We start from the raw sequence: 72,089 nt of genomic DNA, 5'->3' as shown, positions 1-72,089 counted from the left end.
AGAGCCTGGAACCTGCTTTGGATTCTGTGCCTCCCTCTCTCTCTGCCCCTCCCCTGCTTGCTCTCTGTCTTTGTATCTCACTCTCTCAAAAATAATCAACATTAAATACAAATTTTAAGATGGCTGTGAGATAGATAAGAACTACCAAGGATGCGGTTTAATAGGAAAGGAGGAGTTCAGGCGATGGGTCTGAACAGAAGATATAAATTAGGGAGGGACACACATGACGATGCTTTTTGAAGCCAATGGAGATCACAGAGAATATGGAGAAAGAAGAGATGAGCCCACTCAACATGTGGTGGGGACATTGCTGGTAGAGACTAATGGTTAAGTATGTTGGGTTTGAATCCAGGCTAGATTCCAACTAGACAGAATCCAGATTTCAACACTCCTCATTTGATGATGAAGATATTAAGTGCCAAAACCACAAAGGAGATTGAACATCCTTGAAACTGCTTCAGGAATGACAGGTCAGAGTGAGTAGGCTGGCCATGACAGTAGCCACTACCCTGGATACCTGCTGTTTGCACAATGGACAATATTATCCTTGCTGGGCCTTATGAAAGTAAATACTGAATTTTTCAAGTGCAGCAGAGCATCACTATTCACTAATCACACATTGATTGAGCATCTGCTGGGTGCCAGCCACATCCTGCAATCTCGGATGTAGGGAGATTCAGAAGAAAAGTCCCTACCTTGGGTGAGCCCACAATATAATGAGGCAGGCAGGACAGATATGGCTCCTTGGAGTCTCTTCTTACAGCTAAATATGAATTAATGTCGGGGCTGTGATTGGACATCTAATTTGGCTTTGTATAAAATGAAGAACTACAAGAATAATAGAAATAAAGGTGTAAAGGTAGAGGGCCTTGAAAATTTACTATAAAAATAGTGCAGCTCTTTGGACAAAGAACTAATAAAACCAAAACTCCAATATTCAAAAAAAAAAAAAAAGAAATTTTCCATATCCCATGGTTACAAAATTTTTATTTAAGATTTTACTCCTACTATATATCCAACCATAATGGCTTTATTCGAGCTATTATATCCAATCCCAATACCCAGAGGTGTTTTTTACACTATAAAGAATCTTCCTGCGTTATTAGAGTAAATTAGTAAGCAAAAGAATGAGATATTAATCCTGTAAAGGTCAAATCATCTTGATTATAAGAAGCCAATAAAATGGAATTTTTGCCTTTAATAGTTGAATGTCACAAGAGGGAAAAGAGAGAGCTTTACACTTCCCTCTGTAATGGAGAGATTGCTTTGTTCACAAAAATTATATTACTCAATGGGTCGCTGGTGTTTGTTTCTCTAGACACCTGAAGTGGTGCCATCACCAGGTGAGGATGAAAATCCTGTAGGTGGCCCTGAGGAAAAGCTTGTTGTCTCTCCCTCATCATAAAATGGCCAACATTTACATGAATTTTCTTCAGGCTTTTGATAAAGATAAACTTCCTTTCTTCTTTCAATTTGCAGACAAAGCAACCAAGGAAAGAGAAGTAAACCATCTATTTAATAATAGCACCACTCATGGGAATTTGAGACCAGAGCTATGGTCACTGGGTTCTTGATCCATTGCCCAAAACTGTGTCTTGCTACTTCCAGCTCACTTGAAGAGTCATAATCAAGGACAATGTTGCCGTATATTTGGATTTCTTCATCTAAACACTGAAGACAATTACAGCTTTGTCTGTCTTAGGATCAGTTCACGAACATCCTAATTAAAATAGCAACAGTTAGCTAGACCCTCTATGCGCCAGGCTGAGTTTTGATCAATTAAATGTATTATTTCGGGGGGGTCTGGGCGGCTCAGTCAGTTAGGCATCTGACTTTGGCTCAGGTCATGATCTCACAGTTCGTGGGTTTGAGCCCCGCCTCAGGCTCTGTGCTGACAGCTCGGAGCCTGGAGCCTGCTTCAGATTCTGTGTCTCCCTCTCTCTCTGCTCCTTCCTACTCACACTCTGTCTCTCCCTCTCTCTCAAAAATAAATAAACATTAAAAAAAATTTAATGTATTATTTCATTAACCCCTCAGAACAATCCTCTGAAGTACACACCGATATTATCCCTATTTTGCCAGAGACCTGGTAATATAAATTGTGGCGTTTCACATAGTTCACACAGTGAGTAAGCAGTGGTGCCAGGGTTTGAACCCAAGAAGTCTGGCGCTGGGAACTGTTCCACCCACTTCACCACACTGTCTCTGTATGGACTGCATATATCACATCCCTGTAGAGGGATGCGCTCCATTCACCTCTTTAAGCTCAAACAAAAATCAATAAATACCATCAAAAGTCCCTGAAGAATAATCTTTCATGGCTAAGATTATGGCCCGCGATTATGCTGCAGTGTAAATGCCAGAGGATTGTGGGAGATCATGGGAGATTGGGCAGAGTCAGCACACAAGGCGACGAGACTATGAGTGTCAGGATGAAGGAGGTCTAGTGATACAGAGATAGCGTCTCGGGGTGGGGGTGGGGATTGAGGGTGGTGTCTGTGAAGTCAGACCACCTAGGTTCAAGTCCAGGTTCCACCAGTTAGTATCTGAACTTGAGTATAGGTTGTTTACCTTCTCTGGGGCTCATTTTCCCCATGTGTAAAAGAGAAGATTGATAACACCTATAATATAAACTTTATTGTTGTCCAGTAAGGATTCAATCGCATAATTCACATCAGAAACCTGCAGATGTCTCAGGCACACACAAAAGCATTAAAGGTATGTTAGCTCTTAGAATTTCTATGAATAGAAGTAGGAGGAATGGGGGAAATAAGACTAAAACGAGTAGGAATATTGATGCTGGCCATTCTGTTAGCATTAAAGCCTCTAACTACACCTAATCCATCACCTCCAGTGTATGGGCTGCAGATGGTGAGTACTGTCCCATCATCTTCCACAGCCCCGACCTGTGCCTACTTGCATTTGCATTTATTCTTCTGAAGCTGAAAGGGTATAGTAGATAGCTAAGTTTTGCTAGTTTTAGGTATTTTCTTAGCTCAACCTCGGCATTTCCATTTTCCCTTAGTTTCTTTTAGTTTGAGACAGTAATGTGAAATTATATCAGATGCCCACAATAACTCTTTTAGATCATTGTACTAAAAGCTATCAGATTCTCATCAGTGTGTGTGGGGGGGGAGAGGGTGTGTGTGGGGGGGTCTGCGTGTGTGTTTGAGAGAGAGAGAGAGACATAAGAAGCGAGGAAAGATGCGAAAATAAATCAAACCTGGATCTTGCCTCTTTGAGCCTTCAGTCTAAACTGGTTTACAATTGATTCTGGGAGACAGGAGCTTCACCTCTTACAGGTCAGATGGCTTGAAAATGGTGGAGATAGGTCGAGCCGCCATGTTATCCAGGGACACTGTTGGCTTTCAGGACTGCTAAGCATCCCCAGGATTAGAGATGATTCCCTGCACCGAAGAGTGGTCCCACCCAAAAGGCTAGCAGTGCCCCTTTGTGAAACAGTAAAGTAAACTAAAAACTACATTAGAGGGTTACACATGAAAAACTAAGAAATTAAGGGACAAAAGAGAACTTCTTGCGATGTGATCCTGGAAAGCCTTTGCACAACTACCTGAATTTAAACAGGAGCTTGAAGAATGGATAGGATTTGAACAGAAAAAATGGTGAGGGGAGGTACACAATGACTCTCAATAGGGTAGCCATGTAATTTACCTTCCAAACCAGGTCACTGATAAGAAGAATAGGGACTATTAATAATTAGCAATAAGGACGCCTGGGTGGCCCCGTTGGTGGAGCATCTGACTTCGACTCAGGTCATGACCTCACGGCTCATGGGTTTGAGCCCCGGGTCGGGCTCTGTACTGACAGCTCAGAGCCTGGAGCCTGTTTCAGATTCTGTATTTCTCTCTCTCTCTCTCTGCCCCGCCCATACTCGTTCTCTCTCTCTCTTCCTCTCTCTCTCTCTCAAAAATGAATAAACATTTAAAAATTAAAAACTAATAATAATTAGCAACCGAGAAAACAGGTACAAATTGAAACTGACAAGTTGAGAGGCATAGTTGTCTCCTTAAAACATAAGCTAATGACAAGGAAAGAAATATTGGCTTTATCCACGAGGACACTAAAGATGTACCATGACACAAAGCTCATTCAAATGTGGACAGCACCAAGCTGTGACTCAGTTTCCATGAATGTGAGAAATGTTGAGTCAGGTGTCCTAACACATGGGAACGAATTTCAGTTTATCAATATCAAGTGTGAGATCATTGCAATTAACTTACACCTTCTGGGTCACGTGTTGTCATCTGTATAAGGCATAGGTAGGAGTAACTGATCTCTGAAATCCTGCACAGCTTTGATACTATAAGATCTTTCTGCCAAAATAGTCAGAGACTTATCAAGCCATGTTTATTGGCTCTACATAGGTTAACTCTTTTCCTCAGCTCTCCAGTGTCTTTGTTTTAACCAATATAAGCTTTTCCACTGTAATGAAATACATGCATTCCTGAAGGCATTAAAAAAACTCAGGTTCTGCAAAATTACACACTAAAAATAATAAGGATTTGAGGGAGGGGGAAATAAAGCCATAGGCAGACCCTCAAACTTTTTATTAGTAACAAGAGCACTAATAAAACCAACAGAACGTTAATTAAAATCGACCGCAGAAAAAAGACGTGTTTAATTCCCAATTTACAATAATATTTCAGTAGATCTAAAACTTTACCTGTAAATAAAGGTAATGAGAGCTTGATTGAAGGGGGTGTGCAGAGGAGTTGAGAGTTTTAATTTGGAAGCATAGGCAAACCAGGCAATATGCACTTCTAGCCACAACTAAGTCAAACAGCAGAGAGGAAACGCTGGGGGCGTGGGGGGTGAGTGGGGGCCCCGGGGGTCGGTGGCTGTGCACACTTGCTCCTCCCCAAAGTGCTGAGCCCCTCTGTGCTGGTGTACTTGGAGATCGTCTGCTATTACTTGGTGACACCAATCATTAAAACGCCTAGAAAAATTGCCCATGATCCAACACAATTTCTCCATGATAAGAACATGATTCTTGTATTGACGAACCGAATACGAGATAATTTGCATTAGGAGCAATATGCTCTGAAGTAGAAAAATGTATCTGTGCGGTGTCCTCTATCTTGGCATATTACCGCTGAATCTGGTCATTCATTCATTTGTTCACTTCACGTGCACCGTCAGGCTCCTTGTGCAAGACACTCTGCTAGGGCTCACGGGAAGCAAAAGCTAAATCTAAAGGACATTAAACTATTATTTGTTCCAAAGTTTGAGCTCCATTTTTAGTAATGAATTCTCAGGTCAGAATGTGTATCAACCAGAAAGGCTGCGATCATTTTGAGTTGGACCCAGGAAGGAGTGGTTATCCGGACGCCTCGCTCCACATATGTAATATTCTGAAGTGGGCTGAGGTACCTTTTCTCCTTTTCTTGTTAAAGTCGTTCTCTCAGAAACTGATTTGTTTTGTGCTGCTTTCCATTCACATCACGATCCAATCAAACCACAGAATATAGGAAAGATCAAAGTAGTGCCATCTAGCCATCTACAGTAATTCATAGAATATATGAGGCATTAAAATTTTCATTCCTCATTCTTGTAAGAAAGACTATAAAGGTAACCGAAAATGATGCACAATATGAATTCATTCCTGAGACAATGATTGTAGCAAGAATGGGAAAAGCATAAACCAACAGACCCTTTTTTTTTTGTTTTTGCCTCGGTCTGAAGCTTTTTTTGAAAAACATTTCTTGCCTGTGTCGTTCACACTTTTACTTTTATCCTTGATCTCTTTAGCTCTTCTCCTGTCTAAATGGTACATGAGAAAAGCCCGGAAAAGTTTTCAGGTATTGACTTCCTGCATTTCCATCCAAAGCAATTTTATAAGCATTCCCATAAACATGAGAAAAAATTTCCAAGGTTCTGCCTAACAGATGCAGAAACAATTGGTTGAAAAATGAAAACTTCAGTCAAACAGCAAGCAGAAGCTGTAGTCGGGGGTTTTTACCTCATGAATTTTACTCTTGTGCTGTATTGTTTTTCTGTTTATGAACCATTTTTCCCAGAATAAGTGTTTTAATTCCATATCTTTAGATTTAATAGGTCTAAAACAGATGACGTACAGCAAATAAAATGGAAGTGTCTTCCATTTTGGCCAGAGGACTATGGAATACAAGGGTTATGGGCGGACACAAACATGTAAAATTTGTCTCTGAACCAGTGATCAAAGGAACGTCATCAAGAAATCCAAATACAAAAGTTTTAATATTCTTTTTTTTTCTTCTTTCTGTGTACATATTCTTTCCACTGAATAGGAAACTTGGGGAGTAAAACATTTGTGGCTACATCATAACATTAACTAATGGGTAATAAAAGCAAATGGCATTCTAAAAGAAACTAAACTTAGTTTATGAGTTTTTAAAAGTTTTTTACATTTATTTATTTTTGAGCAACAGAGAGAGACGGAGCACAAGCGAGGGAGGGGCAGAGAGGGAAGGAGACACAGAATCCGAAGCAGGTTCCAGGCTCTGAGCTGTCAGCACAGAGCCTGACACCGGGCTTGAACTCACAGACCGTGAGATCATGACCTGAGCTGACGTCGGATGCTTAACCGACTGAGCCCCCCAGGTGCTCCTGTGAGTTTTTTATTTTTAATCACAAAGGTACAGAATGAAGGGAAGCCTGATACTCTGCCTTGTCTGGTACTCTAAGCCATCCATGGGGCCACGAACCTCCACACCATGTTGGCGCCTACACACTGGGCAAGCATTGATGGTCAGAGGAGAGGGACAGATGCAGGGCTGTTGGGCAGCATCAGTACCAGGGTGGCCCCAAGAGCACTGAAGACACCCAAGTTAGTACAATGAAGTTTAGAAACTTAATCTTTGGGCTTCTTATTCTTCTTTTAGTGACTTCTCACATTTAAGGGCAGCTTCCCATGGAATCCGTGACTCTCCCAGGGATCTCTGTAGACACATCCATCAGGCTACAGAACTTATCATTGACAAAGATGCCACAGGGCGGGCACAGATTCATGCCAGATGGATTCGGGTTCCTCTTCCAGCCCCACCACTGACCACGTATGTGAATTAGGACACTACTTTATCTCTCCAAATCACAGCTTCTTCACCTGCAAAATAAGCATCATGAAATGTCCTGAAAAGTGTTTTGAGAATGACATCAGATAACTTATGTAAAGAGCCAGGAACAGATTGGTTCTTAGCATAGACTCTGAAATGGCTTGAGGCTCAGTCCCTGTCCCTGCCGTTTAACTACCATGAGACTTGGCCACTGACCACTTCTCAGTGCCTCGTCTCTGAAGATAGTAAAAATCATCTTCCTCATAGGATTTAGTGATGAGTGCTCATTACTTCTTTGCTTGTAGAGTGTTTAGAAGAGTGTCTGGCATACCATGAAAATCTGGTCTTATTTTATCCAATATTCTAAAGATCTGACATTCAGCGGATATGTACAATGGGTGATTCTAAGGTAAAACAGTCCTTGCCAATAAATAGGCCACACAGCAGCAACGAAAGGGAAAAAAGACATTTCCCCAGGGTGGAGGTTTGGTATAGATGGGGGGAGGGAAGAATGTGAACTTGAAGTTTCAAAGCATGGTGTGTCACTGTTGCAGAAGCCAAAAGGAGCAAAGGAAGAGAAGCAGAGTCAAATATGAGCCCTGCACATTGACTTGGGTTGGCGATATTCAGTGGAAAAGTGGATGAAAAGGAATTGGGTACAAAGAAGGGAAATCTAATAAGTTGCTGCTATAGATCAGGCACTCAGTGAGACTTGACTGTAGTTCACAAACATTTACAGAAAAATTGCTCTGCACTCAATAACAAGGATGCTGTGCTGGGAAACAGGAATGAAAACAGCAGCATGGGAATGGCAAGGGGCTGGGCCATGGTAGAGCTGTGGGCCCAAGGCCAAATTACTGTGCGCCCAAGTTCATTGTTGACACCGTGCATGGTATATGTGATGATATTAAGAGCTGAGTGGCTTTCGGTCGCTGGTGTTACTGCTTATAGATTCCCTATAGACGCATCACCTAGCATCCAGTGCAGACAGCCTTCTTCAGCACCTCTGAGTCCTCCAATGACCCCAGGTGAGATATTCCTGTCGGCAAGGGGCATGCAATGTAATAAGGAACCATTTAGGTGAAATACTCATAATCTTCAACATCACATGGGAGCCGCACCTTCTATTAATTATCAAAATAAATTTCAGTTGGTATAGTATTTAAATGCACAAAATAGAGTGACTTTAAAATCAAACGGCAGGGACACCCGGGTGGCTTACTGGTTGAGCATCCGACTCTTGATTTTGACTCATGTCCCTGTCCCTGCATTGGGGGCCCAAGCCCTGCTTGGCATTCTCTCTATCCTCTCTCTCTCTCTGCTCCTCCCCCATTCAAGCTCTCATTCTCTCTCTCTTTCTCTCTCTCTCTCTCAAAATAAATGAAAAGAAAAAAGAGTCTGTTAAAAACAAACAAAACAAAAATACAGGCTACAGGTAAATTTTTATCTTACCTGGGTGTTCGGCATATCTCTTTAAAACCTGATCGATTGCCAGATTTAGCCAATAAAGAAACACTACACCAGTTCAATTTGAACTTCAGACAGATAAAGGGAAAAAATTTAGTAGAATTTTATCCCAAATACTGCGTGAATATGCTCTAAGCTAAAAACTGTTTATTTCTCTTAAATTCACATTTAACTGGTATCTTATGTTTTACCTAGAAACCCTACCAATATGGCAAAATCCATGTGATGAACATTTTAGTTCATGAATCCCCATTGGGCTCCTATGTGTCTGGTGTGTTTCTGAGCTTTGAGGCAGAGGAAGGTTCACTGTGAAGCCAATGAAGCTTAACCTTGTCTGCCACCCATTTCCATAAGTCCCTCCCAAGGCCACGAGGGATCCTTTGCTTTTGTAAAATTTATTTAAATACGATATTATGGCAATGATTGGTTCAGACCACTGTTTCTCACCACTCTGATTTTCCTACCATAACCCTGGTCCTCTTGGATGATGGTGTTATAAGAGCTGTGGGTGGTTTGTGATTCGTCAATGGGAAACTTAGTTGGGGATACATTTAGTTGGTGTCTAGGTGGAATGTATTTTCGTGATTTGCAGTTATTTCCAAGTATAGGTACACTATTGTTGGCCATCTGGAGGTGGCTATTTCTCCCAGGAATACACAAGTCGTCCACTACGTTAGTTACCCAGGCAGAGCTTGTTTCATGGTCTAAAATTGTCTGTGGCCTCTCCGCACCGGAAACATGTGCAGAGAGGAGGAAAAATAGGCTTCTAATGGACAAAGCCAGAGGCTAGCATGCAAAGCATTCTTCTAAATCAGAAAGCTTCTATATGAATGAAACTTTAATGGGTTCCCCTAAATTTGACAACAATCCTAAAAATTTACATAACTTTGCCTGTAACTACACACACACACACACACACACACACACACACAACTGTAACAAAGCTCTTAAAAGGTTAGTGGCTAATGAGGTCATGAGTTTAGAAAGCAGAAAATAAAAATTAAATGCTGAACATTAAAATGAAAACTACCATATTAATACTTTAAGAACTTGTTCAAAGAAATACCACCTTCAGGAAAACTTTATACACTTTATAAAACTTGATAGCAAAAGTATCACTTTGGCAGGGCATTGACTATTAAAAATACATAGAGAACTTCGGAAAGAATACAAGTTCAAATGCCAAAAAGAAGAAGAAAAATAAAGAAAATTTGCTACAGTGTACATTTTAAAGCACCTGAAAACAGAGCACATGGTTCGTTAAAATTGTTCTGACCACAGTGCCCAGTATGTATTTACAATCTCTGTCTAACGAAGATATCAAATTTACTCATGGTACTAACAGCTAATTTCCCCTAGTCATGCCAAATACGCAAGTGGTAATTGCAAGCAGAAGGGGCACATGAAAGAGAAGAGTAACTTTCCTAAGATACAGTCAATGGTATTGTAACAGTGTTGCGTGATGACAGAAGGTAGCTACACTTGAGGTGAGCATAGCAAAGCACACGAACTTCTCAAATCACTATGTTGTGCACCGAAACTGTAAGATTGTGTCAACTACACTTCAGTTAATAAATATATAACATATATTTATATGTAAATATATAATTTATATAGAAAATAAATTTCTTTAAAAAAATTTTTTAACGTTTATTCATTCTTGACAGAGACAGCATGAGTCGGGGTGGGGCAGACATAGAGGGAGACACAGATTTGGAAGCAGGCTCTAGGCTCTAAGCTGTCAGCACAGAGCTCGACGTGGGGCTCGAACCCACGGACTGTGAGACATGACCTGAGCCCAAGTCAGACACTTAACCGACTGAGCCACCCAAGCACCCAAGAAAATAAATTTCAATCGACCATCCTAGAGGTTTTCATTTTTGGTTTTTCTGTATTGATATTGAATCACGAAATTGTTATTTAATATTAATTAAAGAGCATACAGCAAAAAAGTTTGGGCAGTTAATTTTTTAATATATTTATTTTATAGGATTTGCATTTGTAAGCTTTTTAAAAAGTACAATGTGGTTGTAATTTTTCTTCTCTCTTTACATAATTACCAATTTTCATGCTTGATCTTAAGCTTTTAAGAGCTATTCAAGTTGTATGAGTTCCAGGCCCCACAAAACCTGGACCTAATTTTAGAAACAATAACAAATTTGGTTAAAACAACAACAAAAACAACATCAACAACAATAACAATTTGTTGCATGAAGCTTAATTTCTAGTATAGGAAACTGACAATAATAAATCCCATAAGTAAAGGAAGTACTATGTGAGATGGTGGTAAGTGCTGTAGAGAAAAAGACAATTTTAAATGAAGCTCTCAGATGAAGAGAACGTCTGAGCAAAGACCTGAAGAAGGTGAGGGCATGAGCCCGGTGGACATCTCAGGGAAGAGAAAATAATATACGGAAAATCTCCCAGCCCGAGTGTGGCTGACTCTGTTCAAAGCACAATAAAAAACAAAATCAGAGAGGAGAGAAGCTTTGGGCGGCTAGCCTTGTTGTCTGTTGTGGGCATTATGGTTTTTATCAAAGAAAGAGAGAGGCAACAATTGGAAGATTTTGAGCAAAGGAGTCTGATGAGCTGGCACGGATTTCAAAGAACTGCTCTGGGGAGCCTGGGTGGCTCAGGTGGTTAAGCATTGGACTCAAGTCATGATTTCACAGTTCGTGAGTTCCAGGCCCACTTTGGGCTCTGTGCTGGCTGTGTGGAGCCTGCTTGAGATTCTCTCTCTCTCTCTGCCTCTCTCTCTCTCTCTCTGTCTCTCTCTCTCAATAAATAAATAAACTTGGGGTGGCTTAGTCAGTTGAGCATGTGACTTCAGCTCAGGTCATGATTTCATGGTCCATGGGTTTGACCGGGGTGTCCAGCTCTGTGCTGACACCTCAGAGCCTGGAGCCTGTTTCTGATTCTGTGTCTCCCTCTCTCTCTGCCCCTATCTGGCTTGTGCTCTAGCTCCCAAAAATAAATAAACATTAAAAAAATTTTAATAAATAAATAAATTTTTAAATAATACAAATAAAAGGACTGCCTGGTTGTGTAGATGCGAGGGCAGGAAGACTAGTTAGAAGACACATGATTCATTCAAGAGATGCCAGTTAGAAGGTGGTGAGAGGTAGCCAGATCCAGGATCTATTTGTAAGGCAATCCAGTAAATCTATAAAGAGAACATTTCAAAAAAGAAAGAGACATTTAGTGGGTCAAATGATGCTGAAAATCAGTTAAGGTACGGATTGACTACTGACCTCAGGTCTGGCAAAATAGAAGCCACTGGTAACCTTCGTAGAAACAACTTTGGTGGAGTCGAGAGGTAGAAGACCTGATTTGGTTGATTTCCAAGGAGAATAAGAGAAGAGGAAGTGAAGAGAACAACTCATGGAGTTTTGTTGCAAAGAATAGCAAAGAAATGGGGATCTACATGGATGGAGAAGTGGAGTAAGGAAGATTGTATACACACACACACACACACACACATACATATATATATACACACACACATACATACACACATATACAATCTATATCATATTGAATCTATCTATCTATCTATCTATCTATCTATAATAGGAAAATGTATGTTAATGAGAATGATCCAGTCGAGAGAAAGAGAAATTAATGATGAAAGAAAAGAAATGAGTTTTTACTAGATAAAATACTAATCATTTCTGTGTCTCTGTCATTTATTTACTATTGCTTGCTTTGCTCACAAAGCAATGATTTATTTTTCATATCAACTTAGGAGCTACAAACTACTATCACCATTTTATAAAGAAGATTTTAGGCCAGTTTCCTGGGGTTATGCAGATAATAAGGAGCAGAGTAAACAGTTTAATTCAGGTGTACCTGATTTGAGTGTGATGTGACTCAAGTCTTCCTCTGTGTTGTACTTCTGATAGCAAAACAGCATACAGTAAACATTTATTGTCAAAACCCTGTGAATGATGACTGTATGAATGAATTGTATGGTAAATATGTATACACTTTATGCTTATATACACACATACTTATACAGGCATGCACATGCACACACATACATATACATACGTATACACATGCACATGGAATTGTAGTGGGCACTTTGTGGGATAAGTAAAAAGCAGTGGACTAGGTATGCTTTTAGTAGACTAGAAATTCCTCTCCAATTTCCTTACAAAAAGTGCTGGCAGGTGAAAGTTACCTGAAAGGAACAATGGACGCCACATCTTCACAACTTCCCAAGGAAGCAATGTTTCCCAAGTAAGAAGTAAGCCTCATAGCAAAGACCTTTAACTAGCAATACGGCTTCTAAAAATTGTAGGCAAATAAACAGAGGAGATTCCTTCGTTAGGGATGCCATTTGCTGTCCCTTCAGACCTGTAAACACAGGCCATGGTTGACACAGAGAAACAGGTGTTAACTAACACTATGTAACAAACGTCAGCAACAAGAAAAAGCATCTTGTCTCTTAATTAGAACCTTATTTCTTCCTTCTGCACTGTCTCTTTTCAAATGGTTGATTTCTAAATTCCCTGGCATTTCATTTAAACAGACAAACAAAGATATTTTTTAATGTTCAAGACATTTCTCAGGGAATATAAAATGGGTTTAAATCTTGGTGAAATTCTGGCCTTCAGTTAGCTGGTCATTGTATTCTTTAAACACAAATACTTATGAGAAATCAAGAATATGTATAACTTCTAACATTCCAACATGTGTGAAATTCACCCTCACAGTAGACACTAGCCCTTTGTAAAGAAACACTATCTACCTTCTTCTTATTGCTACAGAGGATCATCATTTTTCAGTAGCAGCAATGAATCTTTTCTGCTAATCCACTAACATTTTAGTGCTGTAGAATGATGAGCGTATCAGTTTCTATACATTTTTAGATAATATATTTAGCTCTGAATTGAACAAATTACACAGGCTGGGAGTCATTCCATTTTCTTTCCTCATTAAAATTTAGCTTCATTTATACCATCTCTGATATTAGCAATCATATTTTCAATAGAATTTTGAATGGCATTATTTCAATTTCAGTGCACAAATAAGTGATATAACCATTCTCGGCTGCATTATAATCTCCTTAGCTTTAATTATTGTTCCTTAGAATACTGTGTCTTCCTATTTGATGGGTTTTAAAATGTATTCCCATTTTCTATTCTAAAGCAGTTCCTTCTAGTTGAGAAAGAAAAGGGCATGAACGTATATGCCGCATTCTTTTGAAACTGTACTTTATCATTTCAATGGTCATTGTATCTAACCCATTAGGTATTGGAATATAATATTGTGCAATCATAAAAGAAACAGAATTTTAGAAAATCACAGAGCTTAACATAAATCACCAAGCAGGATGAATTTGGGATCAAACATTAAAAAGTGTAGGGACTCTGAAATAGAGCATTTCTTTTAGGTTTTGAATAGTATAAAATAGTTCTAGAAAGACAAATACCATAGATTTCACTCATATGTGGAATCTTAAGAAATGAAACAAATGAGTAAACAAACAACCAAAAAGCAGAATCAGGGGCACTTGGCTCAGTCCAAGTGAGTGGACTTGACTCACGGCTCAGTCTGTTAAGTGTCTGACTTCAGCTCAGGTCGTGATCTCGCAGTTCATAGGTTCGAGCCTCCCATAGGGCTCTGTGCTGACGGCTCAGAGACTGGAGCCTGCTTCAGATTCTGTGTCTCCCTCTCTCTCTGTTCCTACTCCCACTTGCGCTCTCTCTCTCTCTCTCTCTGAAAATAAATTAATAGTAAGGAAAAAAAATTTTAAGTAGAATCAGATCTATAAGTACAGAGAACAAAAATGACAGTTACCAGAGGGAAGGGGGTTAGAGAGATGGGCAAAATGAGTGAAGGGGAGTGGGAGGTATAGGCTTCCAGTTACGGAATGAATATGTCAAGGGAATAAAAGGTACAGCCTAACGAATACAGTTGATGACATTACAATAGCCTTGTATGACTACAGCTGGTAGCTACGCTTGCGGTGGGCACAGCATAACATACAGACTTGTTGAATCACTATGTTGTACACCTGAAACTAACGTAACATTGTATGCGAAGCTGACTCAAAACACTAAGAAACAGTTCTGTTCGGGACCCTTTCATATGAAAGAGATACAAATCACTTCCATGACTATTCATGTCCCATGAAGAAAACATGTTGAATTATTAAAGGATTGTGAGTTTATAATTATATTCTGCCACAACAGAGATGACAAATAGATGTAAGCTTTCGTGTCAGTTCTATGCACCTGGAAGAACTGGACTAGGAATCCTTCGCAGGTTTCTGCAGCCACGCCTGGACACAGCGATGCGCCCTCCCTGATGATTACAGTGTCTAGCAAGGGGGTAGGAACGGAAACTAGCATTTAGATGTTGTATCAACAACTTTGGATGAGAGCGCACCTGAGGAATCATGATACCTCCACCCAAGTCCCCGCTCTCTCCTTAAATAGCTCATAATCACTTGCTCCGAGTTTCATTTTTCTGGTTGTATAATGAGACCTACTTTCTGTGGTTATTATAAAAGCTCAATGAATAATTTTTTATGCCAAACATCTAATAAATGTTAGTTGAACATGAGTTTATTTCTACAGGTTAAAAAGGGAGGGGTGATTAAACCAAAACATTTACACAGAGAACCAGATTAATTATGAACTTAAGAATGAGCGATCTTAAAAACCTAAGAGGAGGGGTTGAGTCTCCTCTGGAAAATTTTTTAAAACCTTGGAACCTTTGGTGAGTGTGTCTGGTTTAGATAGTAACCCAGGGGTGGGGGGGGGGGAGGAGGAAGTTAAAATAAATACTCTGTGATGTCAAAACAGCCTGAGAATTTGTACCTAATTGTGGATGAATCATGTAGTCATTGGAGAAATAAAAATGGTCTTGATTAATCAAGTCATATAAATGCTTATGTAACAAAGCCTTTCTGAAGTGAACTCTTTCCATCAGTTGGGGAACTTAGCAGTCGCACTCGAACTATAATGTGTAACAGGGTTCTGAAGGGGTTACAGGTTACTCATCCCGTCTCCAGTGAAATATGAAGGAAGGGGTAAGTTGCTTCTATCCCAGACCTCAGCCCTAAAGCATTGGATTTCTACCCTCCTTTTTTTTTTTTTTTTTTTGGACAGAGTAATTCTACTGTCAAAGAAAAACAAAGCCAGATGCTAGTTAAAATGGTAAAGACAGACTTTAATCAATTATGCGCTACTACAACAGGGAAGAGCCCAGCTTAGGCTGACCTTGACTTTGATTTGTACAGAGGTGGCTGGGCCTTTAAAGGTAGAATGAGGAAGTGGGGAGGAGGCTCTGTGGAGTCTGGGAAGTGAAAATCTACAAGAAGCAGGAAGGGAAGGGTGGTCAATGTGAAACCCATCTGGGTTTGTTCACTGGCTTTTCCTGGAATTTGACTCCTCCCCTCCCACCAAGACTGGGAGACAGGCTATATCTTCAGGCGACAGCTAGGCAAATAGCAAATTCTTTCGGCAGCTTGAGATTTCTTAGGTAGGCCCCTTGTCATCCTCGGGATGTGGCCTTGAGCTGTTAGAAAGAAACGGTGTTAGTGTTTGTTCAAGTCTTTACAGGCCAAGGTTGAAGCTTAGTTGAGAAGAGGGTTCAGGGATGCCCAGCTAGGGTTTGGTCCTGGAAGAAGTCTCTTTCAATATACACATACATACGTGTGCACATACTGCCGTCACTTACCATCAACAAACACTGCTTACGGTGTTAGACACTTGACAACTAATGCGTGCACACACACACGCATACACACAAAATCCACATTTTGCAGCTGAAGAAACTGAAAGTCAGTAGTCAGATAACTTACCTAAGATATCAGTTATTAAGTTGCAGAAACAGCATTAATACCCATGTCATTGTGGCTCTAGAACTCCACTTAAATCGCTGCGTAAACTGTCTCTTGTTATACATCAGCATACAAAGGTAACAAATCCCAAGGTACAAGTGCACAGGTGAAGGGTTGAAGAATGTTCGCTAAGAACTGTATATCCAGGTGAGGCAAGTCAACAGGAAGGACTCTTTTTCCCTCCCAGCTTTTTTGAGATTTAATTAACAAATAAAACTGTAAGAAAATTCAAGTGTACAGCATGATTATGCATATATGTCTATTTATTACATTGGGGAAAAGATTTCCACCATCAAGTCGATTAACACATTCATCACCTCACCTATTTACCTGTTTGTGGTGAAAACAGTAAAGTTCTACACTTTCAACAAATTTTAATTATACAGTACAGGATTATCAACTATTGTCAACACGGTACACATTAGATCCTCAGGCCTTATTCATCTTAGAGCTGAAAGTTTGTACCTTTTTCCAGCCTCTTCCAATTTGCCTGTCTCCTCTCTCCCCGCCCCCACCCCCACCCCCAATGCCCTGGTCCCTGGCAACCACCACTGTGCTCTGTTACTATGAATTTGACTTTTTTAAAAATTCCACACATAAGTGATACCATGTAGGATTTGTCTTTCTGTCTCCTGCTTACTTCATTTAGCTGGAGATACATATATATCTCACCCATCAATGGACTCTTAGCTTGTTTCCATACCTTGGCTGCTGTAAATAATGCTGTAATGAACATGGGAATACAGATACTTCTTCAGACAGAGATTTTGGAGTTTGGGGGACATATGTCAACATATGGGATTGCTGGTTGATTTGGTAGTTCTATTTTTAATGTCTTGAGGAACGTCCACAGTATTTTCCATAGCATCAATACCAGTTACATTCACACCAAGAATGCACAAGGTTTCCCTTTGCGCCATAACCTTGCCAACATTAGTCTAGCCTTTACAGGCCTGCTAACAGAAGTGAAATGGTATCTTGTGGTTTTGATTCGCATCTCCCCAATGATTAGTGGTGTTGAACACCTTTCAGTATATCTGCTGGCCATCTCTATGTTTTCTTTGGAGGTTCTTTGCCTCCTTTTTAATTGAATTAGTTGCTGGGTTTATTGTTGCTGTTTTTTTCTTTTTCTTTTCTTTTCTTTTCTTTTTTTTTTGCTAATGTGCTTGTTTGTCAGTTGCGTTTCTCGTATATTTTGGAAATTAACTAACCCCTTATCAATAAGTAGTTTGCAACTATTTTCGCCCATTCTGCGGATTGCTTTTTCTTTCTGTTGATGGTGTCTTCTTGCTGTGCAGAAGCTTCTAGTTTGATGTGGTCCTACTTGTTAAGCTTTGCTTTTGTTGACTTGTTTTCAGTGTCAAATCCAAAAAATCACTGCCAAGACCAATTTCAAAGAGTTTACCCCTTATGTTTTCTTCTAGGAGTTTTACTGTTTCAGATCCTACATTCAAGGCTTGAATCCATTTTGAGTTCATTTTTAAATATAGTGTAAGATAAGGGCTCAGTTTAACTTTTTGAATGTAGATATTCAGTTTTCCCAGCACCATTTTTTGAAGATATTATCTTTTCCCCATTACATATTCTTAGCTCCTTTGTCATAAATTAATTGACCAGAGTATGTGGGTTTATTCCTGAGCTCTCTTTTCTGTTCTATTGATCTATGTGTCTGACTTTATGCCAATATCATTATGGTTTTGATTATAGCTTTGAAATTAGAAAGTGTGATGCCTCCAGTTTTATCCCATTTTAAGATCGCTTTGACTAAACAAATACTGTATGATTTCACTCATGTGAGGAATCTAGAAAACACAAATAAATAGGGGCTCCTGGGTGGCTCAGTGAGTTAAACATCTGACTTCGGCTCAGGTCATGGTCTCACGGTTCATGGGTTCAAGCCCCACTTCAGGCTCTGTGCTGACAGCTCAGAGCCTGGAGCCAGTTTCAGATTCTGTATCTCCCTCTCTCTCTGCCCCTCCCCTGCTCGCACTCTGCCTCTCTCTCAAAAATAAATAAACTTTTAAAAAAACAAATAAGCAAACAAACAGAAAGCAGAATCAGATCCATAAATACAGAGAACAAACTGATAATTGCCGGAGGGGAAGAAGGTGGAAGGGATGGGCAAAATGGGTGAAGAGAGGTGGGAGACACAGGCTCCCAGTTATAGAATGAATCCATTACAGCGGTGAAAGGTACACCATAGGGATTATAGTCAGAGATATTGTAATAACATTGTATGGTGACAGATGGTAGCTACAATTGTGGTCAGCATAGCATAATGGATAGACTTGTGGAATCACTTGTACTTGAAACTAACATTGTGTGTCAACTATACTCAAAAAACTTCTTTTTTTAAAGATTACATTGACTATTCAAGTCTTTTATGGTTTCATATAAATTTTAGGATTTCTTTTCTATTTCTGTGAAAGATGTCACTGAAGTGTGAACAGGGATGTCACTGAATCTGTAGATTGGTTAGAGCAGTATGGACATTTTAACAGAATTAATTCCTCCAATTCTGAGCACAGAATATCTTTCCGCTAATTGGTGTCTTCTTCCATTTCTTTCCTTAATGTCTCATAGTTTTATTGTACATATTTTTATCATTTGTTAAAATTTATTCCTAAGTATTTTATTGGTTTTGACGCTCTTATAAATGGAACTTTTTTTCTTAATTCTTCCCTCTGTTAGTTCATTGTTAGTACACAGAAAGACAACTGATTTTTGTATATTGATTTGTATCCTGCAACTTTACTGAATTATTAGTTCTCACTATTTTTTTGGTGGATTCTACATGGTTTTCTATAGAAAATATCATGTCACTGCAAACAGACAATTTCCCTTCTTCCTGTCCTATTTGAATGCCTCTATTGTTTTTTCCTGCCTAATTGCTCTTGACTTGGACTTCAAAACTATGTTAGATAAAAGTGGTGAGGGTGGATACCCTTGTCTTGTTCCTAATCTTAGAGAAAAAGCTTCCAGCTTTTCACCATTGAGTAGGATATTAGCTTGTACACACAGTCTTTATTATGTTGAGGTACCAACTTCTATAACCAAGTTGTTGAGAGTTTTTATCATGAAAGAATGTTGGGTTTTGCAAATGTTTCTTCCGCATCTATAGAAGCGGTCATGATTTTTGGCTTTAATTTTAGTAATGTGATGTATCACGTTTGCATGTGTTGAACCACCCTTGCCTCCTTGGGACAAATCCCACTTGATCACGATATAGGATCCTTTCAACGTAGTGTTGAATTCACTTTGCTCATAGTTTTTTGAGAAGATTTGCAACATGGCTCACCAGGGGCTCCTGCTACTTACTCTCCCTTGAATCCGGTTTCAGGAGACCTTGACTGAGGTTGTACTTTAGGACTAATCAAATGTCTCTGCCATGTCCTGGCTACATGTTCCCTTTACCCTCACTCTGACTCTTGGAGTAATAGGCTGTTTTTCTCATGGGATCCAGTTATATCCAAATACATTTGTTTGTGATAACTTCAAAACATCAGATTAACTTGGCCCTAGGGCTGGATAACTCTACCTACCCTAGGTAGAGTTCTACCTAGGAAAACACAAGTTTCTCTTTCTAGCATGGAATAGTCAATTCTATATCTAGTACAATTCTCCATTTTTTTCCTCAGTCCATCATTTTCTTTTCTCTTTTTCTAGAGAAATATCTTTTCTCCCTAAGTAAACATATTAAAAAAATAAAAACATTTAAAAATATTTTTAAATAAGTAAATATATAAATATATTTAATAAATACATAAATTATGCATACTTAACAATTACATTATGAATTTGCTTCATGAATTTTTGCTACAGCTGTAATTAAGGTTACTGAGTGAAGCAATAAGAGCTTCTTACAGGCTTTTGAAACCTGGTGTCAAATCACTTTCTAGAAATATATTTCTTTACTTTGCTGGAACAATGCCCAAGAGCCTGGGTTTCATGCTCCCACATCAGCACTGATTATTCAAATTTAAAAAGAAATATTCTAATTTGATGAAAAAGTACCATAACTTTTTAATATATGCATCAATTTGAGGAATCATGTGAGGCTGAACATTGTGGCATACTTGTTTCCATATTTATATTTCTTATTTTGTAAACTGTTCATGACTCATCTATTTTTAAAACTGAGGATTTAAAGTTTGTCTTAATTATTCATAAGATATATTTCCATTAAAGAAATAAGAATAAATACAACTTAATAAATATTAACATAAATAAAATGAAATATATAATAAATATGTATTACAAATAGAATATTATAAGTTATATAGACAGCAAGTGTAATACTCAGTTTGTCACTTACAAGATTTTTATGTTGATTTACAATGCCCAGGTCACCCTGAGGTTTTAAAGGACATTCTATCAGTATTTTTAAGTGTAATTTCTTCATTGCTATGAAGGTATACCAAGTCCTTTCCTGGGAAGGTAGTAAACTTTCATGCCTACTTTCTTCTAGGTTTTTTTTTTTCCTCTTAATTTTGTTTTTAAATCTAATTGGTTGTAGGTTGTAAGGCAAAGATTTCATCTTACTTCTTCCCCCAATGGCCCATTTTACAAAAAGTATTATGTAATGTTTATAACTGATTCTTTATTGATATCGTAACTGTATCATATTTACTACTGTATTTCTAAATACACACACATAACCCACTGACCTATTATGATATCAGCAGTTTGTTTAATTATTGTAGCTTTTAGTACACTCCAGTAACTGGAGGCCGTTTTCAGTTGAAAGAAAAGTATATCTGTCTGTATGTGATATAAAATTTTATCTTTATTAGTTTGATGTCATTAACTTATTATCCAATTCCTTAATATCCCTACTTTTTTCTTTATGCATTATCTGTCAAAGCTAAAAGGAAGTGTAATGATCTCAAATACAATTACTAAGAGATTTTCTCTTTTGCTAGGTAATATTCTTACATTCATGCTCATTTTCAAGAAGACATGTGCAGTCTTCACTGAAGCAACAAAAAACTAGAGTTCTTATCACATATCAGGCACTATAAAACTAGTGGTTTTTATTTTTCCAGGATTTGGAACTTATATATTACTAATTTTATTTTTAATGTTTATTTATTGTTTTGACAGAGAGAGAGAGCATGAGCAGGGAAGAGTAAAAGAGAGGAGGGGACAGAAGATGTGAAGCGGGCTCTGTGCTGACATCAGAAAGCCTGATTCAGGGCTCGAACTCACGAACCTGTGAGACCATAACTTGAGCCGAAGTCAGGTGCTCAAATGACTGAGCCACCCAGGTGCCCTTTTATTACTGATTTAAAAGATAACAGAAATAAAATTCCATATGTTAATTTCTGTCATGTAAGACTGTAAATATAACTCACTTGTACTCATTCTCTAAATTTCAGTATTTGTTAGTACAATCTGAAATTTTGATCCACTAGGTTTGTTTAACAATAATTTTACATTATGTCTTTGTTCTTTCAATAATAATTTTTAATATTTTCATTCAATTTCATAGCCAGATTGTATAAAATAACTACTTAAACAATTGAATTTATATACTTATATATTTTTTAAGGTTTATCTATTTTTGAGAGAGAGAGAGAGAGAGACAGAGTATGAACTGGAGAGGGGCAGAAAGGGAGACAGAATCCAAAGGAGGCTCCAGGCTCTGAGCTGTCAGCACAGAGCCTGACGCAGGGCTTGAACTGACCAACTGTGAGATCATGATCCTAAGCTAAAGTCAGGCTCCCCTGAACAATTCAATTTAAAACAATTATCTGCATAACTATATTCTGAATGGTTTCATATCAGCTGTATCTTTTTATGTTATACCTTCACAATTTTTGAGTTCTTGATTTTTATTCAACTCTCCTTTAACTGGAATATTCTTCTCTGCAATTTTTTGTGACAATTTCTTTTTGGAATTCAATATATCTCCAAATATTTTTTGTGGCCTTAATATACAACTTAGCTATGTATAAAATTCTTGAATAATAAAAGGTACTGTCATGTAGCACCAAATTTTACAAAAGAAAAGTAAAATTACAAAAACCCATGATTTCTGTTTCTTTATGTGTATCACCCAAATGTCTCTTTTAGTAGACATTTTATTTTTTTATATATATATTTTTTAATGTTTTATTTATTTCTAGGAGAGAGAGAGAGAGACAGAATGAGCAGGGGAGGGTCAGAGAGAGAGGGAGTCACAGACTGAAACAGGCTCCAGGCTCTGAGCTGGCAGTCGGCACAGAGCCCGACGCGGGGCTCGAACCCACGAACCGCGAGATCATGACCTAAGCGACAGTTGGACGCTTAACCGACTAAGCCACCCAGGCGCCCCTCTTTTAGTAGACATTTTAATTAGGAATATCTGCTTAGGTGATCTGTATGTCTATCTTTAGTAGGTATTTTTTCATTAGAAATGACCGTGAGGCATATCAAAGTGCATATACTAGCCTCTGCCATTGGCTTTGAAGTCATGTTCAATTCATGCCAAAATTTGTTGTTTTTTTAAACAGGCTTCATGCTGTCATTCTCTTCTTTTTACAAATCTTTTTATTTAATGTTTATTTATTTTTGAGAGAGACAGAGATAGAACATGAGCTGGGGAGAGGCAGAGAGAGAGGGAGACACAGAATCCAAAGCAAGCTCCAGGCTCTGAGTTGTCAACACTGAGCCTGATGTGGAGCTCGAACCCATGAACTGTGAGATCATGACTTGAGTGGAAGTCGGATTCTTAACCAGCTGAGCCACCCAGGTGCCCTCTAGCCAGGGACGGTGTTGACAACTAGAGTCAGTGTGGACTTCCCCAGAAGTCCCTCAGACAAGAATTAAAGAGAACGTGCTATGATTGTCGAAAAAGCACCAAATTCTCTCCTGCCCCAGGATTATGGTAGTTTCTGTCCTCAGCACAAAACAGTCATTCCCTACAGATTGTGCTCTAGCTTTTCCTGTACTCGATTGCCTCAAATACACAGTTTTCTTGGGCAACCAAGAAGATCAAAATAATTCATGTGTTTGAGTGTTCACTGCATGCCAGGCAGTTACCTGGTGTACGTGATTCTTTAATGAATGCTCATTGTAACTCCTCTGAAGATGGTCCTGTTGCCATCTCTTATTTTCCAGATGGGGAAACTGAGACTTAGAAATTAATTAAACGGTAGAATCGTCATTGACTCAACAATCTGCTTCTGAGCCCATAATCTTACCCAGTGCTCCAGACTGATTTGCTGTGTCAAATAGTGCTCACTCTAACCTTCATCCCATTTCTCTGACACTCTTACATGGTGGCATGCAATAACATTTTTGATCTACGTACCTAGCTCTTAGAGCTCTGCTATCTCTTACCCACTCCTATGTCTTTCCTCCTTGTCACTTTGTAGTTTCTAGTATATGGAATCACTGTCAGTTTTTCCCTTCCCTGCTGCTTTATGAAAATTGCAAGATCCAAAATGACAAATGACAAAAAGAATTTTAATATGGAAGTGATATCAAAAGGATGTGACACACAACAATTGCACATGCATGGCAGAAATTTAGCCAAGGATTGATACGCCAGTGAACAGCCATGGAGAAGTAGTTGTGATATATCCTCCTTTGGAAAGGAGTGTGTATACTTGAATTCTCTTTCCAGTGAGCAGCATACACTATTTTAGGTATCATCTCCTACTTTATCTATTTATAATTCCACTTTATCTTATGTCTTCTCAGACTCTGACAAGAGTCAGCCTTATATATATTTTATTGAAGTATAATTGGTATGCCATATCTCATTATTTTCAGGTGTATATCATAGTGATTTGATATTTTTATACATTAAGAAATGGTCCCCACAATAAGTCTAATTACCTTCTATCACCATATAAAGTTATGACCGTATTACTGACTATATACTACGTGCTGTACATTACGTCCTCATGACTTACCTATTTTATACCTTTCAATCCCCTTCACCTATGTCAACCCCTCAATCTTTTCCTCCTCTCATAACCAATGGCATCTATGAGTCTGTTTCTGTCTTGTTTCATTTGTTTTGTTTCTTAGATTTCACATGTAAGTGAAATCATATGGTATTTGCCTTTCTGTCTTTGACTTATTTCACTTAGCATGATATACTTTAGGTACAATCATGTTGTTGCGAATGACAAGATTTCATCCCTTTTTATCCTTGAGTAACATTTGTGTGTGTGTGTATGTGTGCGTGTTTGTGTACCACATCTTCTTTATCCATTCATCTTAGTTGACACTTAGGTTGCTTCCATATCTTGGCCATTGTAAATAATGCTTCAGTGAACATAGGGTTGCAAATACCTCTTTGGATTGGTGTTCTCATTTTTTTCTGATGTACACCCAGAAGCAAAATTGCTGAATCATATTTTAGGTCTATTTTTAATAAATTGGTGTAGCTACTATGGAAGACAGTATGGAGATTTCTCAAAAACTAGAAAACGGTCAGCCTTATATTTTTGACATTGTGAATTGTCATATTTTTATCCGATGTCTTCATTTCTTCTTAAATATTTTATTGGGAAACTGGGAGAATTTATGGCATGGAGGGGACCAGATGCCATTTTAAATGACCAACCTTGTACTTTAAAGAAGACGTCTCACCTTTCCTGTCCTTTTCTTCTGTTTCATCTACAGATCAGGTGCAACTGCAAGGTTCATTCCTCCTTGAGCCTTAAAAGAGCTTTTGTATTATCCCTGCTCTGGAAATCAAAATATCTAATTGTATGTAAAGGCAATCTTTTCAAATGACTATAACATTTTTGAATACCTGGGACACCTGGGTGGCTCAGTCGGTTGGCTGAGCATCTGACTGTTGATTTTAGCTTAGGTCATGATCATCATGGGATCGAGCCCACATCAGGCTCCGTGCTGAGCATGGAGCCTGCTTAAGAGTCTCATCTTTCTCTCTCACTCACTCTGACCCTCTCCCTCGCTCATGAGTGTGCTCTCTAAAATAATAAATAAAGAAGTAAGTAAGTAAATAAATAAATACCTGAAATTCCAGTTTACTCATTTGGTAATGGAACAAATGTTATCATCATTTTAAGGGATGGGAGCTATTTTTTAAACTATTGAGTGTCTTAATCAGTTGTTTTTCTTTCAAGTGGTTAGAGTCCTAATTGAATATATACCACTTCAAAAACTTTCTGGTGGGTGTAAATAAACTAATAACTTAAGGTTATATGACCCCATGATCTAAATCTACTTGGAAATTACTCTAACACCTCAACACCCTATTTGGCGCTTTGGTTAATGTGACATTTAAAAAACATATATTTTGGGACGTCTTGGTGACTCAGTCGGTTAAGCATCCAACCTTGGATGCTCGGAACCATCATCTTGTGGTTGATGAGTTCGAGCCCCACATCGGACTGTGTGCTGACAGCTCGGAGCCTGGAGCCTGCTTCAGATTCTGTGTCTCCCTCTCTCTCTGTTCCTCCCCCTGCTCGCATTCTGTTACCCTCTCTCAAAAATAAATAAAGATTTGAAACATTTTTTAATAAAAAAACATAGATTTTGAACACTAATGTCATTTACCAGTTCTGTAGTTTTTTTTTTCTATTAAGTTCTAAAGAGTCATTGTCAATAGGTTGTTACATATTTTACATATTCTTTAAGTTGTCCCCATGTATTATATTATATTATATTATATTAATTATATTATATTATATTATATTATTACATTACATTACCAATATATTATAATATAATATATCATTATATTACCAAGAATGCATGGATCTATATTTAAACTTTTTGTAATTAAATATATTTTAGCATACTTTTTAAACTATTAAGATGACATTGCTATCTACTGGTATTTAATTCACACCCATCATCCTTTGTAACTTAAATTAAATCCTTATTGGAGATATTTATTCCAACCGTAACTGTTTTCTCTAATGAACTACCAATTCATTTCCCCACACAGCATGCTCTAATTTGTGCCTGTGGTGGTTTCTAGAAACATATGGGGACCAACTGTGGTTATGTTTGGGGATCTTCTGTACAAAAACACAGTAATTGCTTTTGTTTTGCTGATCACTCTCTAAGACAGTTTCAAACCTCTTCGACTTCTTCTTTATCCACAAAGCCTTTAATTGCAAATCCCCTTCCGTTTTATCAGATGAATTTCACATGATGTGCACTTCGGATAGCTGGCTAATCTGTCCAGAGGTTCTATGATCTTTACAGAAGATCAACCCCTTGCATATGATTTACAAATCGTTCCCAGATATCAGACATCATCAGCCTTGTTATTTCCGTAGTGTTATAAACACAAAAGCAGAAGAAACATAAAAGGTAAGAGGCCTTTTGCAACATAAAAGAGAAAGCAAGATTGGCGTATCCTTTGCCTATGTTTTTTTTTTTTTTTGGGGGGGGGGGTTGTGGCAAAAGATACAATAATACAGGCATCTTCCTGATTGATTAAAGTAGTGAAGTGCATTCTTCGCTTCATAAATAATGCTCTATTACTTTTCTTCAAAGACAAGTAAACCTTGACAGAGTGACCTTTTCCAGGGCAGGATTTGTTCTAGTGCCATAAATTATACTGTAAAACGAGTGGAAATGCTACCGAGAAGTAGGTGACAAAATAAGATTAAAGATTACTATACACAAAAGATTGTTGTTTTATTAATGGAGTCCTGTCAATGGGATGAAAACTCCCCGGTCTTCTACTGGATGCTGAGATCATGTCAAGCTGAAAATGAGGAGGGCATTTTCCAAAAGGTAACTAAACGTGTCAAAATAACAATATACCGATTAGGTTTCTTTCTCCTGTATTCTATTTGCTGTTAAAGCAAACTTGGTTGTTGTCCAATGAGCTGTGCCAGCCACTGGCATTTTGCTTGCAAAGACCAGGGGGAGCCGTGGGCCGGCTTTGATGCTGGGTGTGCGGCCTGCAGCGAGGTTCGGGGGAAGCTTTGAGTGCAGAACCTCGGACAGCGGCGTCTCTGTTGCTGTCGTGCGCGTCGCCGACAGGGGAGGGAAAGCGTATGGTGATCCCCAAAGGATTCTTTTATCTGCTGCACGCCCCAGGTGACAGAGCCATCCACATCACTTGGCAGGAAAGAGAAATAATCACCTGGTGACTTGCGTTGTAAACGGCTCAGAATTGTTTTTACAGTACGCTTGTTTCCAATTTTATCAATTAGTGAAAAACAACTTGAAATTACAGACACCAAGACGAGACCATTTAAAATACAATGGAGGAGGGGCGCCTGGGTGGCTCAGCCGGTTAAGCGTCAGGCTTCGGCTCAGGTCAGGATCTCACGGTTCGTGGGTTCGAGCCCCGCATCTGGCTCTGTGCTGACAGCTCAGAGCCTGGAGCCTGTTTCAGATTCTGTGTCTCCCTCTCTGTCTGACTCTCCCCTGCTCACACTGTCTCCCTCTCTCTCTCTCTCTCAGAAATAAATAAAACACATAAAAAAACTAAAAATAAATACAATGGAGTATTTAAGTCCACTTGAATTAAATGAGATCGTGAGACTTCAAGGACTTTGTGTAAGCATCAACATCCTGTCCAAACAGCATCGATGATTCCTTTCCATGTTACCACTGCAGTTTCCCAGTTGTGATTATCCCCACCCAGTATTTCCTTAAAATCAAGACTCTGTTGAAAAAATTTCTCCATAAGCTCTTTGGAAATGGGACTGTAACTTTTTTTTTAATGTTTATTTATTTTTGGGAGAGAGAGAGCATGAGCAGGGGAGGGGCACAGCGAGAGGGAGACAGAATCCGAAGCAGGCTCCAGGCTCTGAGCTGTCAGCACAGAGTTTCTACACAGGTCTGGAACTCACAAACCATGAGGTCATGACCTGAGCCAAAGTCAGACGCTTGACCAAATGAGCCACCCAGGCGCCCCAACTGTAACCTCAAATGAAGAAATAAACAAGACACTAATCAAAATGTAAAGAAAATGGTGACAAAAAGAAATGGAGAAAAAAGGAAAAAGAAACAATTACAAAGTATCCGATATTTTGAATGACAAATTTCAATAGTAAAATTCATTCAAGTCTTACAGCCTTTTATTGTGTGGGACTAGCAGACATACAAACCAGTAAAGTAGAAATGGAAATAAGAATCATTCTATTGAATTTAATTAAAGTTTTCAAAACTTCCCTTGGAATGTGATCTAGCATGGTTCACTTAAATAATAACTACCCTTGTTAGATGGAGCATACGCTCAGCAAGCCATGTTGCTATAAATCACTCCCTGTCACAAAGAAGAATAGATACACAGACTCCTTATTGCTTTGTTATTCTTTATAACTAGACACAGGGTATCAGTGTTACCTTCATTATAGGAAGAATAGAAATGTGTGCCTTAATCCACACACACCATTTTCAAGATAGGTGTCAGAAAGCTGAATGACGAAACAGAGAGATTAGTGTTACAATAAGCGTCCATCTATTTCTCAGACAAACATAAAATCCTCGCTAGTGCATGTGGCACTTACATGATGTGTTGGGCAGATATTTTGCCCATGCTTTCATTGGGTGAAGCAGAAAGTCTTTTCCTCTTCTTGCATAGCATTTATCCCGGATGCCTTGCTTACTTAGCTTATGATCTCTTTGAGAACAGATCCAACTGTTTAAATTAGACATCAGTCTTGGCACAAATCAAGCGATAGATTAAATCATACTCGTTTTATTTGTTGTTAATTTTTTAAATGTTTATTCATTTTTGAGAGACAGAGAGAGACAGACATGAGCAGGAGAGGGGCAGAGAGAGAGGGAGACACAGAATCCGAAGCAGCCTCCAGGCTCCAAGCTGTCAGCACAGAGCCTGATGCCGGGCTTGAACTCACAAACTGAGAAATCATGATCTGAGCTGAAGTCGGATGCTTAACTGACTGAGCCACCCAGCCGCTCCTAAATCATACTAGTTTTAATAATACACCACATTTTCCTTTAGGAAAAAAGATGTTTTAACCAAGTAAGTCCTTTTGACTTACATTCTCTATATTCTCTTGAGTATAAAGCAAGGTGATGCTCTTCTTTACCCAGTAAGATCTCAGGCAAGGCAGGAGTGAAAAGCATATGTGAAGCATCTTAGAAGCCAATGCAAGTATTAGAAAATATCAACAACTGAAGTTTCAGAACAGTAGCAGGATTGTAAATACAGATTTGGGGCACCCTTAGTCTTGAATCTAAAGATGTCAAAAAAATTGTTTGAATAGTTGGTCAGTTGACCTACCCTTGTGGTTTTACCATCAAAAAAGTTATCTCTCTCATATTCTATTTCCTGACAGAATGTGGAAAAGCTATTTCCATATACAACCCTTCTGTAAGCACTTGCTGGGCACTTTATGTGGGTCTGCCAGCGGGTCCCAGAGCCTCCGTGGTTCTTCTGGGCCACAAGAATCACTCCTGGAAGTAGCTCTGTTGCTTCTGACACAGAGTAACTAAGCCCTCCTGCAACTCTCAACTTTTGGGTAGGTGGAGAATTCTTCCCACTTCCAAATCCTCTGCTCTTAAACTCCACATGTAGCAAGGTTGGGGCTAGGTTCCTCATCTCGCAAAGAGTGTATCAATTTAAAGTGCAAAGTCTATGTTGTCAGTACAATTCCACACAGATATTGACGCATGACTATCTAACTCTCAGTATTTACAATGGTGAAGCTGAATTCATTCGAATGTCATAGAATAACATTCTAATAACACTGCTATAGAATGTTTCAGATTTCTCTTTGAAGATATAGCAAGTTACACAAAAATAATGTATATCTGCATACATATATATATATATATATATATATATATGCTTATACTCAGAACTACTTCAACTTTTGTTCTAGAAGAAATGTAAAACACTGTTACTACAAATATTGAACACATCTAAGCTAAATCCAGATCAAGGCTGGCCCCTTAATCATAACGTTCCCTGTATTCTGGTAACAACTAGGGAAGGAACACAGCCAGACGTTTTCACTTCTTGATAAAGAGTGCATTTCCTCTAACAAAGCAACTCAAAACAAACATGCCGTGTATCTTTTCCAAGTTAGTATTACTGAACTTGTTTCTCTCCGCCCCCCTTCTTTTCCCAAGCACCTCAATACTGTCAGCACAGTGTCCAACATGAGACTGGAACTCACGAACCATGAGATCACCACCTGATCGAAATCAAAGAGACAGACACTTAACCGACGGAGCCATCCAGGCCCCCCCACCGACCTTGTTTCTAACTCATACTTCTAAATGACTTGACCGTGTATCACTGTATTGACCACTTATCAATCTGTTGGAGTCACCATGGTAACACCAAGAAATAGCCAGTAAGCAGCAACATACCCCTAATACACGCATGTCTCAAACCCTTGGAGAAGGTATCAGCCTTGTGCCATAACATTCAGAAAACAAAGCCAAGAGCTAGATGTAGTGAAAAAAACAACAACACATATTAACAGTCTTAACTACAATAGGAGGAAATACAGCAAAATAGTTTTATTAAGGATGTGGGAAGTCTTTCTGAATAGGACACGCAATTCAGTGGTTACAGAGCATTATATTGGCAAATGTGATTCCACTGAAATTTTAAATTTTATAAAACTAAAACACTATCAAGAAAGTTAAAATAGATGCTACAGACTGTAGGAAGACCCTTTTAATGTGCATAACACAAAAGAGCAATATTTTTTCATATATGAAGAACCACATCAGATTAAGCCAGTCACCCAACAGAAAAATAGTTAAAAGATCTGAAGGCCCAATTCACAGAGTAAAATAGCAAATACGAAAATATGGATCAACTCAGGAAATTATAAATTAAAGGAGACACTTCCACGCATAAAATTGGTAGATACGTAGAGGAAGATTAACTAATATTTATTAAGAAGATGTTTGGCAAAATCACTTGGAGATGATAAGAGGGAATAGTGGCCTCAGCACTGGTGAATGGCAAAAATATCCACTGAGCCCCACAAAAACCACGAATGGGCAGGCCAGGAAAACCCAACTCAAGAAAGCTCAGTGACTAGTCAAAGTCATGTAAATCCTATATAAGATAGCCTGGAATTGTACTTGGCCTCTGACTTCAGTCTTTCCAGAACTCTTAGCTTCTTAGAATATTCAAACCCCTTAACTCCTTGTTAGAATTTAATTAGCACTTTTATTATTTTTTCCTTCTTTCATTGCACCAGTTGTTAAACATTAGGGATCTTTTTTTTTTCTCTTTTTGGACAATATTGTCATGTCATGTTGCTTTAATTTCTGAAAATCCTTTTAAAATAGTGTGATGCCAAATACTGGTTCTTCATCTGGAAAGAAAGGATTTGGACTAATGTTCTTTTTAAGACCCCTTACGTCTCTAAAATGCTATGACTTTATTATTTTAAGGATTTTTTCAAAGCACTTGCTTCTGTATTTATGTGATGTGTCTGTGTACACGTGTCTTTCCTTATGCTCTCTTTCTTGTTCAAGCCAATGAGCATTTTAACTCCAAATTGTAAAACCAAAATTTAGGGATGCCACTTCTGAGTTTTCACTATATTTTATTCTGCTTAGTGAAAATTCAGTTTACACTTTATATTCATAAAATCTTTATATCTAGGATTTACACTGAAATTTGAGGGAATCCATTTCACTACTACACAAAACCATAATGTCATTATATAACATTAACTATACATTATATATTAAAAAAATAAAGAACCAGGGGTGTCTGGTGGCTCAACCGGCTGAGTGTCTGACTTTGGCTCAGGTCATGATCTCACAGTTTGTGGGTTCGAGTCCCGAGTGGGGCTCTGTGCTGACAGCTCAGAGCCCGGAGCCTGCTTCAGCTTCTGTCTCCCTCTCTCTCTGCCCCTCCCCGCTCATGCTCTGTCTTAAAAATAAAATAAACATTAAAAACTTCTTTAAAAAAAATAAACAACCTATCGCTTCTCGGCCTTTTGACTAAGATCAAGTGTAAAAAGATAAACAACCTACTACTTTAAAGAATTACTAAGTCAAGGATGACGTGTTCATCTTTATAACAAGGTGCAAATATTCTATAAGAAAAAAGACCTTTATTTGGAAATATTTGCATAAAGTTATATTTAAAAAGCAACTGATGCTAACTTGAAATTTACACCATTACACTGGAAGGTTTTGTCCTAGTTTATGAATTGGATACTTTTTTATTTTTAAAGTTTGGCCCTTTGAAGTATGTAATAAGCAAATCAAGCAAATGGAGATTGACAATTTGGATAAAGTCACTGGTTACTCTCTTTCCTATGCAAATAGCGTCTTACATTGTTGCCAATACAAAATGAAGCTATCCTTGCTGGCATATTCCGATTGATTATGCAATAAACATTAATATTTTCTCATACTGATCGTATATTTCTGCAATTAACACTAGCTTACTAATAATACCAAAAAAAATGACAAGGTCAGTAGCCACGGTCCCTAAACGTATACATTCTATTTCTTAAAGGATCAGGAACCACTTGGCGAAATTCACCAGGTGTTGATTAAGCATAATCTTTCCAAAAGGTCACAGAGATGTAATGCACACTTCTAGGGTTTGCAAACTTCTGGAATTCTTGTAGATCAAAAACAGAGAACCACCTTGGTCCCAGCATGATAAGGTCAACCTAGTACTTGAAGGATTCATGTGCATTTCTTCTGTTTATTCAACAAGTTGCATGGCTACAGCTTACTTTCAAGTACAAATTTCATGGTACCAATTAGTGTCAATCTTGGGCTGCCGAGGGTCCACCCACGAAGCAAAGATTGAATGCAAAATAATTTCTTACCATGTTCTATGATAGACACTGGATGGCAGGACTTTCTTCCAGTTCTCAATCCCCTGCTTGGATTTTTCTTCTTCACTTTGAGGATCTCACCCCCTTTTGTCTTTGCTGACCTTCTCTGGTTTGCAGTGCACAAAAGCAGCATATGTGGCTCTCAGAACTCAAACAGGAATAATGGAAATAAAGATTTGCTCCTTTCTTTAAATAGGTTTTCATGTATTTAGCCTTATTGGTTGATAACACTTTCAGGATTTTATCACTAAAGAGGTATGGTTATAAAATACATACAGTAGTAGGCAAAAAACACCCCCTTGAAGGTGTTAGCATCCTAATACACACAAACTTGTATTATATGGCAAAGGAGAATTTGCGGATATGATGAATTTAAGAATCATGAGATCAAAGATTATCCTGGATTACTCAGTGGGCCTAATATAATCACAAGAGCCTTTAGAAGAGGAAGGCAGGAGGGTCAGAGTCAGAGAAGGAAATGAAATCATGGAAACACAGATTCGAAGATGTTATGCTGTTGGATTTGAAATAGAGACAAGGGCCATGAACCAAAGAGTGCAAGCAGTTTCTAGAAGCTGAAAAGGCTAGGAAACAAGTCCTCTCTAGAGGCTCCAGAAGGAAGCAGCCTTGCGAATACTTTTGAATTTAGTCCAGCGAGACTCAGTTTATGCTCCTGACCTCTCTGATTCTAAAATAAATTGGTGTCGTTTTAAGCCATTAAGTTAGTGGTAATTTGTAACAACAGCAATAAGAAATTCATACTCTTACTGAATACCTGTTGTTAGCCTTCCCACCAGGGAGTTACCTCTCTTTAAAGAGTTAAACATTGGCTTTTTGGCTGTTTTGCATATTTTTTTTATTTACAAGAGATATTCCAAGATATTCCCAGACCAAGGGATTATCTCTTAAAAAGGTGCAGGTGTAACTTTAAATGGTTTGATTAATCTTAAAAAAAAAAAAAAAAAAAACTCATAAAGGCACTCAAAAAGGAGTGCAAAGGTAGAAATGGACCATCTTGAAAGACCATTGTCTGACTTCAACAAGAATAGGATCAAAGGCTCGATCCAACACCACGTGGCATGGCTGGGCCTAAAAATGTGAAAATGGTCCTCTTTTCCATAGAAATGCTCCTGTCACATTGGTAAACACATCCCTGATTATCTAGATATTACTGGAAGCTCACAGATCACCCCTCTGGGGGAGCATTATAAAGCAAACAGCAAAAACAACTCTGAGATTAAGATTTAATAGTAAACAGGAACAAAATAATCAATGTAATACCAACACGTGGTATGATAACAAACATGCAGTAGTTCACAATGTTTGTGGGATCAATTAACATACCAATATGTGAGCACTAAAAGGTTTTCAGTTACTTTTTACTTGTTCGTCTTATAATTTCTTTTCTTCTGGGCTAGAAAGTCTTACTGTTTCTCAGATGTCATGTCTGAAGGTAATGCGATCACAGTTCCTCATCTCCAGGAGACCATAATCTACTAAGAACACACACGAATCATTTTATAAGCCTACAAAGAAATCATCAATGAACAAAAATGTTGAAAACTCAAAACATGTAGATTGAAAGCAATGAGAACTATGTTTCCACTACCAACTCAGCACTTGAGAAGCACGTCCTATAAAGGAAGTCGTGGGAGCTTTGAGCAGAGGCTGTTAGTAAGCTGGGGCACGTGGAAAGGCAGGCAAGGGCACTCATTGTTGGCACAGAGCGTGAACAGTGGCACAGAGGCCCAGTGAGTACAGTAAGTTCAAGGAAAGAAAAGGTTAGTTCTAGCATAGCTCAAATGGGACATGAAAATCATAAGACCTTAGATGGGAGTCATAGCAGAAGTCAGATCCAGAAGGGCATGGGAAGACATGCCATGGAGCATAGACTTCATCCTGTTTCCCCAGAAAAGGTGACTTTTTAGGAGAGAAATCAAATGGATGTATTTGAAATAAACAAGTACATTGCTGGCAATGTGGAAGATAGACAATTTGAAGTGTGGGCTCTATTAGAAGGTGGAGATAGTCCATACCACTTACAGAGTTTTATTCAGGGCAACTTATGGACAGAGTGGTGGGGGTAGGAGGGAAGTATGTTAATGATCCAGGTGCTATGCAGTCATTCTCTGCCAAGTCCAGACCCTTAATCTCCAGCTTCTATTGAGTGAGGGGCAGTGTGATAAGGTCAAAGGCTAGTTATTGAAAGTGGCTCTATCTGTGCACCAGAGAATCTCTACTCATTGGCTGAAGCCACTGTGCACAACTTTAGGGGCTATCAGAGCAAGGCTTCTTGCATCCAGTCAGGGCACATCAACCTCCACAGGACAAGCATGTGGCCCGAGGGAGGTCATTGCGTGCAGGAACAAGACGGAGGGCCAGACATGGAGTTGGTGTTGCCAGCACTCTTACAGGTGCTTAGAAAAAGACCATTGCTATAGTCAAGATGACGTGAGATGAGACTAGTATCTGTCCTTGGAGCTCATCAGATCCACTAAGAGCATTAAAGGATGTGGTGGAATCAATATAATAGATTGATTATATTGATAATAGGCAACGTCTACATGATTAGGTTATTGGTTGCTTATGAAGATTAAGAAAGAAGAGGAAATTAGGGATGACCTCCAGAACTCCTAGATGAATGACTGGAAGGATTGTGGGATCCACAGAGTAAAGAAGTAGAAGGCATATCTGGGCTGGGTGGGGGTGGAGAGTGTTATTCTGCTTTGTTCTTGTTGCAAGGGCAGTGATCGGGGGACAGTTACAGACACTCACGCTGTTGGCATGGGAATCTAGAGAGCCAGTGAGAAATCTTCATGAGAAATAATAGACTTAAGACTCAGCATACATACAGGTCACATTTGAAAGTATGGAACTAAGTGAAATCCCCCTGGGGAAGAGCACAATGGGCCATTTTAAGGAGTAAATTTGAAATAGCTACTGTGGGAAATCAAAATGAGGATGTTTAGCAATTACTGAAAAGGTTATTCCATTGGCAAAGTTTTGGTCTTTACCTAATTTGCATGTTTCTTGCTAAAAAAAAATAACTAACTGTATCCTTCAGATGATGTTAAATAAACTTGTTTTATTCAATGACTGATTAATTCCCTAGGTGGAAACTTATTTAGACTATCCATTAATTGTGGTGAGTTTTACACCTTTTAATCCATTGATTTCACTCTAATGTTTCCTGGTTGTTAGTTCTTTATTCCATTGATTGTATTTTAACCCTATAAAACTATTTTCATATTTAGAGCATCTTTAATTTCCCCATATTTGTCTTGTTTTCTGCATTTCTTAATATGACCTACTATCGAAGTAAGGCACCAATATTTAATATATTGGCATATATATTGGCATATAAATATTATATATATTTTAGCTAGAATTTTATACATTTGTTAATAAATTCTAGATTTATTTTTATTTTTCAGTGTCATCTTTGTACAAACCTTCTCCCACACTTAGTGATAGAGGTTTGGGGCCATATACTCTCATTTAGTGATCATGAAGGGTTGCCTTAAATAAAGTTCTGCATCTTGAGCCCAATCAGTATATGTATTTGTTCCTAAGGAAAAGGAAACACTGATGATATTTGAAAGAGGATATATTATGCTTACATATTTCTCCTTTAATTATACCTTTGTTTATGTTGTCATTGATTTGTTTTACAACTGGAGCAACTGGATTAATAAAGGTAATTAAGATGAACCCAAGGAAGAAGAGAATCTAAACAAGGTAGTGGATACGTCATCTGATTCCAACTGGTAAAAGTGTTTCTTTAATAATTCGGAAGCAAAGCATGTTTCTACAAACAAGGAAATTGTACTTTACACGGCAAGGGAGATTTTCATTCATTTTCATTGATGTCATCTAGTGGCCACGTGGCTTAATTTCCAAGTCACTTTAGCTAGCTTTGTTATGCTAAAGAGCTGGAGTAATTGTAAGTTAAATAATCAGGAGACTGTGTGCACTCACAGAAAGCCCAATTTCCGACTATGAGCTAGAGGTAAAAAATGTAGTTCCTATGAACCACTCTTTGAAGTTTAACTTCTAGAATTCTATGAACAGACCACAATTTTAGAAAGACAAAAGGGAAGTCAAAGTATGGTTCTACTCATTCCTGATTCTAAAGGGAGCCTTCTTAAAAAGTTTCAAAACATATTTTTCATTACCTTAAACAGTCAAGTTATTCTTAAAGTTCTAAGAAGTACCAAAAAAGAACATACACACACACACACACACACACACACACACACACACACCTAAATGCATTGGCTAGTTTCTGACATGAAACTATGAACTATTTATTAAATTTATTTAAGGAGACAATTTGGTGTTTATACATTGTCCTCTAATATATAATTATAAATATTTAATATTTGTCATAAAAATGATGATCTAACATGATTCACAGATTTTTCCTCCACAAGAACTGCAAAAATGGGACCATGAAAACTCTAGCAATGACGGAAATTAGATGGTAAAGTGAACAGTCCTGAACACTAACAAGGAATTACCATTATTACTAGATGCTACTATATATGCCTATAATACATGTCTGCTTATTATATATTCATTGATTCAATAAAAATTTATGGAGCATCTATTCAGAACTCTACCCAACATGTGTGCTAAAGATGCAAGCAGATTACTCTGATGCACTAGGTACAATAACAAAAGTATATTTAACATGATGAGAAATAATAACAATTTCACCTGAAGACTTGAATTAAACTTGAGAGATGGTGATTTTTGGCTAGACCTTGATGGATGAGCAGGACTTCATGCTGTGTTTCCTCTGTGCTCTAGACAGAGGGTGAAGAGCCTAGACCCAAAAGTCTAAATCTAACTCTGCTTCAGAAAAACTCAAGAAGTTTTTAAAAACTTCCATTCCAAGCCCTTTTCCTGAAAGTTTTGATTCAGTAGATGTAGGGTGGAATCCAAGAATCTATTTTTTTTTCAAAGCTCCCCAGGTGATATTATATGAAGTTCATGTGCTGCTGATATAATGAACTGGGTAGGAGGTTGAAGTGGCTGGGGAAAAAATGCTGTGAAGATGTGCTGGGCCTGGTTTGTTAAGACCTTTTCTCTAAAAGGTAACCTAAAGCAGTTTTTCTCAACATTAAACGTGCGTATGAATTACCAGGGGTCCCAGTAAAGACAAATACTGGTTTCAGTAGATGAGACCTGAGATTCTGCATTTCTAATAAGTTCCCAACCTACACCAGTGATGCTGCTGGTCTCTGTACCAGCCTTTGTGATCTAGTCTGATGATGTGACAAGTAAAAAGGCACAAATGAAAATGAAGACTTTAAGGATAAAAAAGCAGAGGGAACTCTTTTGTGATTTCCAAGCTGATTGGTTGGTGCTGGTGAACGTTTAAAACTTTTCATATTGTCTCTTTGGGGATATCTAAATCAGGAGAGAAGGAAGTTGCTTTACTTAACCCCACAAATTAATGCCTAATTAAATGGAGAGGCAATAAAGTGCAATGGAAAAAAAAAACCATAGATTTTGAAGTCAAACTGGCTGAGTTCATATTCTACCTCATATTTCACTAGCTATATTAGGGTAGCAGAAAAGAAAAAGAAGAGAAGAGAAGGAAAAGAAAAGAAGAGAAGAGAAGAGAAGAGAAGAGAAGAGAAGAGAAGGGAAGGGAAGGGAAGGGAAGGGAAGGGAAGGGAAGGGAAGGGAAGGGAAGGGAAGGNTGACTGCCAGCTCAGAGCCTGGAGCCTGTTTCAGTCTGTGACTCCCTCTCTCTCTGACCCTCCCCTGCTCACGCTGTCTCTCTCTCTCTCTCCTAGAAATAAATAAAAACATTAAAAAAAAATTAAAAAAAAAATAAATAAATAAAACTGTCCCTTTTCCATAAAACAGATGCTTTCACGGTGGGGAGAATCAACCGAGCCGTCAGACCCATAAACGTGCTTCCCCAAGTGTACTGGCTGCAAAGGCGTTGCCCTCAGTATTCATCATGGTTGTGGGCTGGGCTCTCCCAGACAAGCTGGGAGGACTGGGCAGGCCTCTGCCCTCTCTGGGCCTCAGGGCCTACTTTTAAACAAGGTGGGGGATGGGAGCTGGGCTAGCCTGGTGTTCAAAGCCTTCTCAGCACCACCCCCCCAACCTTTTAAAAATCTTTTAATGTTTCTCTATTTTGAGAGAGAGACACAGAGCACACGCAGGGGAGGGACAGAGAGAGAGAAAGATACAGAATCCAAAGCAGGCTCCAGGCTCTGAGCTGTTAGCACAAAGCCGACGTGGGGCTTGAACAAACCGTGAAGTCATGACCTGAGCTGAAGTTTGATGCTCAACTGACTGAGCCACCCAGGCACCACACCCCTTTTTCATAAAAAATATTTTTTATCACCCCTTTATACCTTAGATGGAATTCAGAGATAATAAAACTGACCTATACATATTGAGAAAATTAACAAATTTATACATATTTAATAAATCCTAATATACATATTGAAAAAAATCTAACTGGAGAAATAAAGAGGAAGTAATTTGGAATAAAATGATCTGTATTTCAGTTCCAACGTATAAATATAATACAAAACAAAATGAACCAGTTAGATGGTTGACTCCATGTACAGGGCTGATTAAAATATTGTAAGCGTGTTGCTGTCGGTGACATAATTTTCCAATGCCAACAGCAGTAACACAGTAACATGCCCATTAGCCCTCCTCAGTGGTGCCCGTCTGAGTGCATGGAGGGCTGGTGTGGACGTGAGGCAGAGAGATTGTCCCATGTCTGGTGGGAGTGGATGTGGCCTCAAAGGTGTTGGAACACAACTTGGCAAACCTAATGGAGTAGAAGAATTATGAAGCCCAGATCACCCGCCTACTCTCCCTGCGGGTGTTCCCTGGGGAACATGACGCTGGCACCCACACATCAGGAGACACCCTGGCATTGATTCTGTGTGTGACAGTGTGAGAACAGGATGACTCGGGTCCAACATCAATGGAACCACGAATGTGGTATATTGACAGGATGGGGTACCATACAGCCACGAAGGTGAATGAGCTACAGGTAACAACCCGGATAAATCTCAAATTCTGAGCCAAAGAAGCAAGGCTGGGAATGAAGTGTGGAAGAGAGTGCCATTCAGGTAGTTTAGAAATGTGTAGCACCATGTTTGACCCGGCCGGGCACCCCTCTCGCCCCACTCCAACACAGGACCCTCAAGGCTGCCACTCAGGGTGGCAGGATTTAGGAGGCCCCCGTCTGTCCCTCCGCTTCCTCCAGCTCAAGGCCTTATCTGCAGGAGCAAGGGCAGGACCCTGGAGGCCCGAGGTAGAGTAATGCGAACGACCCGTCTGTCTCATTAGAAGAGATTGAGGAATCCTGTGGCTTGAGACCAGGGAGTGCCCCTATCACCTGGGCTGCTTATGCTCGGTTATTACTAGCAAAACCAATTTTCTTCTGGCTCAAGCCACTGTTAAGAGTTTTGTTCAAGTTGCCAAACCTGCATTTAACTATTGCAACCACCCAAGCCAGCCATAGTAGGGAAGGAAGGAAGGAAGGCCGGAAAGGAAAGGAAAGGGAAGGGAAGGGAAGGGAAGGAAAAAAGAAGGAAGGGGAGGGAGGGAAAGAAGGAAGGAAGGAAGGAAGGAAGGAAGGAAGGAAGGAAGGAAGGAAGGAAGGAAGGAAGGAAGGAAGGAAAAGAAAGAAAAGAAAAGGGAAGGGAAGGGAAGGGAAGGAAAGGGAAGGGAAGGGAAGGGAAGGAAAAAAGAAGAAAGGAAAGGACAGGAAAGGTAACCTTTATGCACATTTCCTTATCTGTTCAAATGAGGTAAGAATATTTACCTCTCCGGAGTATGGGCAGTTGGCTGAGTTAACATATGGAAAGCACATAGAACAGGCCCCAGAATGAGTCAATAACACAAGCAGCACCTGCCACTTTTTTTAGTATTTTTGTTTGTTTTCACCGATATCAGTATGAGTTCATATTAAAAAGTAAAAACAGTTTTTCAACTAGCTGTCTTTCTAACAACCCTTCCAGATTTCTTGCAAACTGGCTTCCAAACGTGTTCCTTCCCCTTACAACATGATGAACATCCCTTCCATTTATTCTTCATTAGTCTGTCTAGAGCCGCCATATTTTTTATTTTTTTAAGTTTATGTATTTTAAGAGAAGCAGAGCGTGAGCAAGTGGGAGGGGGAAAGAGAAAGGGGGAGAGAGAGGATACCAAGCAGGCTCTGCACTGTCACTGCAGAGCCCAATGTGGGGCTCAAATTCATGAATTGTGAGATCATGACCTGAGCCGAAATCAACAATGGGACGCTTAACTGATTGAGCCAGCAAGATGCCCCAGGGCACCATATTTTTTAAAATTATACTTTTACCAAGTTTACTTTTCCTTCTCCCATTTTCAGATTACCACATCATCTGTAAATCAGTGCGACTCCACCACTCTCAATCTTTGGTCAGAACTGTTCTTATCAAGATCAATGAGTGTTTCCTCTGGGCAAATCTATTTTTTTTATATATCATTAATCACATCCTTCTCAAAATTCTGCAGCCCTTTCAAAGTCATAGACATGAGAATTTCTAATACAAATTATAATCACAAGTGCTATTAAAATTCTTAACAAAGCCCCTGAAATCTGGAGTTCCACGGATAACTTAAGTAAGGGAACAAGTATGCAGATTGGCAAAGAGAAGGCCGATATGAATTTCAGATTTATCGGACAGCATTAACAAGGCGCGGTTGTAGGATGAACCAGATGACTGTAAAATGAAGTAAGGAAACCAGACTGAGAGAACCTGAAACATCAACTTGGCAAGTCTGGAACTATGCTTCGCAGAATTTCCTTTTACAGTGTCTGGCTAGAGCTGACCAAAAAAGAGATTTGCATGAGGTTGGGAAGACACATATGAGTCAGTAGCCACTACTTCTCTCTGACGATCCTTAAGGTTGGGGATGGTAAGAGACTGAGAGGTGCCAGCGAATACTTACTTTTCCTCCACTGTGTGGTCAGCTCTTCTCCTTACCTGTTGGCTCTGCTAACCAACAGTCAAGTGAAGCCCACCACGTGTCGGGGAGGCACAGCCTCCTGTAGACTTCTCTGGGAATCCCACTCATGGCCCCTCTCCAGCAGGGGTGCAGCTGACTTCAGGAGGGCTTCAGAGGGCCTTCTCTCATGTTGCAACTCATCTTGCAGACTTACACTCCCCCAGCTTCGTCCATTATTGTTTAGGTCTTATTCCTAACATGAATGACTTATCTTGTAATCCGCACAATGGTTCTGCTTCCCTGATTGACACTGACTGACACCAGATTTCAGACTTAATCCTCGATCTCTTGTGAAACAATTGAACATTAAAGATTCTCAAGCAGGAAGTGACATGGTAAATATGGTCTTCAGGGAGATGAACTTAACAGTGGTCTTCATCCCAATGTCATCTTGGGTCGGGAGAGTTGGCAACCGCAAGTAGAGCTAGAAGCAGAGGGGTTATCCCAGGAATTCAAGTGGGAGATATTTGGATCTCCAGAATGGAGACAGAGAGAAAGGAATGATCATCAGATCTTCAGAGTCATTGACACTGGTCTCCATGGTGCACTACAGCTCTGGCATGTGATAGAAACACATCACAAGTGTACAGAACTTGAAAATGAATAATATATCCATGAAAGATGAGTTGTGCCTTTCATTCATTAATATAAATTAAACTAAAAGAAACACTCCCCAATTTCCATTGAAATGTGAGTCCCACAAGGCCATGGAGGTGGGGGGTTCACTTTTCCATGACTGTATTTTCAATGCTTACAAAGGTGTTGGCGCATATTAAAGTCTGAATGTATATTTAGTGAAAGAATATATTAATGACTGATGTGACTGGACCTCACAAACCCTTATTTAAATGGGTAAAATTGTATGTTCGTTGAATTGAATTCTTCATTTCAAAAGAAAGTTTCCCGAACCAGAGTTTACAGAGTGCTATATAACCACATAAACATCTTCAAATATTTAATCTTCCATTAATCTTAATTTAGAGTTTCAGAGTGCAAGATGCTATAGGACATGATTCGATGGAAAATATCTATGTTTTGGATCTACAAAGGAAAGTATACATATATTTTTGACAAGGATTCTTCATTGTTGCTTTTTTCCTAGGCAAGAGATGATACTGAGAGGTTTTTTCCCACCATTCAGGAAAATCATTTTTTGGCTATAAATATTAATGGGTTTAGTAATAAATTACACACTTGAATGGCATTTTATTACTTAAAACTAAAATATTAAAAACCTTATTTGAAATGCACAGAGAAATCATGTAATTTAAATCACCTTAGCTTTGGAAATGGACTGCAAACCACTGCTTAGAAAGAAGTATAATTCTTAAAATATGTATTTTGGTAATGGGCCAACATACGCCACAGAATCATCTGAAAAGAAAGTGGCTAGGTCCTCTGGTCCAGTATATTTTCCTTCGGATAAGCAAACTATTTTTGTTTGCTTTCTCAGGCCATTCTTTAAAGCGCCAAAGTTAGAATTGATAAAGACTAATTTTTCTAACTATTAAAGTAAGATTTTCTTCTCTCCGGAAATGAACTCACTAACAATGTTATAAGCCAACAGCATAATCTCCTCAACAATAAATTGTACCGATCGGCTGCATGAAATATATACTCACCAAATATGCCTCCAAATCATATTTCTTTGCTTTAAAAATTTGGAATTAAAAATTTAAGCACTGATATTAATATATTTCTTGACTATATAATAGATGAAGTCCTCAGATTAATTCTATCTGATCATTTTAGAGATAGAAATAATAATTTTATTCAGGAATCAATCATTATCATTGTAACTTCAATCTGTATTTATCAACACCAGAACATAAGATGCAGTCCTTGCCTTAAACACTTTTGTCTAAAACTCCTTAATTCTAACTAGTCACAAAAATACCCATTAGATATGTGGTTTGCTTCAAGACACTTAGGGTAGTAGTAAGTAGCCTGCTTTTACGTAAAGTGAAATGGGCTTTAAATTTAGGTTTTCAATCTTCCTCAGTTCACTAATCAGAGTTGTTTTCCTATCACTTCCCCATTATGAACTTTCGACACCACACCCCCCACCACTGCATGGAAAATAAAACCTGATTTCCTTGACTTGATAGTCAAGGACCTCTCTAATCTACCCCCAAGTCTTCTTTGTTAGCCTATTTGTCATTCTTCTTGACCTGTCTGTCCCTCGTACACCAGCCACATCACACATTTCATTGTTCCTGAAGACGCCTATACGCTACACCTCCTAAGTATCTGGGCAACATAGGGAGGCACCTGAAATATTCTCCTTTCCCACCATGACCTTCTCCCATTCCTGAAGATGATGCCAAGTACCCTCCCTCACTTTTATGTGTCTCTGCTTTGGTGCTTAAATTTCAACTCTTATGGAAAAAGGATAGATGGGCACAGAGAAGTTGGGCTGTAAGAGATTTCACACTTCTGGAAAGTAATGGACTGTAGATAGACTTCAGTGCAAATCTAAGACAGTATTTGTCAGCCTCAAGCACTGTTACCATGTTGGACCAGGTAACCCTTTCTTTTGGGAGGCTTTCCTGTGTGCTCCAGATGGTTAGCAGCAATGCTGGCCTTTATCCATACATGTCAGTAGCCAGTCCCCATCCACGCACTCAATTCAATCAAACAAGTCTCTAGATAACACCAAATGTCCCCAGAGTGGGACTCATAACACCCCCCCCCTACAGTGAAAGCCATTGATCTAATGTGACAGACTCAGTGCTGTTATATCCCTCAACATTTACACAGACCCGATTTTGGAAGCAGAAGAAAAACATCGACACATAAGCAGATCTCATTTTCACCAACTGGTGGAGACCCATAAAAGAGTGCAACAAACACATTGCATTATAGAAAGCTATCAAATTACGCAGCCTCAAGGAAATACAACAAGCATCCCTGAACGCCCAAACTGTATCCAAACCTGTATAGAAAATAAGTACCAGTTTTGCCAAGAATGACACAGCTGAATGTATAAAAGACCATCTTTTTTAATAGCTTGCAATATAAGACACTTCACTGTAACCATTTGAAAAATGAAGATAAAACCTTGAAGAGAGACAGATTGATATGTAAAGAAAAAGAAGGAGTAGAGGTTAATGAATTATTTCTAAATCAATATAATGTAATAAAATTCTCTCTTCTGTGAAAATGTGAAATTTGCATTTATGCCCAGTGAAATATAGATGAACAGTGATCGTCCTATTATAACACCTCTCACAAAGGAAAAAAATCAGGACACATTATCTACTAGTTACATTTCTTCAGAACTGATTAACCTTAATACATTTTTCCCTTCACTGATCTCACAGAGTTTACTGAATAGAGCATGTCTTGATTAAAATTGTGCACATCTTAATTCAAGTCTCTCCTTTTTCCAACTCGTGGATCTACAATCATTCCTTTAAATTAACTGTTTACCTAATGGGAACAATGCAATCTCTTAGTCATAAGAGACTTAAACATTCAAACAGGGAGTCCCCTAAATGAAAGTTTTCAAGAAAACGCAACAAAAGATATAAAAATGACCATGTTTTTGCCCATTTATATCTGCTTACAATAGAAATTTGTTGTGGGAAAGAGAGAAGTGTTTACAAAGATCCAAAGACAAATTTTGTTGATGTGCAAAAATGCTCTGTGCTTGCAGTTTGAGACTTCCATTCCTGATTTCTTTAACTCAAGCATTTGTGAACTTGGATTATTTGACACACAATCTTTGAATGGACGTTTTTGTTGTTGTGAACGGAGTGTGGGTCTATGTTTTGGTTATTTGCCCGTTAGCAACTCGTCAAGTCTCCCTAACAGTTGATCTGATATGAGCATCGAGGAGAAAACCACAAACTCCTAATTAATTATCTGTTTGTCAATTCACAGTTTAGGAAGACAACTGGCAGCTCTTGTCTTTTCTATTGGGTAAGATCGACAACAATTGCGGCCAGACCTGCACGGCTGAAATATTTGGGAATTCTTTTTCATTACAAGTCCTCCAAGAAGTATTTCAAGTACCACACCATGAGTCTCTTAAACAGATTAGTTCACTGCAATAGTGAGCTCGGAGCACACCTTTTCTTTGCAAATGGAGCCTTTTAGATTACTAAATGTGCAATGTTTTTGTCTCAATGAGCATTTTTGAAAATTCTCCATTGGAACTATTTGGTACAGCTTCATCATGATCTTGAATGATAAAACCAGTTCCTGGGTTTTTAATTCATCATCTCTTGAACCTGCACTCGGTAATATTTTTGTAGGGTGATTTATTTTCTGTTTGTGGACCCATAAAATACCATATAAAAATAAAACTGTCCTGAATCATGGTTAAGTGATAACGGTCGACTCATTATTTAACTCCTATCGACTCCATAGTTCTTTGAACTCACACTGATCATTACGACTCTTCGCCCTATGCTTACACTCACCCCTGACTCTAGTCCTGGGGTTAGGCCACTTTTTGCTACTCGGTATATGCTTCAGAGAAGGAAAAAATCAGTCTGTTGAAACGGAAGTGAAATTGTAAATATTCTGCATGATGAACAACTTGTCCTTGTTAGGTTCATTGGGTATAATAGTGCACGTATCGTTTTCTTAGAAGAAAATGATTTCTGCAAAGTTTCTTTCAATTCATAGTAAAAAGAATGCTCACTAAGATCACACACACCACACACACACACACACACACACACACATACACACACACACACACACACACACCAGGGCTTTAAACTATACCAAATGCTCCCCTCTTTCAAGTACACCAATGTGGTCAAAACTAAAGTATTTTAGAAGTATCTTTAATTAGTTTTAAACATGGAGACTCTATGAGGGGAATTCACACTATAAAGTGATAAATGCTTGTGTCTGGTAAAAGAGAAATTATGCTAGAAATAAGTAAAAATAAGCACAAATCTACTTGTCTTTAGAACCTGCTGAGATTCAGTTCCTCTACAGCAGATCCAAGAAAAGTGTGAAACAGAATAAATGTCCTATTTTCTTTCTTGTGCCTGGAGATTACTTTAGTTGAATAGGTGACTTCATCATTTTCTTGCACATTTTGTAATTCTAGGACAATTGCCAATGACACGTTTTTCTCAACTATTCTAAGGCATCAATTCAAACCTTGTTTACATAAAAATTTCCAGGAAAAATATTTAGCTGAAATATAGTCCCTCTCTTGCTTTCTGGTCAGTGCTACCCATCAAAAGGCATTAAGGGTTTTTTTTCCTGTGGCAATTAATGCAAAATTACCAACATCCATCATTTTTAATGCAAGTATATTCATACCCATCAGGGAAATATATGAGAGACAAATACCCAGATTGCTTAAGGTTGGTCTCAAGGTCAGTCTCAACGATCTACCCAAAACATTTATAGGCAGTTGAAATTGCTTATAATTTGTCAGTAATCTTTTGAAGCACTCTTCAGTACTTAAGTTGTGTCTCTGTAATTTGAAATAGCCAACAACAGTTTTGACTCAGACACAGGCTTGGACTAGGTTAAATCAAAGAGAATATATTTGTAGCAGGAGAAGATCAGTGGTAGGCTTCCACCCAGCACTCTTTCCCTTCCCACTAGAGGGATCGATCTATCTCTTTGATTCAATAAGAGATTACCTAGCAATAAAACTTGCACTTATTTTTGTTTATGGAAGGAATAAACAGAGTGGAGTTTGAAAAATATTTCACCTCCGAATTTTTTTATGGAAGATTTATCAATTCAACAAATCTAGAAGAAAGTAAATTGCGGGACCTTAGCAAATTTCTAAATTAGATATCCATCCAGTTTTACAACAGATTTTGAAGATGTCAGTATGTTTCTTACATGACGTGATGATCCCTAAGTCCAGAAACCTTGAGTAAAAACCAAAATACAGTCTGGAAACTAGGAAAAAATATAACCCTCCTATGAGAAAGTAGTAAAACATACTGACAATTTAGTAGCATAGACCTAAAAGAAAAAGAAATGTTCTTGGGGGTGCGGGGGGGGGGCAGCTGGCAGTAAAACAAAGAGTGACTTTATGGATTAAATCTCTGAGGAAGTCAATTAAAAGGCAAGGGGAAGTAGTAATGCTGTCATTCAATTTTGAAATGACACCAGATTTAAAAAAAGCCACTGAGGCTCAGTCGGTGGAGCATGCAACCCTTGATCTTGGGGTTGTGGGTTTGAGCCCCATGTTGGCTGTAGACATCACTTAAAATTAAAATCTTTAAAAAAATAATAAATAAATAAAAATATAAAAAAGGTAAAGCACCAGCAGATGCTTTCATGCTTATTTTTTCCATGAAGAAAAGTTGTATCAGCTCTGGCAGGCACATCAGATGGTTTGAGAAACCACATCCTCATTACTCAGAACCAGATTCCACCTTTCAGTATTTCAGTATTATTAGTTCTGTCCCCAATCTCTTCCTCTGAAACCACTGCTTGTGTTCTCAGTGGTCCAGTGACCACTAGTGATGCTAATCGGGCCCCTATTTTCATAACCATAGTGATGCTGAACACGAAGTAGGTCAGGCCAGAGAAGGAAAAGTTATAACTGGGGAGTGAGTCAGTGTGTGCTAGAAATATTAAACACACATACACACACACTGACCTTTCCATTAAAAACAAAATGGTCATTAAAAATAATTGTCTGATTTCCCTTTTCTGATTTTTAAATGATACACCTTCACTGTTGGTGAACACTAACCCCCTGTTGGCATTGCTATAGCCATTCACATCCCTTTATCTTTTTGCTTCTGCACTCACCCCTTACCTGATTTGAAAATAGGAAGAATCCACCATCCACTTAGACATAATAATCAGGGCAACATCATTTCATGGAAACAAGGACACACCCCCTCTCCTTCTCATGTTTATCTCAAACATAGGATAATCTCCACCTCCTCTTTTGTCCTTGAGGAAAACCAAGTGACTCAGCACCCTTTGGTAGCTTCTTCACCCGTGAATACAGTCTAACTTGTTAATTCAGTAAATTAATCTGACCTTTGTCGAATCTAATTTTAACCACTGTTATCCTCCAAAAAACACAATCATCCTTTGTTGTCTTCCACTGTTTCTGTGAGTCAGAAAGTCTGATGGGGTGCAATGAAGTCAGCCCATCACTGTTCCATGATGTCTGGGCCTCAACTAGAACTTGAAGGATGTGGCTCTCATCAACTAAAAGCTTGTTCCCTCAAGGCTTGTGTCTTGCAGTTGATTCAGGCTGAGACGTTAGCTGGGCTGCGTACCACAGTAGTTACGCATTGCTCTCCACGTGATGGGGGCTGACTTGTACCATGATGGCTACCTTCCAAAGGCAAGGATCCTCAAACAGAGATAGAGAGAGACAGCCATGAAGAGATGCAGAGACAGAGACTGAGAGACTGAAAGACAAAGAGAGACAGAGGTGGGTGGGGTCATATCCTTGTATTACCCTGGGTCAGAAGGCACGTAGCATCACTTCTACTGTATTTCATTGGTCAGGACAGTCACAAGGGGAAGGAACATAGACCCAGCCTCCAGTAGAGGACTGTCAGACACATTATAAGAGGAGCATGTGGGATAAGATAAATGTATTAGAAAGGATACTTTTGAAAAACATAATCTGCCACTACTAGGAATAGAATAATACTGTGTTGCCTTCTGGAAAAAGGACGAATTATTAGCCTGTCTTAACCTCCAGCTATTCTAAACAATTATTTCAGTTTCACGAGCTTGACTTTATTCCATAAAGAAGGTCAGATGCTAGAATATTTGTTTATAGTAATGTAAGACTTTGCCTTCATAGACCTAATCATGTTTAATGTCTCACATTTCCATAGTGCTTTGTATTCTCAGAACTTATGCATCTTGACTATCTTGTTTTCTTTCTAAAAGATTCTCACAATTGATTATATCTATTTTGAATATGAGTAAACTGAAATCTGGAAGCATTCCGGGATTTACCCAGGGTCAAGTAATAGATAATGGAAAAAAGACTCACATTACAGAAAGAAAACTTACTACTATTTCTTGGTCTGCTGAGGTCATTTTTGTTTTCCTTTCTTGAAGTGTTTATTTATTTTTAGAGAGACAGAGATCACAAGCAAGGAAGGGGCAGAGAGAGAGAGAGAGAGAGAGAGAGAGATCGAGAATTCCAAACTTCACACTTTCAGTACAGAGCTCAACTCAGGGATCAATCCTATGAAACATAAGACCATGACCTGAGTGGAAATCAGGAGTCAGACACAACTGACTGAGCCACCCAGGTGCCCATGAACTCCTTTTCTATCTATTATGATTTTCTCCCACTAGACTTTAGAGGTATGATTTATATATGTATATACTTCATCCTGATTAGTGTACAACTGAATGACCACACCTGCCTTAAATGTTATCAGTAAGGCTTTTCTCTTTGGGTTTTATGCGGCAAAGTTGATGGAATTCTGCTAGGAGTTGAATTGTGTACCCCTCGAATTCATATATTGAAGTGTTAACCCAATACTTCAAAATGTGACTTTATTTGGCAATAAAGCCATCGCATATGTAACTAATTAAAATGAAGTCATTAGGGTGAGCTCTGATGCAATGGGACTGGTGTCCCTCTACAAAGAACACTGCGTGAAGAGAAAGAGACACGCACGGAGGAAAAACGATATGAAGATTCAATCAGAAGGTGGCCACGCATAAACCAAGAGAAGGAACCAATCTTGGATATATATATATATACACATATGTGTATATGTGTATATGTGTACATATATGTGTGTATATATATATATATAAAAGAAAAGCAATTTTATTACATAGCAATACCAGTTCAAGTAAAACTATCATAATCTTGTGTTTCGTATTCCTCCGTGTCCCCTCTACTCCCCACATTGAAGAGAAAGAAAACCAACTGGGATAACTAAGGTGGAGAACGCCAAAGTAGAGATGGCCAATAATGAGAGCCAAGCCAGGTGCTCACTACTAAACCTTGGCTTTTCTCTGCCCTTGCTTGGAATTGATTGTGTGCAGATCAAAAGTAATGGCTATTTCACTTCACTTGGTGCTTTGTAGACACACCCTTAAGGAGTGACACAGATATTTTACCGATGTAGGTTTTAAGAATGCTTGAAGGGGCACCTGGGTGGCTTAGTCGGTTAAGTGTCCGACTTTCGCTTAGGTCATGATCTCGCGGTTCGTGGGTTCGAGCCGCGTCGGGCTCTGTGCTGACTGCCAGCTCAGAGGCTGGAGCCTATTTCGGAGTCTGTGTCTCCCTCTCTCTCTGACCCTCCCCTGCTCACGCTGTCTCTCTCTCTCTCTCTCTCTCTCTCTCTCCTAGAAAAAAAAAAAAAACTATTAAAAAAAAAAAAAAAAGAATGCTTGAAGCCTGCACACAGGCAAAAAGCAAAGGCTCAACATAACAGTATAAAGAAAAAGTCATCTAATCTTCGTCTGGAGTTTGTATTTGTTTTCTAAGATTACAACAACAAAATAACACAGACCGAAGAGCTTAAACAATAGATTTATTGTCATGCAGTTCTGGAGGCTGAAAGTCCAAGATCAAGGTGTTGCCAAGATTGGTTCCTTCCCTTGGTTTATGCGTGGCCACCTTCTGATTGAATCTTCATATCGTTTTTCCTCCGTGCGTGTCTCTTTCTCTTCACGCAGTGTTCTTTGTAGAGGGACACCAGTCCCATTGCATCAGAGCTCACCCTAATGACTTCATTTTAATTAGTTACATATGCGATGGCTTTATTGCCAAATAAAGTCACATTTTGAAGTATTGGGTTAACACTTCAATATATGAATTCGAGGGGTACACAATTCAACTCCTAGCAGAATTCCATCAACTTTGCCGCATTAAACCCAAAGAGAAAAGCCTTACTGATAACATTTAAGGCAGGTGTGGTCATTCAGTTGTACACTAATCAGGATGAAGTAATGTCCCACCATATAGAGCCTAGGTGCTGCCAAACTGAAGGCCATGTCAATCCATCAATATACGTGGGTCAGTTGAATTATTGGAAAAGCAGATGGTATTTGTATTTTCATACTGGGAGAAGAGACAACACAGAAACAACTCCCTATTACATTTTAGCTCCCCTATCCACCACAATTTATTTAGGTTGTCTGTCTAACACCCTTTATGTCTGGGTCTCTATGAAAAATTCCAATATATGGAAGAACAGGCTCTACTCAGAAAGCCACTTTCAAAATGGACTTGCTGCCAAATGTGCAGACAGAACTCAGGGATTTATGAATAAATAAAGAAAAACCTTCAGATACCTTGCCAAGTGAATTCAAAAAAAAAAAAAAAATTCCGAAAGCATTGAGAGAAAGGAAAATAAATTTTGATTCAAGACTAATCCCAAGACTGGGACTTAATGACAATTCAGATTTGCCTTGTCAAATGTTAGAGGAAGATAACTTTAGAACCAATCTGCATGGTGACTGTTTTAAGTACCCTTATCATTTTGTTGTTTAAGTCTCTTCTTAAAGATGTAGAAGGAAAATAAACATCTTGCCCCATCATTCTTTTAGTTTTTGCAAAGGCATTCAAGTGGAGAAGCGAGAGCCTAAATGCATTAAATTTTAACAGCGATGTGGAAAATCCCATTTTAAAAGTTTTATTATGAAAAATTTAAGACATATGAAAATAGACTAAGATAATGAATTTCCATATATACTGATCACAAGATTCAATAATTATCAAGAATTTGTCACTTGTACTTCATCTATTGCTCTGTCTCTCTTTCTGCCCACCCCTCAATTATTAAGTCGAGCCCCAGGCATCACTGCACCCCCTACACACTTATAAACAGATCTTTAAAAATTATAAACAGGTTTCCTACAATCCTCAACACCACCATCAAACCTAACAGAATATCATGATTCCTTAATGCCATCTAATACCCAGTACACATTCAAACTCCTTAGATTGTAGCCAGATGTGTTTGTAGCTATTTGGGTTGAACCAGGATCTGAATAAGGACCCCACACCGTAGCGGCTTGTTACATCCATTAAGATATTTTCAAAGCTATGAGCCTATGAGTCCATGTGCCATGAATCCATGAGGTTGACTTGAAATTTTTCCTCATTTGTCTTGCTTAGAAAACTTCTCCAGCCAGAACCATCTTGACTCCGTTCCAACATCCATGCCCCAGAAAAGCTGACCCCAAGTCAGGACCTCAAGTTGCCCAGCTGAGAAAATCTCAGGCTGGCAGAGGGAAGAGAGAGACAAATCACAGCCAGACAGGAGGAGAAAGAGGATATTCTGGGCTAGCATTCGTGAACAGATATTTTACTGTTGGGAGAGAAATTAGAATTTTTTAAAAGTGAGTAGGCAAAGAAGAGATTAACATTCGTACTCCCACTATCCTTCCAAAGGCTTTTCTTCTGGAATCTAATTTCAGTTTGGAGCATTTGGCTATGGCTAGTCATCTTTTGTAGTAAATCACTTTATTTCTGCGCTCCTGGAGTGCATAGTGCTTATTGTACTAAGACACATAGAATTTTAGGTACTGAATGCAGAGAAAAGAAAGACGCTCCTTTAAAAAAAAAAAAAAAAGCAAATCTGCATGGGCATAAAAACTAATATAATCACAAAATACATTAGGACTTCAGTAGGCAGAATTCTAAATGGGCCCCGAGATTCCCACTGCCTGGTGTATACATCTTGTACAATCCCTTCCCTTGGGTGTTGGTGGGCCAATACATGTGATGAGACCGTTGCTCTCTTCATTAGGTTACATTACATAAGACTCCCTTGTTGCAGATTGGAAAGAGTTGGAATTCAGAGCCTTTTTGATGACCTGGGGAACAAAGCAAGCATCCATGTTGTAAACTATCTAGTGGGGGGCCACATGATAAGAAAGTGTGAAAGTCTCTGGGAGCTGGGAGCAGTCCCTACCTGACAACCAGCAAGGAAAAGGGGAGCCTCATTACTATACCCACAAGGGACTGAACTCTGAATAAACCACATCAGCTTCAAAGAGGGTCCTGATTTCCCAATGAGAACCTCAGTGTGGCCAACCCTTGACTGCAGTCAAAGAAGACCCTAAGCCTGACCCGAGCAAGATCCAGTTTGCCTGGACCGCTGACCCATGAAAACTGTGAAATGATAAATATGTGTTATTTTAAGAAGCTAAATCTGTGGCAATTTTATGTGCAGCAATAGAAAATTAGTACATTCTATGCCTGTTTAGATATTATCTCTGGGTATATTTACATAATATAATTGTGACATGTAATATAAAAAGCAACTGTGTGAACCTCTTGAACAATGTTTTCCAGCCTAACGAAGCCTTGATTTTATTCATCATGTAGCCATGTTCTTCAGAGAAGGAGGCAGGAAGCTGAGAGCGAAGGTGCAGGTTGGTCTGAACCAATCAGGGTGAGGGTGACCTCCTTGCCTTGGCAGTAATTGGTTTGGGTGTGGGCATTGGGCGAAGTTCCAAACAGTGAGACTTGAGGAGAAGTGTTATGTAAAGCTCTCACTGTGGGAAAGTCACACACAGGAGGAAATTTGTTTTTATTCCACTCGATTACCTAGGGGCGGTGGCTGCAATTGCACTGGCTATCTTGGGTTAATAAAGAGAGGCAGCATAAGAAAACAATCCAAAATGCTGAACATGGCAGAATGGAAAAATAGAAGATATGAAGCTATGACCTTCATGATGTCATTGAACTCTTAATTAAAAAAACATGAAGTCACCCTACCATAAGATCTTTTGTTGTTTGCGTTAATAAATAATAAATTAAGCCATTTTAGCTGTATTTTCTGTTATTTGCTGCCAAAGACAATTTAGTTTGTGCATTGGTGCAGTATTATACACTGTGTGTGTGTATGTGTGTAAAAAGAGCACATGCTTAATTAATGCTTATTATTAAGAGGTCTAAATAAATTGGCAAACCTCTTGTCTCTCGTGACATTTTTTAGATCTATCCTAAACAATATGAAGCTGGTATTTACCAGAGTGAAGAGACTCTAACATTTAACCATGCTCGAGGCCAGACACCGTGCTTGGTATTCTCACATACGTTTTCTTACTTATTCCCAACAGTAACTTTTCAGCGTAGATGTATATAAACTTGCAGTGTCTCTGGGAGTCTGTGATTCATCACAAAAATAACACATATCCTCAAACTCTTCACTAAAGAGTCCTCTTTTCTTTGCATTAACTGAAATCTGATCATCCCTTCGGACAGGGCTTCCCCTTCCATCTTCTCAGGTGAGGAAGGTAGCTTCTCCCTTAGCCTCCTACCTATAAAACCACACACGGAGTAGCTGTCCAAGTTGGACCTTATCAGTGCTTCCAGACCTGCTTAACACTCCATGAAATCACATCACTCACCACCTGTCCTGCTACTTACCGCCACCCAGGTTCCTTCTGTTCATTTCTTTTCATTTCTTCTCTTCATTTCTCATGGCCTGCTAACACCTTGACGATACCCTCTCTTAATTCCTGGCCATTTCGGTATTCACGTAGATTATTCATCCAATATTTTAGCTCTCTGTCTTTGAACCCCTCTCTGTCAATTTGACTTCCATTCATCTCAGTGACTTCCCCTCCTTAAGGGCCTATCTCAGAGCTTGTCCCTATCCATACCCACAATCTCAATTCCTTCCATCCCTCTCTCTGAGCTCCACCTCTTTCCAGCCCACTTCTTTAGTACTCCAAGGCCAATGATCTTTTTATCCCATGGGTACTTTCAATTCACTGAGCACCCATCACTATTCAATGTCTCTCACCTTCATGATCTTCTCTCTCCTCTCCTCACCTGGATTAAATTTTATAGTCGATCATTTTAATGACTTCCTAACATAGACACTCAGTTCCCCTGTCCATTACAGTCTTTGTTGGACTTGATTGACAAACCTAGAGAACACCAAGCACCCTCTGCCCTTTCAAACTGTATAACAAAAGAACATAGCTAAAGAAAGCGCAACCACATTTCCTGGTACCTTTTTGAATTAATAACCATAAACCCTGCCATGCTCTTAATAATCAGCAATCACACTATAATGCCTTTGTCTATTTACCTTCTCACTATGGCAACTGGCTCCTTCCCACCTTCTTCTTGCTCTTCAAGCCTCCAGCACTTCCTCTCCCCTTCTTGTGCAAAACTAACGTCTTTTCTCCCTACCAGACTACAAAATGGAAGTGATAAGTAATGTCATTTTAAGCAAAAGGTGACTAGACAATTTCTCCATTAAAAGCAAATCATGGGAAAAAAACATATACAAAAGATTTTTGAAAGCAAGATAGAACTAGTAAGATAATGATGAATGGTGACATTTGATCAGGGAGAGGAAGAAAAACTCAGATAACTGAGGTTGCCATTTATCCCAAGAACTTCTACCAATTCAGATGAGATGCAAGAGGTTGAGCAGCTCAATACCACTTCCAAGATCCTCCCTGGTTAGGAAATAGGTCTGGCCAAGACAGAGGGGCCCTGGTAAACTACACATATTTTAGCTATATCGTAAGAATGAAGCCATCCCAGAAATAGATAAGGGTTGAATTATTTCAATCCCTGAAATTGGATTAGGTGATTCAGATTGCTAGTGCCCCTAGATGCCTCCCAGAAGTAAAAATATCTCTTTCCTGAAGGAAGATATTATCCTCAATAATTTTTCTAAAAAATATGTTTACATACAATATCCAACATTCAATAAAAAAACCGTGCATGCAAAAAGACAACAACACATCAATATGAAAAAAAAAGAAAAAGAAACACAGAAAAAAATAAATACACAGAAAACAGTGTTATTGAGCTTAGTGCATTAAAATAACTATGCTAAAAAATTTTCAGATAAAAGGCAAGGCTGAGAATTTCAAAAGAAGAGTGAAAACTATAAACAAAAGAAGATAATTTTAGAACTGAAAATGTTGTAACCAAAATTAAGAATCCAATAGATAACTTTAGCAGCAAATTAAACAGACCTTAAAAGAATAGTATTCAACCAGAAGGCAGAGAGAGGAAAATGCTCTGAACAAAACAAGTTGGAAATATATGCATGGAAAAGAGAAAAGAGAGAGGAAAAAAAAGGGAAAAAAACTACCTAACATACATGTAATTAACATCCCAGAAAGAATGCAAATTAGGACCCGATTCATATTTCAAAAGAGGTAAATAAGTGGTTGCAAATTTCCCACAGTTGATGAACTAGAAAACATAGATTCCAGAAACACTGTGAGCCACAAGCAGTATAAATTTAAACAAAAAATAGGGACATCTTTTTTTTCTTTAAGTAGGCTTCATTCCCAGCACAGATCCCAACATGGGGCTTGGACTTAAGATCCTGAGATCAAGACCTGAGATGAGATCCAGAGTTGAATGTTGAACCAACTGAGCCACCCAGGTGCCCCAAGGCACATCATTTTAAATGCTGAAAACCAGAAACAGAGAAAATCTTACAACCACATCACGGACAGAAAGAGATTCATTCAAAAGGGCCAGAATTAGACTACAGATTTTTCAACAGAAAGAAAACACAGGGTAATATCTTCACCAAGTACGAAAAGAAAATAACTCCTAACAAAGAAAGCAACACCCAATGAACATTCTTCAAGAGTGAAGGTACAACAAAGGTATTTTCTGAAAAAAGGAAAACAAGAAATTTAGCTCTGGTGGACTTGCGAAAAGAAATACTAAAAAGTGCTTTTTGGGCAGAAGGGAAATGAAACCAGAAGGAGCTTAGAAAGGAGTCTGTGAAGGAATAATAAGCCATAAAAGTGATAAACGTGTGAAGATTTGAATAGATATGATTTCTAAATCATAGATAGATAATAAATAGATATATATATATATATCTGAGGGGTGTGTGTGTGTGTGTGTGTGTGTTAAGAAAATACATGTGTGTAGGGGGGTGCAACATTAATCAGATGGTATGGCACTGAGAAAAAGGAAATGCACAGACTAATAAAATGGAATAGATCAAAAAAAACCTACTCAATCATATCTATTTATTTTCAAACTAATGTGGCACTTCAGAGATGTGGAAAAGGAATGGCCCTTTTACTAAGTGGTCCTGAGAAAATGAGTTTTCCTTGTGAAAAAAAAATTAATTTTGACCTTATCTCCCACCAATTCCAGGTCAGTTATACATCTAAGTAAGTGCGAGAAACCATCAATACAACTTCCAGAGGGTAATATCTTTTTGTTGAGGCATAGGAAACATTTTCCTGTAGTATACAGGAAGCACTAAGCATAAAGGCAAAAACTGGTAAGTGGGACTATGTTAAAATTAAGAACCTCAGTTCCTCAAAAGTACCATCAACAGAGTTAAAAGGCAAACAACAGAGAGTGAAAATTCAATTCCAACAGAAATAAACACCCAGCTGAGGACTCATACCCAGAACTTACAAAGATCCCTTATTGATAAGAAAGCCACCTAGAAAAAAAAGGGAGGGGGGGACAGAAACCTGCATAGATATTTTGCAGAAAAACATCTGCAAATGACCAAGACACATATATAAAGGTGCCTAATTTCATTAGTTTCTAAGGAAATGTAAACTAAAATCCACATTCACTAGAAAGGCTGAAATTGGAAAAATAACAACTGTAAGCATAGGAAAGACTTGGGATATGGGAATGTCATGTGCAACTAGTGGAATTGCAAATGATACAATGAAATGATAATGATTGACTTTATCTCCTGGACTTGAACTTGGGCATGCATACCAGTTGATCCAGCAATTCCACCATAGACATGTATCAACAAAAAACACCTTCCACATAAATACAATAAAGTTCATAGCAGGCTAACAGTTCAAAACTAGAAACAATCCAAATACCCATCAACTGAAGAACAGAAAATCAAATTATATAATCTGATAATCTCATATTCTATAGAAATAAAAATAAATGTACTATAGTAATGTGCAATAAAGTGCATGAATTTCATAAACGCAATGTTGTCACAATGCAAAACATCGCATATTACCTTTTAAAGTTCAAAACTAAACTGTAGTGTTTTAATTCTGAAGAGTGGTTACTTTGGAGGAGGGGAAGGGCATAAGGATTACTGAGGAACATGTGAGGAGTTTTGGGTGTGCTTACAATTTTCTATTGTTGGACTAAGATAATGGTCACACATAGTCTTCTTATGATGAGAACCCATTGGGCTTTGCATTGATATTTGGTATACTTTTCTGTGAATTATTCTTAACAACAAAAAAGAGTTTAAAACGCACAGCTATTAGAAGAGAATCTGAAAAGTCACCACCACAACAGTCTACTTCCTAGCAACCAAAGTCATTAATGTTTTCCTACCTACTACTATGGATAAGCCTCCTCCCCTGCCAGTCTCCTCAAAAACATCAGTCTAAGGTTTCTATCCTGTTTTTCCCACGTCATTAATATTTTCCTCTTTAATGAATCATTTTCACCAATAGCATTCAAAAAGAAGTTACTCGTCCTATTGGAAAAAATACATTAAGTCCATGTTCTTTCCCCAGCCACTTAATGCAGTATTTTTCCAACTACCTTTTGCAGAAGAATTCCCGGGAAAGATCATTTATACTTTTCGCCTCCATTTCCTCTCCTTTCAGGCTGTCTTAAAAATCCTCTAAAGCACATTTTTCCTCACCTCTCTATGAAAACTATTGTCTTGTCAAAGTCACTAAGGACTCCCCCCCCCAGTGACCTTCAATGACCTTCATCCTCAACTTGTTTGACTCATCTTCAGGACTGGATGAAATTGATCCCTCTCTCCTTGACATGTTTCTCTCTATTGACTCCCAGGGACCCACTCTGGTTTTTTTTTTTCCACCTCACTATTGTCTTCCCTTCTTAGTTTCCTCTTCAGTGTCTCTCTCTTTTTCTGAATTGTTTAATGTTCAAACTGAGTCTTGGTGCTCTAATCTACATACCCACGTTCCCTTCATGACCTCATCCTGTCTTAGGGCTTCATACATCCTCTGTGTGTGGATGGCAACTCTCAAATTTAAATCTACAGCCCAAACCAAACCCCAGGTCCATCCATCCAAATACCTACTTGACATCTTCACTTGGATTTTGACATCTGAAATTCAACTTTCCACAGCTGGACATCTGATTTATTCCTGCTCCACTTAATTTTTCCCTACCTCACTGGTAATCCCATCCTTCTAGTTACTTGGAAAAAAATCTTAGAGTCATCCTTGATTCCTCTTTCCCTGAAACTCCACATTCAATCCATCAGAAAATCTTCTTAGGCTCACTTTTTAAAAATCACCAGAAGCACCTGGTTGGCTCAATCAGTGAAGCATCCATCCCTTGATTTCAGCTCAGGTCATGATCTCACAGTTGGAGGGTTCAAGCCCTGCTTCAGGCTCCATGCTACCTGGTGTGGAACTTGTCTGAGATTCTCTCTCCCTCCTTCTCTCTCTCTGCCCCTTCCCCTCTTTCTCTCAAAATAAATAAACTTAAAAAATTCATCTAGAGACTGACGAATTCTCTCTGTCTATCTTTTCTACCCTGTTCTAAGCTGTCATGGCATCCCACCTGGATTAGTGTAGTGGCCTCCTAAACCTCTCCCTGCCTCTACTTTACCTTCCCCAAATTTCTCAAAACTGGCATGTTGAGTGATATTTTAAAATTGTTTACCAGAATGTGCCAAGAGCTGTTTAAAACTTTTCAAAGGCTTTTTACCTTACTACTCAGAATTAAAGCCAAAGTCCTTAGATGCTAATGTCTGCTTCCTATTACTTCTCTGTCTCCATCACCCTGCTCTCCCTCTCCCTTTCTCACCCTCACCTACAATGACTCCCTGCTGTTGCTCACACAGTCGTCATGCACATCTACACAGCAGGGGTATTGAACTTGCTGTTCTCTCTGTCAGGAATGCAAATTTTCAGATATCTGGGATTATTTCTCTCACCGACTTCAATTTTTGCCCATATTTAATCTTCTCAATGGCACTTACTGTAAGCCTTCTATTTCAAATTGCAGGCACTTATTATCTTTACAATACCAAATAATCCACATTTATTTATTGTCTTTGTTAAGTACTGTATGCCTCCCTCACTAAAATGGAAGGTCACAGGACAGTAAATTGTGTCTCTTCTGTGTGTTGATACATTCCAAGTACCTGATACATGGTAGGTAATAAACTTATTGGATAAATGAGTAAATGTGGAAACTCAAAGCTCTTTTACATGCTTTGTGAATAAATTCAAGGAGGAGAAAGCCACTGGAAGATTACAAGCAAGTGAATCTTTTTTTCAAAACAAAAAATGAGAAAAAAATAAAACTGATATTGAATTTTTTAAGATCAGAATGAATGATGTATGACTGTGTTCAGAGAAATAAAAAGTCCATTAGTTGAGCATGGAGAAGAGGTCTTTTTATTTTCCCTAGAAAATTTGCTCCAGACTCCGACCAAGGGAGAAGGTAAAGAATATTAAGTTAAAAGGTGGAGAGAAAAAGGAAGAAAGGGGTAGAACACCACACAGTCATGGAATGCTAAATAAATGGGAATAGACAAATTAGATGGCTAATTCAGAGAAATTTCCATCCTCCACTCTATAAAGGAAAGCCTCCAATCTTAATGTAATGAACCAGCCTCATTTGTGATGTTCTCACTGATTATGCCAACATGATGCCTAGTTAACACATTTGTAAACATCATTTCCCTAAACTACAGATTGTTAGATTTTATCTAAAACTCTAAATCTATACTGTTCCCCTGCATGATCACTAACATTGACACATAAATAAAAGCTATTTTATAAAAATATTTCTCCCTTATTCTAGATATTTGTAAGTAGATGACAGAAAGCAAACAAGCATCCTATTACCTCAGAGCCTCAGACCTCAGGCATGCTGAGGGCATCTCAGGAGCCAGACGTGCTTTAGGACAATCTCTAATTTACCAAAGAGTGAGAATTCTCCTGTGACCAATTTTCTCAAAATCTTTACCTAAGCTCTCTGTCACCAAGGGTCTACTTTGATCAGAAATAGAGCAGCATAAGTAATACTTTTATTGAGAAACTCAAAGAGGAAGCAATGCCTTCTATATAATAAAAGGGGGAAGGGTATATCACATGCTCTCATTCTTGCACAATATTTCTTGGAAAGAAAAGAGCTTTCTGCTATAACATTTAGGAAAATACCTAAGATGATTCCAGTAGGGTATTTAAATAGCAGACTCAGACCAATTCATTCACTCCTTTGATAACACTATATCAATTGAATCCCTACTATGAGCCAGAAATAAATATAAAGCTCTCAACAAATTCACAGTCTATTTCTGAAAAAAACAAGTTTACTGATAAATGTCATGTATAAATAAAGAAGAATCTGGGGTACCTGAGTGGCTCAGTTGGTTAAGCGTCTGACTCTTGATTTTGGCTGAGTTCATGATCTCATGGGTTTGTGAGTTTGAGTCCTCGAGCTGGGCTCCATGGTGATAGCACAGGGCCTGCCTGGGAATCTCTCTCTCTCTCTATTTCTCTCTCCACTTCAGTCTCTCCACTTCACTCTCTCTCTCTCTCTCTCTCAAAATAAATAAAATAAACTTTTTTAAAAAGATAAAGAATAATCTGTGGATCATGGGATCCAAGGAAAAAGAAATAATCTAGCTCAGATTGGAGGAGGGATAAGGTCAACCTGTCACAAATCCAGATGAAATCATAGGTGGAGAAAGGGGAGAACAACAGTTTCAAGGAAGAAAAGAGCAAACGTACAAATGCCAGGACAATCACATCTTAAGTGCCTTTAATGGCAAGCAGTCTATGCTTCAAGTCATATGGGGTGAGGCTGGCATGTGGAGGGAATGATAGATAAAGCTAGAAAGAAAGACATAGACCCAATTATGAAATATTTTCTATGCCAAACTCAGTGGCTTAGACTTTCCTGAAGGCTATGAAAGCCCATTAATAGAATTTAATCATGAAAATGCCATGCTTTGATTTGCATTTAATATCTCTCTGTAAGTCCTGTGACAGATAAATTTCAAAGAAAAAAGGTCTGAAGGCAGGGAGAAAATTCAAGAGGTTAATACAATAATCAAGACAAGAAAAGATAAAGAGGTAAACTAAAGCAGTAGCAAGTAGGGATGCACAGGAGAGAATATGTTCCAAACAAAACATAGAAAGTAGAAAATAGGAGGTGGAGATGGGGGGCAGTTGGAGGAGGGAGGCATTTAGACTAATTCCAGTTTTCTAGTTTAGGTGACTGGATACCATAGCATCACTGATAAAATCATGTAAAGAACAGTTTGGTAGAAGGTATGGAGTCCAGGTTTTGACACCCTGGTTTTGAGCTAGGTACAGAACAACCAAATGGAAACTATCAGCCAGTGGCTGTGGTTATGATTTTAAAGTTGAGAAAAGAAATCTGAGCAGTGGATATAAATTTGGACATCAACAGGTTTAGGTAAATTTATGATAGGGAATACATAGATAAGAAAAGAGAAATACCAAAGATTTCAATTTGGGAAAGACCAATATTTTTGCATTAGATCAAGAAGATAAATCATCAAAGGAGACCGAGAATGAGATACTAGAGGATAGGATAAATAAGGAAGTCAGGACAGGGAAAAACTCAGAGGAGAGAATGGTCCACGAGCTCAGATATCACAGAGCAATCGTGTAAGGTGGGCAGAGAAGAAGGTGTGCATTATTTGGTGATTGGAAAGTTAATGATGACTTCAGTCAGAGCAGTTTCCATTGAGTAGTGGAAAAGAATGAGGTGCATTGGTTTGAGAGGTGAATATAGGAAGATGCAGAAATGAGTGTTCATCATTTTAAGAAATTTACCTTCAAATAGCACGAAAGAGATAAAATAGCTGTAAAGGCAAACATAATTTTAAGATCTAGAGTATTAAGCTAAGTGAAATAAGCCAGTCAGAGAGAGACAAATACCATATAATCCCACTGATATGTGGAATTTAAGAGACAAAACAAAGAACAAAGGGAGGAAAAAAGAGCGAAACCAAAAAAAAAAAAAAAAAAAAAAGACCCTTAACTATGGAGAACAAACAGATAATTGCCAGAAGGGGAGGAGTGTGGGGGATGGGTGAGATAAGTGAAGAGGGTTAAGGCGTGTGCTTGTCATGATGGGCACTGAGTAATATATGGAAGTGTTGAGTCACCATATTGTACACCTGAAACTAATATTACACTGTATGTTAACTACGCTGGAATTAAAATTAAATTTAAGAAAGTTTTAAGCAGTGTTGTAATAATTAAAGAGATTTTAATATGGAAGAAGTTTTCATGCCACATGTGGACAAAATAAATGATGAAGCAAGGTTTCTAAGAAGGCACAAGGGATGGTTCCAGAGTATAAGAGGAGGTGATAGCTTTGGAGTTGAACATGTAACTCATAACAAGCAGGGACGCTGCTTAGGAATCATCAAAACAGTAGATGGAAAGAATAAATGAATGAAAGACAATGGGCTCGATATGTCAAAGGCTCCATTTTCTCCCATAAAATAGAGGGAGAGAAATACCCATTTCATGGTAACAATCCAATAATCATCAAGTAAGATTTCAGATATAAAGCAGTGAGTAGAGTGCATGGGCCCAAGATAGGTTCTATTGATTGGTAGGTCTTACTATTGGATTAGAGCCACCTCCTAGCTTCCCACCCCATTGATAGTGATTATTGCCAAGAGCCCCTTGTTGCATTTTTTACCAGGCCACAGTTTGCACTTGAGCAAAAGCAATAGCAGGAAGGGAATGACATAATCGGATTCTCCTCTAGGAAAAAGTAAGAAGCAAGTCAAATTTTGTTTTGTCTTTGTTGCTTTGAAATTATGCCTACTGTTACTCTTGTGGGCACACACAAAAAAAGTGAAAACCCTAGATCTTTCTTTAAAATTGGCAGTCACTTCCATTTTACCTTCAATAGGGGTTCTCCCATGGCTGTGTTAACAGCTAACTAATAGCTGGATACAGGTGTAGCCGAAAGTGAGATGGGTCTTTCTCCCAGCCCCCTAACCCGGCTGAGCAAGGGGCCTCCTGATCCCTTCTAACCTGGCAGCCCCGATTCCAACATCATAGATTTACTCCTCTCTATATTCCAAGCTTCCGGAAGTGGATAGCTACCCACTTTGAAAGATACACATACCTGTCTCCATTTTAATGTAGATTTTTCTCTTCTTGGCATTAAATAAAAAACTTTCTCAAATGTTCTTGCCAAATCTTATATATATTCCATATGTTAAATCTTACATATATTCTATATATTTCATATATTGTAAGAAATTTCCCAACTATATAATACATGTTATAAGATAAAGAACTGCTTAACTGAAAAAGACATCTTTTTCAAACACAAATTAAGTGGTGCTATTATGATTAATCACAGGAATATAAATTGTCTATTTACAGCTGGCATATATTTAATTTTCTGACTCACTGTTGCTGTTGGTTTTGCAATTTTAATTCTGTTCTGATAAAAATTGGTAATATGATAAAACTATTCAAGGCTTTTAATTTTGTACTAACAATATAATGAGTTTATTTCTATCTCAAAAAAAAAATCCTTTCTCCCTTCTCCAACAACTCATTTTGACATCAAGAATCCCAGAAATGTACTGTGATTCAGTTAAAAACAAAAGGCTCTTATTTGAAAGCTAACTTCTTTCTTTTCTCCCTCCCTTACTTCATTTCTTCCTTCTAACAGATAACATCTATCTGACTGTTGATCAGGGACTATACTAGTCACCAAGACAGATATAGAAAAATGGTGCGATGGTGCTTGTGCCTTCGGGAAGTTCACAGCTGCCCAAAAGACAGACGTGCTATAAAAACCCAGTCAACGTGCTAAGTGAGCATAATGGGAAGGAAAGGGGGTCAGGAGGAGGCGGGGCTAGTGACCTCGTGAAAGATCAAGGAAGCTTTCACAAAAGAGTTGTCATTGGATTTGACTCTTGAAAGATGGTTAGAATACAAGAGATGAAGAAGACAAGAGATACATGAATATTCATAGTAGCATTATTCAAAATGGCCCCAATACCAGAAGCAAGCCAAATGTTGATTAAGTGATACATGGATAAATGAAATTGTAGTACATCCATACAATGGAATATTGTTTAACCACGGAAAAAATGAAGTACCTGATACAACAAGGATGAATCATGAGAAGTTTACACTAAATAGAAGCCAGTGACAAAAGATCGCATATTGTGTGTGATTCCATATGAAATGTCCAAAATAGGCAGATCCAGAAGAGACAGAAAGTAGGCTAAGGGTCGACTAGGGCTGGTGACTGCCAGTGGCTAGGAAGTTCTTCATAAGGGGATGAAAATGTTCTCAAATTAGATTGTGGTGGTGTTTGCACACTCTGTGAATTCACTAAACATACTGTAAATAAGTAAATTATATGGTATGTGAATTACATCTCAATCAAGCTGTTATAAAACAGAGATGAGAAGGGCTGCCTGGCTGGCTCAGTCTGTAAAGCATGTGACTCTTGATCTTGGTGTCAGAGTTCAAGCTTCATGCTGGGCGTAGAGTTAACTTAAAAAAAATTTTTTTTTAAGATGAGAAAGTGTATTTTAAACAAAAGGAAAACTCTATGCTCAGACGTGGTGGCATAAAACAGATCAGTGAAGAGATCCCTCTGCTGAACAAGAATCCACACATTGGCAGGAGAGACATGCACTACGGGCCTCACCATTTAGTTGGTGAGATTTCTGGGCAACATGGGAACATCACACATCTTTACAGAGTGTGGTGTAAGTGTGTGCTTGGAAATAAAAAGTCGGGCAACAATTTGAAGGAAGATCTGAGGAGGAGAAGATACCAGTAAGAGAGTAATCAGAGAGTTTGACTGTATGTGCAGTCCTTACTTATCTGTAACAGAGATAAAAGTGGGGCCTAACACAAAACTCAGGCATTCTAAAGCCCACACTTCTGGAAAAAGGTGCACATAAATCATGAACAACACGTGGTGTTTCTGTTTACATTTATCAGCAATACACAAATCTTCCTTGGAGCATACATGACAAATATTTACCAATATAAACAAGGCTAGTTTTAACCAAGGGAAATAATCAAAGCCAAATGTACCATATTTATATAAGATATAAATGAATGTACATAAGTCATGATAATTGAGGAACAACAATATGTGGTCAAAAATATTTTTATTAAAAAATTATGTTTCAGGGGCGCCTGGGTGGCTCAGTCAGTTAAGCAGCCCATTCTTGATTTTGGCTCAAGTCATGATTTCACAGTTCATGAGCTAGAGCCCCACATCTGCAAGCACAGAACCTGCTTTGTATTCTGTCTTCCTCTCCCTGTCCCTGCCCCATTCGTGATCACTCTGTCTCTCAAAAATAAATAAATGTTAGGGGCGCCTGAGTGGCTCAGTCGGTTAAGCATCCAACTTCAGCTCAGGTCATGACCTCACAGTTCGTGGGTTCCAGCCCCACATTGGGCCTGAAGCCTGTTTCAGATTCTGTTTCTCTCTCTCTCTCTACCCTACCCCATTCATGTTCTGTCTCTCTCTGTCTCAAAAATAAATAAACTATAAAATAATAAATAAATAAATAAATGCTAAACAAATTTTAATGAAAAATTGTATTTCTATAAATAAATAAAGTCAGATTGCTTTTAAGAACACCATACACTTGCAATCACTCAAGTCCCAGAGAATGAAGTGTTCTTCGGGATTCCTACTGTTGTGACAGGATGTTAACAATGACAAGAAGATAAAAAATTTGCACAAGACACAACAAATGGAACTTTTCTCATATAGCAGGGTTTCTCAAAGTGTGGTTTGTGGACCATTCGCATCCTAGCTGCTGCATATTTGAAACTGATTTCTGGGCTCTTACTGAAATGTAATGAATTGGGATCTGGAGGTAAGGTTGGCGAATCTGCAGGTTACTAAGTTGCTCAAGTCTTTCTGGCCTAAAGTCACCACCAGGCTCATGTAAAGTCTCAGCAACTCATGGAAGACTTAGGAAGGAGGTCGTTCAAGATGGCAATTATTTAGACAAGTTTTGTGTGTTTTTTGTTTGTTTTTTCTGAAAATCCGTACAAAGACAGTCCTCATTCAAACTTATCTTGTGCCTGATCTTTCCTCCACTGGAATGTGAATGGCATAAGGGCAGGACTTTATTCCTTCTGTAGTAACTGCTATATCCTCAGCACCTAGAATGTTACTTTGCACCTAGTAGACACTCAGTAAGTACTTACTTGATGAATCACTTGATGAGGCTATGTGGTTGTGTGCATATATATCATAATATATACACATAAAAGAATCATAGAAATTACTTTTATATACAAGCTTTCTCTCCATTTAGAGAAAATTTATACAAGGCTCTCATTTCATATGTCTTGTAGTATTCTTATTTTGCTTGAAAGTAAGTGTGTTGCCTATAAGCTGAAGACAATGAGGAAGCAAGGCTGTCTTTATGCTGCAGAAATCAATGTGCAGCTCTTGTTCTATAGCCTGACTGTGTCTGTCTTTTCAGAATAATAAAAGAAAGCATGCTCATAAGCAAAGGGCAGCCAATTAGGGGAGAAATTGTATTTTCATAACCAAGAAAAGTATTTCCATTTGGAAGTACAAGTGCAAATGGATAAGGTTACATTTGATTCGAGTTTGTAGGAGTTACAATTTGAAGTCTCTAGATGCTTTCAAGGAGTTAGATGAAGTCTCTGATTTTGAAAGCCACAGGCCAAAGCTTCCATTGTGACCTCCAGATGTTTCTTCATTGCAATTGATTTTCTGGGGCAATTTCCCCCAGGTCACTTGAGCACAACTCTAACACACATGGGGAACCAATGAGACTTTTCAGATCCTATAAGATCATTCCTGTAGCCATTTCTTGCTTATATGGGCACAGACTGAAAAATCAAAAGTAAATGACTAACAATGTATCTTATGTATTTGTGTGAAAGTGAATATTCTATTTCAGGCGGATTTTCTCTCCTATGCAACAATACTGTTAAGTAAATACTACCATGTCTCAGTACATAAAATTCACATAATGTCAACGACACACAACTAGATGTGGTTAGTTCATGATTTAAAATACAATAATGAAAAGGTGCGTATTGTTTCTTTCCACTCCAACCCATTCCACTTCCCATATTTGGTCCCTCAAGTCACTGTATCCCATCTCTTCTTTCTCCCTTATCTCACACATATTAGAAGTCATAAGGTCCAGCTTATTGTGCCCTCTGCCTAATTCTGTCTATTTTTTCAAGCTCTTCTACCATCTTCCTAGTTTAGGCCACTATTCTATCTTAGCTAAATAATCACCTGATCCCTGACAGCTCTGCCTCTACCTCTGCCACGTCCGCATCCATTCTCCACTCTTCAGTATACTTCTTACCACTCTCTTAGGACACTGTGTGGCTCAGGACTGTCTACCCTATTCTTTCTGCCATCCTATTCTCTTTGGCGAATTCTGGGTCATCATTCCATACCCAACAAATAGAACGAGCTATCTAAGTCACAAGTATGAGTATGTCCCACCCTTAGACTGCTTTAAACCCTTCAAAAATTTCTCCCAGCTTGTGGACAAGATTGGAATTCTTTTTCGAGGGTTAAAGGGCCCTTTGCAATCAAGCTCCCTGTTCCTTGTACAGGCTGTGTTCTCTTGACCTCTGTAGTTCAGCTGTCCATCCTCAGCTTTGCTGGATGTATGCAGAACGTTCCCGCCTGAAAAGCTTTGTGTATGCTGTCTCTTCTGCCTGAACACTTACGAATGATTTCCTTCACAAGGCTTTATCATGAGATTTGATTGGGTGTCTATGGCAGATTTTTATTTCCCAAAGATGGTCATAATTGTTGGTGTCTTCCACCCCATATGTATGAACAACCCATACAACATCACATAGGAGACACTCAGAGGTCACTCTGAGACCCTCTCAACCCAGGGGCCAGACATATTGCTGAATGAGTTTTAATATAATTCCAGCCCAATTCCTGACTCAGAGACTCCATGAGCACAACAAAACCATTGTTGTCTCACACAACTACATTATGGCGGCTTGTTAGGCAACAATAGTAACTGAAATGTCCTTGGCACTCTGTTCTAACCCCTAATGTGGCACATATCATACTGCATTGTCATTTCCTGTGTGAACAAATGCATGGCCCCAGGACTGAAAATTCCACTCTGCCTCTGTATCTGACTTAGAACAAATCTTCAATAATTATTTCCTTTTTAAAATTTTAGATACAATTGGGGTGCCTGAGTGGTTCAGTCGGTTAAGCATACAACTCTTGATTTCCTCTCAGGTCATGATCTTACTCAACGATGAGATCAAGCTCCTCGTTGGGGTCTGTGCTGACAGAGTGGAGCCTGCTTGGATTCTCTCTCTCTCCCTCTCTGCCCTCCCTACTCATGCACTTTCAAAATAAATAAAGATTTTTAAAAATTAGATATAATTGACATATAACACTATATCAGTTTCAGGTGTAGCACATAATGATTCAATATTTGTATAAATGCAAAGTTACCACCACGGTAAGTCTAGTTAATACCCATTACCGTTTATAGTTACAACATTGTTTTCTTCTGATGAGAACTTCTATGATTTACTTTCTTAGCAACTTTAAAAAATACAATATTAACTAAAGCCCCTATACTGTACATGATTTCTCCATGTTGTAATTATTTTGTAGCTGGGAGTTTGTACTTCTTAACCATCTTCACCCATGTGCCCTCTCCCCCAGTCTCTCCAACTCACCCTTCCTGCTTCTGGAAACCACCAATCTGTTCTCTGTATCCATGAGATCAATTTTTTCATTTGTTCAGTTTGGGTTTTTTTGTTGTTGTTGTTTATTTTAGATTCCATATTGAGGTGAGGTCATAAGCTATTTGTGATTCTCTGTCTTTCATTTCACTGAGCGATAACGCTCTCAAGGTCTATCCATGTTGTCACAAATAGCAAGATTTTATTCTCTTTTATGGCTGAATAATATTCCATTGTATGTGTATACCTATCTATATAGAAATAGGTATGGATGTAGATATAGATATAGATATATGGATACAGATATATGACATTTTCTTTCCACATTCATCCATCCACCTACACCGAGGTTGCTTCCATGTCTTGCCTATTATAAATAATGCTACAGTGCACATTGGGGTGCAGGTATCTTTTCAAGTAAGTGATTTTTGTTTTCTTTTCCTTTTTAATGTTTATTTATTTATTTTGAGAGAGAAAGAGAGAGAGAAAATGAGTCAGGGAGTCTTGACAGTACTGATCATAACCACAGAAAGTACCACGGGAGTCTAGAGTACTGCCGCGTGAGCATCAACTTCAGCCATCTGCAGGGCACACCGATGCCCATGTTAGACAAGTCCAGCTTTCCAAAAAGTGTTAAGGAACTCATCAATTATCTTGTCATCGGATTTCTCAGGAGTATAACCTTCCCAGCTATAAAAGGAGAATTATGCCAGGCCTGATTTTCCCAGTCTCTTTAGACCCAATGTAGTCCCAATAGCCAGCCCACCAGCCAGGCTCACCAGGTCTCCAGTAAGAGTCAAATACCAGAAATCGTGGGGAAATAATTATAATGATACAACTAACATTTATTGGATGTTTATTATGTGTCAGGTACCAATTCATCCAATTCCTAACAAGGTTGTCTGAGATAGGTAGTATTCATAACATATCAGGAACACAGAGCTGTTCAATTCTTTGCCCAAGCTTATACAATCAGTAAGAAGTAGGATTTACATCAAGGCAACATGACTCCAGACTTATGGTCTTAACCACATGCCATACCATTTTAGCATCCTCCAGGTAAATTTGAAATATGGCTCAGTGGCGAGAGCTTCTTCTCTATCTTTCTGTTCCCAAGCAGGTTTTACATCTCACAGAGAGGATTACCATTATTACCCCACCTAAAACAGCCCAATCCAGCCCCATGGCAGTGCCTCCCTGTCACATCTACCAGTTGAGCTCCATGATCGTAGACATCACTGCTTGAAAACATCTTATACTTCAGATGCCTACCCCTCCCACTAGGGTAAACATTCTATAAGAACACAACCAAGTTTATTTGGGTTAGCTCTGCAGCCAACAGGA

The sequence above is a fragment of the Hyaena hyaena genome, unplaced genomic scaffold, assembly GCF_003009895.1.
Source record: "Hyaena hyaena isolate Hyena2069 unplaced genomic scaffold, ASM300989v1 scaffold_327, whole genome shotgun sequence".
Taxonomy (NCBI): Eukaryota; Metazoa; Chordata; class Mammalia; order Carnivora; family Hyaenidae; genus Hyaena; species Hyaena hyaena.
Note: the sequence above shows the minus strand (reverse complement) of the source record.